This window comes from Gossypium hirsutum, chromosome D09 (assembly GCF_007990345.1).
Source record: "Gossypium hirsutum isolate 1008001.06 chromosome D09, Gossypium_hirsutum_v2.1, whole genome shotgun sequence".
NCBI classification, from domain to species: domain Eukaryota; kingdom Viridiplantae; phylum Streptophyta; class Magnoliopsida; order Malvales; family Malvaceae; genus Gossypium; species Gossypium hirsutum.
Genome location: NC_053445.1, coordinates 12,020,367 through 12,092,455, shown reverse-complemented (window position 1 = coordinate 12,092,455; position 72,089 = coordinate 12,020,367). Strand labels below are relative to the sequence as shown.

Genomic DNA, 72,089 nt, shown 5'->3' with positions numbered 1-72,089 from the left:
TGTTCATTATGGGCATTTTGCAAATCCAGCAGGCGTTGGCATTCTTACTACTCCTGAAAATTGGTGTTGTTGAACCAAGAATTGCTTTTGCATAAGACAAATTTTCTCTTACATCTCATTGACTTGCAATCGAGGGCCAGTCCCTGTTATTATTGGGAAGTTTAATTTGAGGGCATAATGACCATAGTGGGCTAAGATTGGAAAGTTACTAGACTAGAAAAAAATTGGCGCAGGATTTCATCTCTAAAGTCTGGAATAAGAGCGCTAGGTGAGTTTGAGTTTCTGTGGTAGTTGGTGGCATGCCTATAACAGTGGTAGGATCAGGAAAATGAATGGATATGAGGATATTGAGGGAGGCCATGAGTTGTGTAAAGGCTTCAAGAGGGGTAACAGTTGGGTTGTTCGTTGAAGAGTTGGGAGGAAGTTTTTGGTTCAAAGGAAGCTCAATATTGACAAGATCTTTACCATCCCCTTGAGAGGCTCCTTGAGAGGAAGTGGCAAGGTTACTGGAGTTGGCAGGGTTAGAGGAGTTGAGAGTTGTATATTTTTTAATTTAAGACATTTTCGATTCACGCTCACCACACTAATTGTTTATACAATGTCCAACAAGGGAAAATAGGGAGGTGGCTTTGTGGAAGTCGGTTCACTTAAAGAAGGGAAGAGTTGAATAAAAACAAGAGGGCAAGCTAATAAGAGTGAGAATAGAGATATTTGCTCAGAGTAACTTTTAAGGTTTCAAAAGTCCCTCTTGTCTACTAATATGATGTGACAAAATAAATATTCAATCCCTCCAAATGCGTAAAGGATATTCATGAGTGTGAAGCCCTATATCGGGGCCCATTCTATTATGTAGTCAAACAATATGAGATAATTATGGCTAAATAAACTCATTATTGCAATGAGAGTGTTCACACTTAAAAGCAAATAGTCTTAGAAATAGAAGGGTGCCACTCCGTAAGTATGGGCGGGTGGCCAACTAAAATGCAATCTTAAGTGGAGTCAAAAGGAAGTCAATGCTTTCTGTCCTGCAAACAAGTGTCTTTTCCAAGAAGCAGAAGGGTATAACAAGTTTGAAAAAATATATATAGTTTTCTGAAAATTGAGGGAAGAGAATGAAGTTATTTAGGATTTAACTCAAGCTCTCGTGCCTACAACATAATGCTTAGCAAAAAGGTTATTGGTATACAAGTTTGAACATATTTCAATTTATAAATATTTAATTGAAAATAATATGTGCATTTCTCCTAATAAATAAGATTAATTATTATTAATGTCGTGTATGTAACAATTTAATATAAACAAAAATTTTATAATTTAACCACAATAACAAAAGTTTGCATTAGAAGAAAAACATAAATTTGCATGCATTAACAATAGCAAATGCTCAATTTGTATTATATATTGTAATGATTATTTTTTATAAAAATAATTAATGTAAAGCAATAGAAATAAGATTAAAATATGTCATAAGTCTTTACACTATCTATAAATTTAGAATTTAGTATTTTTATTTTTATTTTTAAGAATTTAGTCCTTTTACGTATCAAATTTCAAATTTCAAGTTTCATTGTTAACATTGTTGATTTTTTGGGTTTGATATTTTGAAGAAGAAAGCCCACTTGGTTACCTAAAAAATTGACGTTGTAATGAATCTGAATTCAACAAACTAATTTTAACATTATTAATAGTTGGACCTGAGTTTTGAAAACTCAAAAGTAGAAGGATTAAATTCCTAAAAATTAAATTGCAAATACTAAATTCCAAATTTGCAAAGAGTACATGAACTTTTGACATATTTTAACCTAGAAATAATTAAGCTAATAAATGAACAAGGTTTATATTAAAATTGTTACTAAATACATCATATCAAATTATAAAATTTACGAACCCCATGAGATGACCTGATGGCAAGGGTGTTAACTGCCTCAGATGTGGTTACGTTAGTCGTGCTTGTTGTTCAGACTTTATCATGTTCTTGGTGAATTACAAAATCAAAATAAATATTTTAGAGGATCAAAGCATAATTTTATCGTAAAATTAAATATTAATACAATAAATTAATATAAAAATAATTATTTAATATACTGCTAAAAACTTTACGAATAAAACTGAAATTTTTCATGTATCTTTAAATTATATTTAATGAGATAATTAAAAAGTTTTTTATTATTAAAACTCAAAATAATTTGCGAAATTGAAGGTGAAGAAGTTGTTGGGTTATGGATGAGCATGGTGAACAAAATTAAACAAATAAAATGACAATGACCCATAATATGTTAAAATAAATGATATGCAAAGCATTTGTGATTAAAAAATGGGGAAAATTTTTCTTGGGATCTGTGAGTTGATTGATACAACAATATGTCATGGCTCATGATCCATTCTTTGTTCACATTTGCTTTCATAAATAAATTATTTTATGTTTCTTTGGTGGCTGTTGACTTGGAACAACACACCACTACCTCACATTGGATCAATTTTATACATAATATTAAGTGCATTTCTAATATCTTAATTGGTTGAGATTGGAGTTCATGAGATTGATGCATGGCAATGCTTTTTTTATTTACATTATTTTTTGAGGAATTAAATTTAATTGTGGCTATTTATTCAGTAAACGTGTCAATAGGTAAATTAATCTATGTATGTTAGATTAAAGAGTAAATTAGTCATTTTTAATAAAAATTCCATTCATTTTTATTGTTAAAAACTGACATTGCAAATAGAATAACCAGACAGTTACCCGTGGCATGCCAGGCGTACCTCAATTTGACGTACAAAGACTAATTTTTGGCTATTTTACCCATCTGACATAAAAAAATTATTATTTATAAAAATGACATTGGTTCAAAAATATTTACCCAAATGACTTGAAATGGATAGTAAAATTGGGTTATGCGAACTAGATGGCCGGCACCACTATTTTTCTATTAAAAAAATAATTTTTGGGGTTTTGGACACTAGATAGCCAACATCCATGTATTTTTTTTCAATTTTTTTTGGGTGCTAACACACTAATGACCAGCACCCCTTTATCTGATTAAAAAAATATTTTTACATGCTTTATTTTACAATTTATTTTTATATTTTAAAATTTTATTAGACGTTTCTAAATTTAAAAGTTTTAAGTCTATTTAAAATTAATTTTTCTAGGTACTATTTAAATGTTTCTAAATTTATAAATATATTACACTTTATTTTTTAAAATAAAAGAAACAACAATTTAGTAATGTTTATTTAAATTATTATAAAAGATGAACATTAAAGTAGGTTCTAATTTTTTTAAAAAAAATCTAATTTAATTGTGCATATTAAATTTAAATTAATTTTTAAATTTAATAATAATAATGTGAGTGATGCAATAATAATTAAAAAACATGATAAGTAGTTCAATATTATTTTAAAATATAAAATACGTAATTAAACTTGGGAACTAAAAGAGATGGGAAAACAAGAAGGGATTAATGTTGCAATATTCTCATCCCTTTTGTTGGGTGACTTTGGCCATTTGTTGGTCGGCACCACACACCCCAAAAAAATAATATTTTTTAATCAGATAAAGGGGTGCCGGCCATTAGTGTGCCAGCACCCCAAAATTTTTTTTGAAAAAAAAATACATGGGTGCAGGCCATCTAGTGTCCAAAACCCAAAAATCATTTTTTTAATAGAAAAATAGTGTTGCCGGCCATCTAGTTCCCATAACCCAATTTTCCTGTTCATTTCAGGTCATTTAGGTGAATGTTTTTGAACTAGGGTCATTTTTGTAAATATTAATTTTTGTGGGTTAGATGGGTAAAATAGCCCTAATTTTTAACAATAAAAATGGATGGAGTTTTTTTTTCAAAAAAGAAAAGAAAAGAAATGGATGGATGGAGTTTTTAATAGAATGATCAATTTGCTTTTTGATCTAATGTATTGGGACTAATTTGCCAATTTTTTGAGTGGAGGGGGCAAAATACAATCCGACTCCTAATACAAATGCCTCCATGGTACTTTTACCCCATCTATTTATATTAAAAAGTAAGATAAACTGCACCAATTGTCCCTTAACTTTGATTAAAATTTCATTTCAATCACCAAAACTTTAAAAAAATTTAAAATTATCACAAATGTTATCGGAATATTACAAAATTGTCATTCGAAGGTTAATTGTCGTTAATAAGGTTACCTTTATCTAATGTGACACATTACTTTGCTGCATAGGATATAATTAGAAAGCAAATTAAAAGAAAATGAATAAATAATAATTACACAACTAAATTAAAACTAAAGTAACCCAAATTTTAAAAAAAGAAAAAGAAAAAGATATGCCTTTTCAATCAGTAAATGAAAATTCTAAGAAATTAGAACACGTTTCACGAAAAAAAGAAGGGAAAGTTCCAAAAAAATCCACTAAAACTTTAGGGTTTCGTTTGCTAAAATTAATGAACCCTATGAGGATTGAGGGATTATTTTGAGAGCTTTGAGGGAAATCTGGGTGGCTTTCTAATGCAAAATGGTTAGAAGAACCTGGATTTGCGAAGGTGTTTATAACTATATGATTTTATTCGGTGTGAACAATTTGGTTTGAAGATTGGATTTCTTAAAATAAGTTAATTTGAAATTTTTAATCAAGGGATTTACGTGTCAAGTATGGCATTTATTAAGTGATTAAATTATAAAAGTTGTTAATTTATAGTACATTGACTGAATTTAGAAGTGAGAAAAATAGAGAGAATGGATCAAGATAGTAGCAAGTCCTTGAATGGTTATATGAACAAGGACTCAATTGTGAATTGACCATGATTTTAGTGGTGTTGTATGATCTTGCCACCCATTTCTACTAAATCATTTTAGATTAAATGTAGACCATTAGATTAAAGACTAAATAAGTTTAATTATGCTAATAATTATGTTAATCATATGTATATATACTTGTCAGTGGGAGAGAGAAAACAAAAACATCATCTTCCTTATCCTTCATTACCATTCATAAGAAGAGTAGAAAGAAAATTTTAGATTTTTCGTGCGTCTAACATTTACAAGGTAAAAAGTGTTTTCTAATTAAAGTTTTGATAAATTTTTAGCTTAAGTTGGTAGAAAAAAATGACCTATGTGTTGGATTTGGAAATAGTTGATATTTAGTTAAACTATAATTGTTTATAGCTTTAGAAAAATTATAGAATAACGGCTCGAATTCATAGATGGTTGGTGATAAGCTTGAACCATGGAAGAATCATGCTAGAAATGAAGTGAAAACGTTGACTCAAAGCTTGATTAAGTTTAAGTTATATGCTTATTGATGAATTTTTAGAGTCCTAGGTGAAAAGAATGAAAAGTTTTGGTTTTTATATTAGGAATTGAAAGCTTGAGGTCCTTAGAGTAAAAATACGAAGTTGGATTTAGATTCAATCATGTAGATTATAAGTTACGGGAATTTTGGTTATTAAGGTTCTAAAGGACCTAATTGTAAAATGTACATTCATGTTTGATTATGATTATGTGCTTGTTGATTGTGAAACTAATAATATTTTCGTAATAAAATTATCGTACATAGCAAAAGATGAAGTCGAAACCTCGAAGACAAAAGGAAAAAGAGAAGGCGATGGGTGATTAACGATTTCAGTTTGTGCTTTCATAATTTGCTTTCAGTTCATAGCTTATTAAGTGGTTAACTTAAATGAAATAATGATGATCTTTGATCTCATGAAATGTAAGGTAAACTTGTGACTTGATGACTTTTTGAGCTAATGTGTATATATATGCATTTATGTTTGTGATATGTTTGTGACATGGTGAAAATCATGAAAGTAAAATAAAAGAAACGAATGATATATGAATTCATGTATATTGACATTATGAATACCCTATTAAATGGTCTCGGATAGCATTATGGCTATATTAGATTTATCTTTAGTGTTGGGTGCATATCATTCGGTAGTTCTTTAGAGCCCTAGGGGTTAAGAATGTACCACTTTAGTATTAGGTGCATTTCTTCAGATAGTTCTCCAAAGCCATAAGGGTCTGTGGGAACGTATCGCTATCTTCAGAGCATTGAGTGTTTGTGAGTGTATATCGATATAGTAATTCGTATGTCCATCCTTGATTTCTCATTGGATTAATAAGGGCTAAAATATCAAATTAATGAGGTTAAAGTGCAAAGTGTTGTATAATTGAGATATGAAAATTATGTATACTTGAGTATGAAATTGATATATGAATGATGTTATGAATGAACCAAATTGTTTGATATTTGAGATTGGGATGCAAAGCTCTAAGGGTGCATCAATATGTTAATATACAAGACATAAACTGAATTATGATAATCATAAGAAAACACCAAAGAAATGATACCATGAGATAGTAATCTTCATCGTAGATATGATTATAGAATGAACTAATAACATGTTTACTTACTCAATATGTATATGCATTATTAAATTATGTTAGCACCACTCAACTTCTTTGCTTAGCTTGTGGATTTGTTTGTTTCCTTGTACAGGTGACGATTAGGTTCAGTGGAGTTTCGTTTGATCAACAACATCCAAGACTCTCTTCTTAGTTTAATCAATGTTTGCATTGTCCGTTTGGTATTAGTTTCATGATGACATGTACCTAGATTTAGAAGTAGTAGTTGGAGTCCTTTATGTTAATTTTGAATATTTGACATTGATGGAATTGTAACTTAAGTTAAGTGGGCATGAGCTGACGATGTTTAGATATGATTATATGTTTAGCATATCATGGTTGATATATAAAAATTATGCTTATGAATGATGAGTTTCATGCTTGCCAAGTAAGTTAAGTTGATGGTTAAGTAAGATAACTTTATAGTATGTGTTTATGATGTTTGAATGTGTAACTCTAAGTGTGAATGATGCTTTTTAGAGTGATTTTTGGGTCCTGGCATAGTTGTATTAGTACATGTACTTAGTTGTATAGTTATAAGTCAGTGAGAAAAAATGTACAATAGCAAGGACTTTTATCGATACAAGTTCTCACTTGTACCGATACAACTATCGCAAACAAGGGTCCCTCCCCTATTTTGAGTTGTTCCGACCCCAAAGACCCGTACTAAGTCTCGATCACCTCCGAGCACTTAGAAATTGTTTTAAAATGTTTTCAATATGATTTTAAATACTTAAAATTGAAATTGAGTATTTGGAATAGTTGATTTAATTTATATTTATGAATTTTTATTGAATTCAATATATGTAACTAGTCTGAGTTGCTCCAACAACGAATGTAGTGTCTCGCATTTGGACCTAAAGATTGGGCTGGGTGAGGGGTGTTACAGTGTTCCAACCATTAAAAATGATAAGATGATTTGAGTTTTTAGTAAGTGTTGGGTTTAGGGTTAAGAGGATTTTTAATTGATTTGGATTTTTTATGCTCATGCTTATAGTGTTCTTGGTTGAATGCCTCAAATTTTGATTTTTTTTTTAAATTTCCATGTGTTTAGGCTATATTGTCAATTTGATGAAACTTAGTTCAAATATGCAATGTTAATGTCTGTTTGGTTGATTGAATTTGTTTGATTGAATTTATTAAATGCAGAAACCCTAAACTTTAGCAACTTTAGGGTTTATTTGTTTGAGTTGAAATATGCATGTAAATTGAAATAGAATCCATGCAAAATTTCTTTGATATCGTATGATATTGCCTGAGTTTAGGGTACTTAAAAAGACATGTTGACCTAGGTGATAAACAATATGTGGACCACTATTTTCTGTCATGTGACATAATGAATTGTGGACCATGCTACCTTGATTTCTTATAGTAATTGTTGTTGCCATTAATGTTTATGGGCTATTTAGTGTTTATGAATAAACCTCATACCCTACTGACCTGTCGTCAAATGTTTTCTACGCACTTAAGGAGCTTGTTTTCTATACAATTTAGTATTTAATATTATGTTTCTGATATTTAGTAGTTAGAATTAAATAATGTAAAATAAGTGTTATTTAAACACATTTTGTGAGTGTTGTGACCTATTAGGCCAACACAAGCCTTAGGTGTTGGATTTGGTGCCCTGAGTGTAGTATTTTCATCAAGTACACTTGTAATTTTTTTGAAAAAATTCGTTAATAAAATTATTCATAAATTACATTAATACACTTTGAATTATTGTCCTAAATGATTTTTGCATGCTAAGCAAAATAGATGTAAATTTTGCTTATTGGTTGTTTATTATTTAAACTGGTACTAAGCAGTATTACGTTGTCGAATCGTAGTATGTAAAGACAAATTGTATTAGTAGATGAACCTAAACATGTCCTTCGTCTAATCAGAAATGAGCAAACCAATTGAAAGACAAATATGTCGTGTATCAAGTCCAATTGGGAAAATGCCTTGTCTCGAGCATTGGAGCGGATGACTCTCAAAAGGTAGAGACGTAGATGTGACTGACTGAACTGATAGTATATCAGACATGACCCAAGTAGAATAGATCTTGAATCTATTTATGGATTTATTCACTTGTGATGTTCATAGTGTGGCATACCTAAATTCTGAGTGGATGGCAGACTATGTATGCGTGACTTGTATACTTTGATGTAAGTAAAAGCCTGAGTTCAAATAGATAATGAACCAAAAGCTGGTGCGTTGGATGTACAACTTCTGTTGTATGTAGCGTCATTCACAAAAGTGGAATTCATAGCAAAAAAAATGAGTAAATGATATCTTGTCACTAGCATTACATGGTTGATGAAAAGTAAATGTGGCCATGGGTCGTCCGTCTTTGTGATAGATGACTTGATCATTATTTGATAGTGATTGAATTTTCATGAAGGAAGATGTAATGGTTACCATGAGATAAAATAGGATCATAATGGGAGAACGTATATAATCCCAAAGAGATCAAAGATATTCTATGAGGGTAAAACATGTATGACAAGGTCATTGGACGAGCACTGAGTAGTTGCTTTCGTAATGGTATGTTGTTGGGGAAAGCTCAGTCACAATACTATAGTGGAATGACTTCGTGACTAAATGAGTGTATAATTAATAGGCGAAAAGCTGAAACTTAAGTATAAATCATTTAAACCTCAACTACATATGTCTAACCGGTCCCTCCTCTAGTTGGTTGAAACTAGAAATGAATTGCATCTTTCAATAAAAATGAATGAGAAATGGGAAACATTCATGAATGGTTATGGTTTTCTTCGAAATGGAATCATTTGGAAATGAATACATGTTTCCAAAATGGAAATGGAAATAAAAATGAAAATGGAAACGATCCATTTGCAATCCTATATAGATTACTTAAAAAATGATTGGAAGAACGAGTTTATGTTTTTGGACTGTTTTGAAGCTCGAAAATAAAAATAAACCATTAGATCATAGTGAACATGCTGAGTTGTGAAATACTGACCATATTTTCTCAAAATTTTACTAGGGGCAAAATCGTCAAAATTTTACCAAGGGTAAAATCGTCAAAATTAAGCTGGGGGTAAAATAGGGATGAGAAAATTTATATATATAAATAATAAAGTTTATTTTGGGAAATAGAAAAATTGAATCAGGTTGGATTACATTACAGAGTGCTGGGTCAAAAAGGCCCAAGAAGTACTCGTAATTGGACCCGATATGAGAGAGGCCCAAAAACTCCTCATGGACATGAAGGGGGCAGCAACCCTAGTAGGAATACTAGGGTGGCTCGTCCACTTTAGTCCTATTCTGAGTAGGATGTTGTTTTTCTATTTGAAATAAACTACTACAACTCAACAAGGGTTCTACTTTCTCTTCTTATAAATAGATGATACGGGTAGAATTATGAGCACAACTTTGAGATATTGTTATTCTATCAAAAAATAGAGAGAATTTATTCTTAACTATTACATATATTTTTCCTGAATAAGAATTCTATCGGTTTCTATTAATAAGAGAATTTTTTTCACCCTAAAAGGACACAAAACTTTTTCTAGTTCTGCGTTTAAATTCAATTGGTTTGAGCCCACACTCGAAGCAGTTCATGGTACGAGAATGGTGGAGAAGATCGTTTGGTTGAAAGACGGAAACAACAAATGTCAGCTAAGCCGAAAACACATGTACAAATTTGGTTAAGGTTTATTGGCATGAATATCACAAACTGGGTCAGTTTTCAAAATTTTATTTTTCTACTGTACAAGAAAAATGTTTTCAAACCGGTATTTTTCCAACAATTGGTATCAAAGCCAGATTGTCATATGTTTATGGTGTAAACCGAGATCGAATTTCTCTATTAATATTGTTTGATTAATATTTGATAAGATGTGACATTTTTGTAATTATTCGAATGTTTAGGGGAATATATGTGAATGAATGTAATATTATATATACTTGTTACATAAGTATTATTTTTGTCAAGGTTGTGGTTCTTAGGAAATAGACCGTGGACTATCATCTCCACGTAGGATTATTTTTTATTTATAAAATTCTTGTGAGCAAAAAATAGACGTAGGACATAAATGTAATTTTTCCAAAAAGGAGTCATTGACGAGGAGAAGATGGAGCGATGGTGGTCGAAGACATAAGCAATGCATTGTAGCAAAAAACTATATAATTTTTTGGTTTTTCATTTATTTCTAGAACTAGAACCATGTAAACCTTGGATGACAATTTTATTTGACTACCCATCTCTTTATATATTTGTTTAATAATTTTTTATGATGTAATTGTGATATATATGTATGAAATGATCCATAGTTGATCTATTAAAGATAAGAAGTGTGGTAATGAGAAAATGCATATGTTGTATTGTTCCATTCACTTCTTTAGGTGATTTGATTACTGTGAGAAGTGTGGCAATGAGAAGGTGCATGTCTAGAATTGGATCTGACAAGAAAATGCTTTGTTTTTAAGTGGTCAAATACGACTTACCTCCCTTTCATGGGAACCTACTTGGTGCACAGTTCACATTCATTTCTTTGGTTTTTCCCTTAAAATAAAAACTATGGAGAATCAAAATTATAAAGAATCAAGTGCTAATTTATTTTTAAATGAAATATTATGAAATGTGATGTATGTCTAATTAGGTGATTACAAAGTTAAATGAGTTGATAGTTGATGCATGAATATTTTAGTATGTCACTTTAGTTAAATATGTATGGAATTGTGCTTTAGATGTTCTCCTTTAATGTATGATATCATGCCTATTGGTAGTTTTTTCGATCATTCACTGAGCTTGTTTAAACTCACACACTCTTTTCTAAACCTTTGCAGATAGTTAGCATTGTAGTGTAAGCGGTGCAGTTTCCAAGGAAGTAGTCCAAGTTAGTCTTAGTGTTTGAGTAGATGATATTTTTTTTTTTTTGAACTGTGGGAATAAGGCAATATGGTAGATATTTTGGTTGATTATTATTATGTCTTAAATAGTTGATATGATTTTAGACTCTTAGGAATTGATGGATGTTTGATATTATGTTATTGGCTTTGTCTTCATTTGAATTATTGATGATGCTTTGAACTGTAAATATGGTCATTTTGATGTTTAATAATGAATTGGTGGATGCATGTTGAAGTGATAAATGTTTGAATATGTTAAATGTTTCTCCCTCTATTTTTTTCCATTCTTCATTTCTTTTAACGTAGTTTTTCTATGTTTTTCATTTGTTCGGCTTTGGGCTCGAACGCCGATTACCTCTATCTCTACTAAAATGCCCCACTGAAGCTGTAGATCGGTTGTGATATTCTTTTGGTCTCTTTGACGATAACTAATATGACTTCCCATCTCTTTCTCAAGTCTCTAACTTGAAAATCAGCTTTTCTTTTCTATTTGCTAAGCTCCTGGGCTTTATGTGCCCGATCAACTAAAACAACAAATTCTTTTAGCTCAAGAATCTCGATTAGAAGCTTTACATATTCATTTAACCCTTTCTCGAATTGTTTACACATGGTGGCCTCGATTGCAATGCATTCTCGGGCATATTTACTTAGTCTGACAAATTCTCATTCATACTCTAACACAGACATATGACCCTGTTTGAGTTCAAGAAATTCTTTGCATTTCTAATCAAGAAATCTCTTACTAATGTATTTCTTTCGGAACTCGGTTTGGAAGAATTCCCTGCTTATACATTCTTTTGGCACCACTGAAATCAACATGTTCCACCACTGGTAAGCTGAGTCTTTCAACAAAGATACTGCACACTTAACACATTTGGCTGGTGAAAAAGATAGTTTGTCGAAAACCCCGATCATGTTTTCTAACCAGAATTTCACTCTCTCAGGATCATCCTCAACAGTGGCTCTGAATTTTTTAGCCCTATACTTACAAATCTTATCAATAGGCGGCTTATTAACTGCTAAAGGTTCCAAACCTCGAGGAATAATGGGGACCGGTCGGGGAACGGGTGGGGGTGGAGGTTGTTGAGCAGTTGGGTTTGTACATACAAACTCGGTAAACCATTCGCTCATCATCTGGAAGAAAGCTTCTTTAGTCTCTCCTCCCCAGCCCTTGGATACGAGCCTTGTACCGCTCGATGCTACTCCATGTATGGAGGCTTGAGCGTTACTCTCAACTTCATCGAGTCAGCTTGGTTGGATGTTATTGCTATAAGAAAACTTGTTCTGAACCAAGTCAGAAGCTATCCCACTATCACATGTTATATAATGGCATGTATATCTAGACTCACACACGCTACGTTCAGTCTGAGAACTGACTAAATCGTAGCTCTAATACCAATAAATGTAACACCCCAACCCGTATTCGTCAATGGAATAGGGTTACGGAGTATTACCAGAGATTTCAATTCAAAATAATAAAAAAATTTAAAAAATTTAATTCATAATATCAATCATAGCAAAACCAATCAAATACATACATATTGTCCCTTATTCGAGCCCTTAGGGCACTAAAAACACATTAGAAACAAATTGGGACTAAACCGAAAACATATAGAATTTTAAAAAAAAAAGATGAAAATTTTCAAACTACAGAGGTCACAAGGCTGAGAGACACGCCTGTGTCTCAGGCCATGTGGATATTCGAAGTAGGGACACACGACCGTGTCGCAACCCATGTCTGTACCCATGTAACTCCCTGACTTGGGTCACACGGTTGAGACACACGCCCATGTGGACGAAAATTAGATCATTTCCAAGCCATTTTTCTCACCCATTCAAGCACATACCTACAATTAAATTTTCATATATGAACAAGCCTTCAAATTGCACTAAAAACATGCATAATCAAGCTATCCCCATAAGGTACATATTCATACAACCAATATGCCTAAAAGGCACCTCAATCACAACAATTAAACATGTACAACCATATGCAAAAATTTGGCCAAAAGTTCAACTAATTTATAACTAAGTTTATGTCAAAACTTACCACTTTGTTTACTTATCAAATTTCGCACCAAAAGTACCAAATATGCCATTTAACATCTAGCACCAATAACCATATATGTCATCTATAACAAATATACCAAAACAACACATTCAAACATATCACAAGACTATTTATAACATACAATTTTTAACTATCATTCCATTTTCAATCATTTAAGCATCATAAGCCACTATATCAACCATTTTAAGGCCAAATATAAACATGCCAAAATTAGCACCATTTCACTATCTAAATTTCCATAAACACAAGCCAAAAACAAATGGCTAAAACATCGAACAAAAACACCTATACATGCCATTATAACCAAAACTTAGAAACACCAAAATCTATCGATTTAGCCGATGGATAGTGTGATATAACTCCGACAAGCTTCCAATCTAAACGAGCTTCCGATTCACTAAAAAAACATGAAAAATAACACAGAGTAAGCATAAATGCTTAGTAATTCATATAATGTAAAACTCAACTTACCATTTCATCACATATTAAGTAAGTTAAACATGACATAATTCAACCACACTTGGCCAAAGCCTAAGCATTTACATCAAACATGTTATCCATATAAGCATATAACATAAAAAAACTTAATCATGGATGATGACAAGATTTAATCATGTATCATATGCATATATCATACATCTCAACTTTCATTACTCCATGTATTACCAATTCAATGAAATTCATATGTGTTCATGTCTTAGTTCATATCGAACTCTCACCATCCTCTTCCAAATCATGCCCGTTGAATCATTTAGAATACCGTTGGATACCAGGGATAGCTCACACATAGTGTGCTAACTCATATAACTATAATCTGTCAATTCCTATACATGTATGCTCACACGACCTGTGAATCAGAATGCTCACACGAGCTATGAAAATGGGCCTGCTCACACGAGCTGTGGGTTAGAACATAGTTATACGATACTGCTCACACGAGTTGTAGAGTATTTGCAAAACATGTCGAACCTCATCCATCGGTAGGACGTTTAAGACCAACACCTAAATCATGTAAACTCGATTGACATGTCATTTGTATCCTACAAATTCCTAAGGTTCAAACGGGGCTCGGTAGTTGACATAACATCGTTGGATATGCAACTGATATATATATAGCAGTCCATAATACATGTATATTTCAAATAAAGGCACACAAATACAATGTAATTACACGAACTTACCTCGACAGTTAAACGTAGATATGGAGGTGACTATTCTGAAACTTTATCTTTGCCCTAATCTAAAGTTGTACGAGGTTTGTCTTGATCTAAACGAATAAATTTAGCTCAATTTAATACTTATGTTATTCAATTTAACCCAATATTCAATTTAACCCAAACTCATATTTTATCAAAATTACATTTTTGCCCTTATAATTTTAATTTCATTTCAAATTAGTCCTTAGCTCATAAATGAAAATTCATGTAATTCATCCTTAACCCACTATAGTAAAATTTCATATAGGTCCCTATCAAGTCTATATTTCATTTATTTCAAAATTTCACCATGTATATTTTTCTATTTTTCAATTTAATCCCTATTTGACAATTTCATCAAAAATCACTTAACAAAAGTTGTTTATCTATCAACAACTAACCATTTTCTTCTATCAAACATTGAAAACAACCTATATTCATTCATGGAAAAACCCTAATATTTTAACAGTTTTACAAATTAGTCCTCGAGCTAGCTAGATTAAGATATAACGATCCTGAAAACATAGAAATCATTAAAAACGAGACAAACTACTCACATGCAAGCAAAATAGGGTTGGCCGAATGTTTCAAGCTTCCGTCACTTCTTCTCCTTCAATTTTCGGTTGAAAAGATGAACATACGAGATTTTTCTTTTGTTTTCTATATTTTGTTATCTTTTAATTATCAATTTATAACTTTAGCCTTATTAATTAACCTTTATAATTTCATTTTAATGGCCATAAAAGTCCACTAGAAAATTATATGGTCTAATTGCAACATAAAACCCTCAACCATTTAATCTCATAGTCATTTGATGCTTTAACCAATAGAACTCAAGTTTTACACTTTATGCGATTTAGTCCTTTTTTATCAAATTAAGCATGCAAACGGTAAAATTTCTTAACAAAATTTTTATATGGTAATACTAACATATTGTAGACCTTAAAATAATAATAAAATAAATATTTTCATGTCAAATTTATGGTCTCGAAACTACTGTTTCAATTTCACTGAAAACGGGCTGTTATAATAGATTTTTAGGCAGCGACAAGAATATTATTAACATTTCTTCGACAATTTTGAGAAATATTCTCTAAAGATCCATATCAAAAACATGATCCCATTTTCTTCCAACATTCACTTCTGTGTTTTCTACCACAAAGTTCATAGTTCGGTATGTCCTTTTTTGATTTCTTAACATTGCCAATAGATACTGATGGTTGTTTAACCTGGTCTTTCTCAGAGTCTATATGGTGGAACTTTTTTCCCAAATCCTCAAGAATCCCTAGTTCGTTTAAGCAGAGGTTGTGAACCTGTAGCCCTTACTCTCTTCCCAAATACTCGAAGAGACCCATCTTCCTTATCTAATCCCAAGGCTTGTTCAACCATTTTCTCTCATTTAGCTAGACTAGCAAACTCTTTTATTTTGTGCGAGACTAACTAAACTTGAATCTCATCTCGCATTCCCTAGTGGAATCGCTTACAACTTTCTTCTTCATTCAGAACAAGTTCTAGAGCATACTTATTGAATCACAGAAATTTGCGTTCATAATTAATTACTGCCATCTCACCTTGCTTCAGTAATAGGAACTCTTGCTTTTTGTCCTTTAAGTACTGTTTACCTATATACTTTTTAGAATTCAGACTGAAAGAAATCCCCTTCAATCTGATGAGTGAGCACATGTTGAATAATAGTCTACCACTAAGTATATACTTCTCCTTGCAGAAAAGAAACAACACACATAACACATTTGCGAGGCATGCATTCTAATTGTTGAAGTACTCGATTTGTTGTCTCTAGCCACAACTCGAGCGCAAATGGACCGTCTCCTTTTATTCCCATAAACTCTATGGCACCGTACTTTCATAGTACTTTTATTGGGGCTCGTCTAGTTGTAGTTGCTGAAGTAGTTTGTGGAGTAGTTATTGCTATTCTCTGAAAGATTTTCACTATCTTGCGAGATATTCCCTAATTACCTCGATCTTCTTGTCAAGATCTCAAAATTCTATTTTGTCAAGCACTGGCTAAGTTTTCACTAGGTGCTTCGACCCCAAGCCTGTTTCCACTCTCAATAGAGTGATCACTATTATTCATGTCATCATTATTAACATTTCTCGGTTCCCCTGACATTTTAAACTATCAAATAAAAGAACTTATTCATCAGCATCCACATCTCAACTCAGACTCGACTCAAAAATGGCATGTACCTCTAAACTCAATTCTGAGTTCAATTTAGTCCGAGAATCGGCTAAACCTTTAGCTTTGATACCACTAAATGCAATACCCCTTACTCATATGATATCGTCCATTATCAATAGGATAATCGTTAATTTGCTTTAATAGTCCCTTAGTATTATTCTTATACAGGATTCTTAAGAATTTTAACTTTTGATGCTTTTGCAGTTTAGTTTTTGTACCTTAATTTTCCACTAATATGACAAAATTACCTAACCGAAATTCAATTCACTATAAATACAACTCTGTAAATATTTAATAATAATATTTACGAGTCTGATTTAAGAAAATAGGATTTCGAAACCACACTTTTTGACACCACTGACTTTCAGGTCGTTACACACTAGACCATATTATTCTCTCTCTTCTTCTTTCATTCTCCATTGTTCTCACTTTTTTCAACAACCCTAGGAGAACAATTCTAGAACAAGCCATCAATGGTGGATGATACCAAGCAAAAAAGAAAAAAAAGGGCAAGAATTTTGATACCCTTTGCCATAGTTTTTACAACCAAAATCCTCCTACTTTGGTTGCCATTAGACCAAAATATTCTTAAATTGGTTGGGTTTCCACAATAGCATATAAAATCATTATGGGTAGCTCTATTTCTTCTTCTTCTTCTTCTTCTTCTTCTTCTTCTTCTTCTTCTTCTTCTTCTTCTTCTTCTTCTTCTTCCCTTCATGGTTTTCATGGTTGCAACAAAAAAGAAATAGGTTGAGTTTGTTTACTAGTTATCTTAGGGTTTAAACATATAACAATTTAATTTATTTGTTTATTTTTTTCTACAAAAATTGAAACTAATTGTATCCTAAGTGGCAAAGTAACGCACCATATGAGACAACCATAACCTTACTAACGACAACTAACGTTTAGATGACAATTTTGTAATATTTTGGTAATGCTAATGACAAATTTAAAATTTTTTTAAAGTTTGATGACTAAAATGTAATTTTTATCAAAATTAAGGGACAATTAGTGTAATTTACTCTAAAAAATAATTTCTTCATCAGTTTAATAGTAATAAAATTTATATTAAATAAAAAAAATATAGTTAAAATTACTAAATTTATGTTAAATTTTCAAATATTAGTAATAATGATATAGTAAATATTCCATGACCTCCATTTCCTTTAAATAGAGACTTTATTATTGTTGATGTAGAAAATGCTTTAAAAAAAAACCTAAAAATTTAAAAATAAAAAATTCTGACAAGATGTACCACATAGGTGAAAAATACATCCCATTATACATGGTACATCTTGTCAAATTTTGGATTCATTTGTATAAATAAATAAAAAGGTGTCATTTTGAAAGTTAAAAAATTTCAAAGAATGATGTACGGAAAAAAATTAAGGCCTCATTTTTTAAAAGAAAAATATTTTTATTTTTAGAAAATAGTTTTCATGTTCTATTTTCTTTAAAAAATATATTTTCAAATATGAAACCATGTGTAGTAACTATTTTTCTCTAACAAAAATAAAATATAATAAATTTACATTTATATGGATTCGAACTAAGATACCAGATTTAATGTTAGAAAAACTATTTAAAATTTGTTTGTGTTTATATGGATTTGAACTAGAGTCAATTCATCTAAAGTTAAAAACCTTCATTTTCGTCATTTTTACTTTTACAAAACAATTTTAGTGAAAATAATAAATTCTCCTTTTAATTATTTTTTAATTTTCACATATTTTTATTTTTTAAAAATAATTTTTAAATTTTTCAAAAAAAACAAAAATGAAAATGACGTTTGGCCTAAAATTTACTTTTCAAATATCTATAAAGAAAGTGAAAATGACAGGTTTAGAAAATTATTTGAGAAAAGGTGACCCTAAACTTGATAGGGCATGCTTTTTGCCAATGTGGTGCCCCTTGTTAGGTTTAGGGTCGTTTTGATTCTTCCTTTTTTTTCTTTCAAACTTTTTTCAACATTCCCTTGACTTTTTCATTATTCCCTTAATGAAAATTTTGTTTTTCAAATTTCTGTCAACCTCGCCTGCTGAGTCTTTTCTAATATTTTATGTTGGAATAATATATCCGATAATATATTATTTTAGTGTCCAAATAATTCACCTCACATTTAGTTTTGGTATATATGTACATGACAATAAGTGATTATATCTACTATATTATTTGCATAATTTTAGTGTATTTGAAGTTGAGTATTTCTTTACTTTCTTTATGGCATAATCTTATCATATTCCTTTGGTATTATTTTCGTTGTTGTTACTTTTAGTGTACAATACGTATAGTAGCTTGTTCATGGTTATTTATTATAACGAATAAATTTATGATACTGAAATTGGAGTCATATTAGAATCCATTCATTTCGTAAGCGTGTTGTTTAGGAAGAACACTAAATTAGATGGTTTTGTAGTAGAGAAAACAAAACGTTTCGTAAATGATTCGAACATTTGTGGTACAAATGCACAATCCCAAACCTGGCACTTCCACATTGCCTCCCCGTAATCTCGTAACTTACAAGATTAGTGACAATGTCTACTTTCCCTTCCTCATAACATGTTTCCTCTTAAACAATTATACTATTTAGAACTAATCATGGCCAGTTTACTCGTCCAAGTAAAAGTAAAAAGGTTTGGGCAAAAATATTGGTTTGAATAATAAGTTTAGACAAAACTAAGGCTCGTTTTCTAAATGGATTAAATCTTGGGCTGAATTTTTTTTGCTCAAGTCTGGCCCAGCTTGAATAAGCTATTTTGCCACATACATTTCGCTATTATATTGCTACTATTTTCTTATTAGTGTTAGATATTATATAACTCTTATTGTATAGTTAATTTTGTTACTATTTTAGATACATTTGTTTGCTAAGTTGTAACTATTTTAGTGTAAGTAAAAAAAAATTAATGTATTTTTAATTTGTTGGAAAATATTTATTTTAAATATTTTTAGTGTATTTGACGTATTTTATTTTTTAAAAATTTGTTTTAAATATATAAAAAAACAATCTAAAAATTAATACGAGCGAGCTAAACTTGAGTTTAGCATTTGTAATTAAATTAAACTTGAACAAAATTTTAAACCCGTTTTTTGAATCAAACCTAAAAAACGAATTTAAAATTTTATATCAACCCAACCTGAACTTAGAGCAACAATTATTATTGATCTTCCACATGCCACTTTAAAAAGCCTGCTACAGACCAACGAATTCAATAGACAGAATCTAGGCCCTAACAATATAAAATGTGCAAACAAAGAGATTATTTGTCCATAATAATAATAGGAGCAGGCCTAAAGAGCTTCATATGGGATCTTTATCCCTATAAGCCCAGCATGCTTGCATAACACCCTTCTTGCTACTTTATGAAGTAACATGAGGTTTCCATAAACTTCTACCAGCTCAAGCCGTTGAGTAAGATGAAGCATGACTTAACAACCTGGAAATATGGAGAGAGCAAATTTCCCAATCCAAGTTAATGTTTATATCTCTGCACAAGTAGAGCAACTTCTGGCAAACGCTATAAAATCTATAAATACCCATATCATAACTTTTCTTCACAATTTTGCACCATTTTAATCTTTCTCTCTAAGCCTTATTAAGTATCAGAAAAAATGCTCCCAAGGATAAACTTCGATGCCCTCTTATTAAGTATCATTCCCAGCAACTCCACTTTTTCCAAACACCAAGTAGAAATGATATTCTGAGCCCTATTTTTTTACTAAAGGATTTATTAGGTGAGGAAAAGAGTGAAAGTTTTACAAGTTGCATTACATAAACTTGAGGGGCCTCATTGCTGGTTTTTAAAGAAGCTAACAACTTGATTATACACAATATCCTTGGCATTTACTCCCATTATGAAATCCGCATGAGCATAATCCTTGATGTACTGAATCGACAGCTTGTTGACATCATGGTACTTTAGATTATCAAGCAACTGCCCTACATCTTCAACGTCTGACAGTGCATCTTGGCCTCCATAGCTAATTAATATTGGAAGGTCCTTAGGTATGTTTGAGATGTTGTAAATTGGTGGCCTGGCTTCTCCGTAATGCATCAGGTTATAATCCGGTCTCCCGTAGTTGTATTTTGCGATAACCCCATCTCGAACGGCTGCAAAACACGATTAACATGTATGATACGTTCCATATACGGTTTCAGGTTGCTATAATGAGAGTTTTGTCCTTTCATAGACTTACTCTGAGCTAAATGCACCATGTTTTTGGTTGCTGTGGATTGAGGCTCATTTTGTAGGAATAGGTCAACCGTGGAAGCATTGAGACAGCAATTTTTACCTTACAATCACAAATAACAAAACTGAAATCAGCTTCTCATGAGAATTAATTTGTCAATTTTGACCTAATCTGATTTGATTACTTCCGAATTTTGACCGATTATAAAAGGTTAATAGTTTGATGATTCGAAGCAAAAATAAACCTATGATTTGAATAAGTAACTCGAAACGATCTAAATTTGGTAAAAATATCATGGAGGCTTCTATTCTAAAAGTTAAATTCTATTTTATCTCTTCTATTAAAAAAATGGACAAACTAATCCCTATACATTAATTTAAAGCGCAATTTGGTCGTTCGGTTAAAAAATTCATCCATTTTTACTATTAAAAATAGTTTATGTACATCAACATGAGGTACATGTGACATCACATCAATTTTTAATAGTTTAAATAGATAACATTTTTAACAGAAATGACTTATTTGTTATTTGATTTAATGCATAAAGATAAATTCTAAATATATGAGTCTCCATAGTAGAAGAGGCAAAATATACTCTGTCAAACCCGAATCGCAAAAACCAAAATGACCAAATAACAAACTAAATAACTATGAAATCTAAAAAGCTTGAATAGCAAAATTTGGATAACCCTAAACTAGGGATGACCCAAAATCAAAATTAATAAAAAAATTTTAAAGCAATAATTAACTTGATCTAAATTAATTCAATGTAATCCAAAACCAATATGATTCATCCAATTGAGTCCTATTACTAAGTAGAAATATTAAAGAACTTGAATATGGATGTAGTACCTGTAATTGCAGTCACCAGATCATAGCAGTCAACTCCTGGATAATTGCACAAAGCCTTGAGAAAGATTGATGCCTGTTGTCTGTTAACCTCAAATAAAAATCATTAGATGAATCTTTTCCAATGTGGAAGTTTTAAAAAACCATTAGATGAGGCATTAGGGAAATTTTAATGTGATAATTAAAATTTAGTTATTCTATAAAATGATAATTTAAATTTACCTCTCTATTTTAAAATTAGATGTAAAAGGACTAAATTGATCACTTTTAATAGTATAGGGATGAATTTGATTTTCAACCTATAGTAATGATCCTCACCCTTTTGGATTGAATTCAGCTACTCCAAACAATGTAGTGATCTGTTGGAAAAAAAAACCATTGAAACCCATTTTAAGCTATTAACATGATTAAGTTGAATTTAATTTTATTAATTGAAGGAGATGAAACTAAAGGGTTGGTGACAGACCTCACCAACAAAGGCTCTGGCAGCAACGACCCCAAGTGCAGTCTTCATATGGGTCAAGTATGCAATTGGACTTAAAAATGCTGCAGATTTCAGCTGATCTTCTTGATGTCCCTCTGAGAATGACGCCAAACCTATAAGAGTTCCCTATTTAAATGCAAATAACAATACATCAATAATGTTTTTTCCTTCATAATGTTGTTGGACCAATTAATCAAAATGAAGGGATGAATTGGAACACCCAAAGTGTAAATTCTTGATTGAAATGATGAGTTACCAGGGAATGGCCAATGTAATGAATCTTCTGGGCTGTGTGGTTGAACACAAAGTCAAAAACTGCAGGTAGATCATAACTCACCAACTCATCCCATGACCAGTCCCAGAATTCCTGCCATTTTATCGGGTTAAACTAGCTTAGATAAGTCATAACCGGGGTTTATAGCTGCTCCTTCCAATAATATCTTGGATCCTCTCATTGAAGGTATAATGTACCTTACTATACCCAATTATTTTTGTTCATATTTATATTTAAATATGCATGATATATTATAAAAATAAAAATAAGAACGTACCGGTTGGGAAGGGTGAAGGGAAACATGGTGTCTGCAAAATCTAGTACCTCTAGTGTTGGCTAGCCAAACATCAAAGCCATTATCAGCCAAAATCATCGGTAGATTTTGCTGAGGTGAATTCAGGAGCCACGTCATTCCATCCTAAAATCCAAACAAAAGCAAACGCAATTTCAAAAAAGAAAATTGAATTATTATCATTATAATAGCATCATAAATTAAGAAGGTATGAAAATTTGATGTTATCTGTAATGCATAACAGACCAAAAATTGCAGACCCTAAAGTGTTATGACAATTGGTCACGTAAAATGAGTTTCAGACAAGGATATAAAATGGGTCCATTAGAATTGAGCCTCAATCGGTGCATTATTTTGTGTACCCAACAGAGATTTTTCTTAGCCCACGACAAAACCCTAGATCATTATGCCTTGGAAACCTACATCCCACTCTTACATTCGGCAATCGGTTTATATTTTAGCTGATTTAATTATAGTTTTTTAAATTACCATGAATATTTCAACTTTATAGAAAAATTTATTTTAATTCATCATTTAATTTTTTATTTCTTTTAACATTTAAATTTGTATTGTCTGTCAAATTATTTCAAAATGGATAGAAAAATCAACTTTTAAAAATTTATTAAAAAATATAAAATTTATTAAAAAATAATTTTTTAATATTTTTAAAAAATAATTGTTGACACCATTTTTTGGATGAAAACGGGGTCGACTTGGATTTTGAAAAAAAGAATGAAAACGGGAGTCGCCACCAATCTTTTTTGATGAGGTGTGATCGGGTCACCTTTAAAAGCAGCTGTTTTTAATAAACAATTTAATTTTATTAAAACAATGAGTTTGGTCTACGAAATTTAGAAAAATGAGTTCGGGAGTCGGTTACGCACGAGGAAGGATTAGCACCCTCGATACGCCCAAAATTGGTACCTAGTTGATTACTTAATGTCTTGATGTCGAAAATAAAAACTCGAAAAGAATTTAAAAATACGATCCTTAAACGAAACTCTGATAACGTGAATTGAAATATAAGATTCTCTTGTTCTTAAGGAATATCACATCCAGCACGTTAGGACCCGATACTCTAAACCATCGAACCAAGAGCACCTTATAGTTTAATGAAACCATACTTTGAAGCTTTAAGAGGATATTTGGCTATTTAGTCAAACGAGAAATCGAAACCCAGCACGTTAGGGCACGTTTTCTCGAGTTTCCAAACGCGAAATATTGCCTTATTTAGAAACTTTTGCTTTGGAATAATAGCGAATCTGATATTTAAACAACGTTGATTATTTGTTTGGATTTAAAAAAACGATTTATTGGATAAATGCACCGAGGCTTGATTCGTGAGGCGATGATATGAAAAAAGATAACAATGAGCATGAAACAAATATACATGGATTTATCAAGTAAACAAATTAACATAAACATCACGACAATACATCATTTAAATAATAACATCGAAAAATAACCAATGAATTTAATCATATATAACAATCTTTAAAATAAGGAAGATATAAAGTAAATTAAAACAAATAAAAATGTAAACAAACTTTAGAATGATAATAAATGAATTTAAAATAAATAATGTAGAAAAGAATTTTAAAATCCGTAATACACGAGGCAAATTAAAAAGATGATATATATGAATAATTTCTGTCCTTCAAAAATATATATATATATATATGCAAAAGTGTAAAAAAACCATATGCAAACAAACCTAAAATAAATAATAATAGAATCATTTAAATAAATAAAAAGGATTTAAAATGGATGATAAATAACACGACTTAAGGTAGTTACGGTAAAAATAATTTCAAATGAATGATGTATAAAAGAAAAAAGAATATATATATATACATATATACATATATATATATATATAAATGGCTTAAAATAAGTATTACAAAAAATAAAAGAAAATTTAAAATGAATAACCTACAGAATAGCTTGAATTAAAAGTTATATATGAATATAAAATATGTAATAGTTTAATATAAATAATTTATATAAAAACATATAAAGTAAACAACGTGTAGAAAGTTAACAAACAACACATGAAAGCATTAAAATAGAAATGAGACAAGTTCCTTAAAAAAGGGCTAAGTTTAAGGTAAAACGAATTTGTAAAGCAATCTTAAATGCATAATACATAAGTCAGCTTAAAGAATTAATAAAAATCTAAAATAAATAACATGTGAAACTGTTTAAGATAAATGAATAAATAAAAGTATATGTATATGAAAAATCAATAAAATATAAAAAGATTAATGTTATAAGATTAAGTATCGAATTAGAAAAGATTAAAATCAAGGGTCCTATCTAAAAAAATAAAAAGGGACGCAGGGCCTATGATAAGGCACACGTGAAAGAACAGGGGTTAAACATGCAGTTATTCCCCAACTCTGAAGATGTATGTCGAATTTCGAAGCACCAGAGAACCGAGGGCTTAATCAAAAACAAAAGAAAATTAAACAGTTAAATCTATGAAAAGATAAAATAATAAAAGGGGCCCGAGGTAAACAAGCCCAAAATTGAAGGGACCATGGGAGCGAATAGCCCATAGGTTCAAAACACACAGGTTCCCCCTAGACTGCGCCGTTTTGGGGCGTGGGGGTGTGTGTGTGAGGGTGGAAAACGGCAGTGTTTTGCATGGCCATTAAAGCCCCAAATTTTTTTATTTTTAACTTCATTTTCTTTCAAAAAAAAGACAGAGAGTCTTCCTACTCTCTCTCTCCCTTCTCTATTTTTCCTCCCTTGCAGATAGGGTTTCGAGACCCATCCTCGCTGCCATCGTCTGACCGCCGCACCACCACCATACTCGGTGGCCGGCAATGCACAAAAATAGGCCATTCGGCCTTGTTCCAAAAGAGTTTGAAGGCCTAGCCTTCTTGAGTCGAAAAGAACCGAAAGAAAGGGCCCTCACCCCTCTTTTAGCCCCGACGATGGAGGAGAGACCTCCCGCGAAGCAACCACAGGCGGTTCCGGTAAGGTTCTTCTCTTCCTTTTCTTTTTATTTTATGGCTACTCTTATTTAATAGATTCGTGTTAAAATAAAAGGAAATATTAGAGAGATGAAAAACGAAATGGAAATAAAGAAAGTAGAATAAGAGATCAACCTTTTGTGTTTTTTCTTTTATTTCCAATGTTCGTTTGATACGATTTTTGTATATTCAAAGGTTCCCCCCTCCCCTCTTTCAGTCCTTCATTTCGGGTTTTATAACCCCTTTTTACATCCTTTTTCTATTATTCTATCCTGTTTTTTTGTCTTGATCTTGCAGGGCATGGAGGTGCTGGTAGTGGAGGAGGAGCATGCAGCGGTAGATGGTGTCAGACGCGTGGACACGCGAAGCCAACGATTGGCGAGTAGCGGCGGTGGGCGTGCGCAGGAGGTGGCAGCAACAACATGCGGCTGGGGTTTCTTTTTGTGTTTGAAAGTTGGTGTAGTTTTGGGTCATTCGGGCCTCTAGGGTTTTTATTAATATTGGGCATTTGGGCTTGTAGTTTTTGGGTTTAAATTGGCTGAAAATGGGCTGCTTTTGTTTTTATTATTTGGGTCTATTTTGCTGGTATGGGCCCGGGCAGATTTTGGGCTTTACAATAATATTGCTAAAGTGATATACCTGTGGATTGTCAAGTCAGTAAAGTTAATAGGCGTTAATTTTTTCACCCATTTTGAGGTGATTCTACAACGCAAAGTTCAAGGCTAAAAGACACGAAATGTTAAATGAACGGCTAAAATGATATATATATATATATATATATATTTTTTTAACATTGGAGAGCCAAATAAATCATTATACATTTTAAATTTGGGGGTTTATTATTATTGTTGTTGTTAATATCTTAATCCAAATCAATAATGTGGCTAATGTAAAGATTTATTTTTTAAAAAGAATTGAAATCATGAGATTAAGCTGATTTTTTTTTTGTAAATGATAAATTATGTTAAAAACAATTATTTTGATTACCATAATTTTAAATGCCATAAAGAATTTTGGGTTTTGGTTTTTATTTTTTAATTCTAGATTAGCAGACATAATTTTTTTGTAAGATTAGTAATTTAGGTTAAGACATAATATTAATGATAATAGCATAATCAAATTATAGGACCCAATCTATTAAATTAAGTATATTATAGGGACTAAAACCGTAAATTGATTATGCTTCTGTTGTTTGGGGTCGAATTAGGGTTTGATGATTAGAATGCAAAAACTAAAAGCTTTAACGAGTAAAAAAGATTGCCAAATTGAAACAAATGTCACTTTATTCCCACACATGGTGCACCCAAACTAAGGTAGACATTCTTTTATGGTGCTTAGATAAAGTCTTGGCAATTTCTTTTGTAAAAGTAAATCACGTAAAACATTCATCCAATATGGTAAAAAGAAAAGAAGAAAAAAAAAAGGGGCTCACCACAAGTACACCATGTTGTATCAACACCGGCTGCTTCTTATTTCCACTAATATTCCCACCTATACGTCCCTCTGGGATTCTTTGCATGCTCAAGTTATATCCATCTTGGGTTTTCACCTGAAAGTAAAAATTATTTAATGAAACAAAATCCATGTTACTATTAAATTACTACCAAAACAAAACGTAGGCTCTTACTTGGTGTTCCTCACATTTGTAACCATGGATAGTGACCGAGGCGGCGCATATCCCATTGACTAGTGGAGTGGCTGCACCTTGGTTTCGGCCAAACCAACCACCACGGCTCGAGCCATAGGCTGGATGAGGCTCCACCACCAAGACCATGAACACAACCAAACTCAACAACCCTGTAGGAGAAAAAGCCATAACTTGCATGCTATGTATATAAAGAGATTGAGAAAGATTATAAAGCAATGGCTATATATAGAAGAAAAAGAAAGAAAGACGAAAGCAGTGGGAATAGGATTTAGCTTTCGAGCTTTGGCTTTAAAACTATTGACAATAAAATCATTTGATGCCATAAGATAAGGGAGCCTTTTCCCATTATATACATTTTCCGTGAGATGGGCATGGGAATGTGGGACCTCAACATATATGCTAAAATTTTAATAAATTGATATTTAGTTTTCGGCTCTAATTTCATAAATTTGCTTTATTTTTATTTTAAGAATTTAATTTCTCTATTTGTTCGGATTTTAAAGTTCAAGTTCATTTGTTAATACTGTTATTTTTTAAATAAAAAATACCCACTTAATAGCAATGCAACTAAAAAAATGACATTGTATAGAACCTCAATTTAACAAAATAACCGTAACTTGATTTTTGAAATTTGAAAAGTGGAGAGACTAAATTCTAAATTTACGAAGAGCACAAATATTTATGGAATATTTTAACTAATCAATCTTACTTTTTATATTTTTTGAAATTTGAAATTTAAGTCGACCCAAACAATAACAACTAAATTTTGCCATAAATCTCTTTGTACGTGTAAGTTGTGGATTTATTATATATTTTTAGAATATTGTAATTGTAGTCCTTACTCAAACGATAATCGTTAAATTTAGTAACCAAAGTGATGTGACTTTTTTATGATTATTATGAGCAGATTACAGGCTTACATGACATTACATATGGTAACATACTAGATGCACAAAGTTTTGAAAATAATATAATTTATTTTTTAAACAATTTAATAACTACCTTTGGACAAAATTAAAAATTAAAAATCTGACAGACTAAATCTATAATTTATACATAATACAAGGGTTAGTAGTAGAAATTGATACTAATACATTGCTTCTTATCATAAACAATACAGGTTAGGATGATGATGGTGGAAACTTTGTCTTGTGCTAAAAGAATATCCTGAAACAGATTGCAGATTGAGACAAAATGGATTATAGCAAGCTATAAGGATTAGCTTTTGTGAATTCGTGGGGTCTCTCTCTCTAGGGAAGGACGTATTTATAAACTTTAAGAAAATTTACTTTTACGGTAATATTGAGGGACCCCGGTTTCAAGTTTGTGTAATTTCTTGGTTCTGTAATGTTTAAGAAATAAGGGTATGATTAATAAATTATATTGATAATCGTAATAATTTTTTATTTAATTTGAAATTTGAAAAAAAATTGAATAAAATCATAAAATAAACATAAGAAAAAAGTTTATTTATCACATACAGAATATATAGTTAGTACAAATTTAAATTAAAACTTGAAAGATGAGTAAAAAATAAGACCTCTTCAAAATAAACAAAAAAAATCATTTTTTTTCTCAAAACAAGACATATGAGTGATAAAAATTACCGATTGAAATTAGCACGATGAGTAAATAATACTCCTACCAAAAGTAGTATTAATGTTTAAAATATTAAACTGATTTTTACTTTTTTTTAAATATATTAGAGAAAATTAAAAAATTTAAATTAATATATTTAATTTTTATCCAAAATTGTTTACAATAATATAAAATATTATATTAATAAAATTTAAAAAAGTGTTTTTCAAAAATTATCTAATGATATAATTTTATTCAACACCTAGGTCCGTTTGTTTGGGGTAAAACATTTTCTGGAAAAACTTTTCCGCCTTTTCCGATGTTTGTTTGGCTGAAAATAGTTTTTCACTGTAAAACATTTTACAAAACACGGGAAAAGGAGTTTTTTTTTGAGAAAATGTCTTACCCTTTTTATTTCAGTAAGACACTTTCCAAAGTTTTTCCTCTTCACATCCCAGCATCAGAACATTCTAAATGCTCTCTTCTTCTCCTTCCCCTTCCCTTCATTGCATCCCCGACCCAGGATTCATTTCTATATAAAAAACAACCAACAGTAGTTTCGTTGACAAAAGGAAAAAAGCCCTAGCCATTTCTAGTCTTTTCAGAAATGAAACTCTCAACCATTTGCTGATTTTTTATCTTCAATTTTTTTGTCTATTTCCCTTCAACAATTTTCCACTTCAAGCGAAATCAGTCGGTTCAAGTTCGATGTAAGATTAAAGTAGGTAGTTTTAATTAATTCCTGCGCTTCAATAGATCTATTAAGTTGGCAATTCGGTTTGTTTGTATATTTTTTTAAATGAAATTTATTTTTTGTGGAATTGATTAGGTGGGATCTTGATCAGGTTCAATTTGTGATGGAGTTAATGATTTTGTGTTTGAATTGAGCCTTTTGATGTGTTTGATTTTATGGGTATTTTATTTTGAACCCCTTCTCTTTATGATTGTCTGTTTTATACTACAATGCTGGAATGGATGTCAGCAAAGATGGGTGATTTGTGGTCACCCTTAATTTTGTAAAATGGATGAAATGGCTAATTCTTTGTTTGGTAGGATTACTTATTTTTATCCTCTCCTTTGCGTTTCTTGATTCATGATGAATAATGTTGTATGCATTGTCTGATTGTATTTTGTTGATCTCCTATGTATGGGAAATAGACATGGAGGAGTTAATTCTTTATGTGCTCCTCCATGCACAAAAAATAAGGAAGGGGAAACACTTATGGAATGCTTTTAAATCTGTTAGGACAAAAGAAAATTCAAGTAGGTTAAAAGGTTAAGATCATGGTTTGATTTTATAAGACAGATACTGATTTCACTTTGAGTTTGAGGTCTCCGGCTTTATCAGATTCCAAGTATTCAGTCAGCAGAATCAAGAAATTGTGAAGCTGATAACTCCTTTTTCAACATGCCTTTACTGCTATTTGTAGCCCTTATTGGTGCAACAGTTGGATGTATCTTTTTACTTAGCCTCATCTTTGGTTCTGGTCCATAATGGCATGCCACTTTGTGTGCTTTTCAAATGAACATACAGCAATTCAAATACAGCCAGCTATTGATATTTTTCGTTGTTCAAACTGTATTTGATGTGCTTGAAGAAATTGTTATCCTAAAATACCTAGAACTGGATTTATCCCAACATATCCTGAAAAGGTATTCTAAATGGCCGATTTAAAATGTTAGAAAACTTGTCTCATGCAGAAGCCTAGAAATAAGATAGTTGTCTTCAGTTGGGAATACCAATTTGAAATGGGTGACTGAAACATCTAACTACACAATTTTCACTTTTAAACACATGAATCTATTCTGAGCAGTCTATATAACTAATGAAAATGAACTTTCAATGCCTTATTTTACATTATGTTGGATTTTTTTATTTTTGATCATCCACAATTTGCACCTTAGGATTGCTTGCACGGCAGAGGAAATGGGAGCTGCAGTGAGTGAATGAGCAGCTGCGCCAGATCAATACTGCTCTAAGAAGGCAGGCTAAGATAGAGTCATATGCTCTCAGCCTGAGTTATGCTCCCATCGGTGGTAGAATATCAGAAAAGGAAGTAATTGTTGATCCAAGAAAGGAAGAGTTGAGAGCGGGAAGAACTTTTTAAGAAATCAAGAACTTGAGAAGGCTTTTCTAGAGTTTAAGACAGCACTGGAGCTTGCTAAGAGTCTAAAAGATCCTATCGAGGAGAAGGCTGCCAGGGGTTTAGGTCTGTATCTTCTCTATTTATTTGCCTGTCTAGTCTCTATTCCTAATTTAGTATAGTAAAATGCTTATGGTTTGAGCCAAACCAAGTGGCCAAAGAGAGATAAGGATTATGATACCTTATGGAATTCCCTTGGATCTGTGTGCATAAATCTATTAGATACTCAGAGAAGTGACTTCATTATGAATCTTATATTTGGTATCAAAGGAAATCCCATGTCGCTTTTTTGTACCAAGTGGCAGTGCTAAAGCATAAAGCAATGAACCGTAAAGCCCTTAAAACTTGTACCAGCTAATTAATTTATGTGTTTCTTTCTGGGGAGTGATGCAAAAAGCTTCTTTTCATACAGCTGGGATCCCTTTCCATGAAGGGTAGCATAAACTTTAATAGTTAAGTTTGATTGATTTTAGATGTCTCGTTGCAAAGGCAAGGCAAATATCAAGAAGCCATTAAATACCACTCAATGGTTTTAGCAATATCTGATCGAGAAGGAGAAGACTCTAGAAATACAGAAGCCTATGGAGCAATTGCTGACTGCTACACCGAGCTAGGAGACCTTGAGAAAGCAGGGATTTTATATGATAAATATATTTCTAGGTTGGAAACAGACTAATGAAGCTGCATAATCCACCAGTTCTACCACCTTTTAATGTATTTCTAAATAATTATAAAGACTATAGACAACTTGCTGACATCCCCTTTTCTCCCATTTTAGCATTACTGTTGTTAGTTGCTAAACGCAGTCTTTTAGACACTGAAATTGATTTTGTTGGATAATGCATTGTAACTCATGTTTCTTCCAAAGAGAATACCCATTTCACTTTCCCTTTTTTGTTTCCTCCAATCTTCGGCATCCCTGTTTACTCGTATTCTGAGATTCTGAATTTTTTAATGATTATTTGATTAAATCATGCATAAAGGGCATTACAACTGGAATGCTTCCTTTACTTAATGCAACAGAAAATGCCCGTCAATTTGTCAATCCCCGGCCAGTTGGTGCCCCATCAGCTTTAAAATGTTCGAGTGCAATTATGACATACGAGTTTCCTCACTTTGTTTGTATATCTTACGAGGGTTTTATCTTGTTCCTTGGAGATTTTAGTTCAACTTGTGTCTGGTTCTTCGTTAAATGTGTACTGTATTGATTAAATTTTGGCTTTGGTTGTTTTTAATTTATGACGGTTAATATTCTAACTTAATAATTGAGTATTATTATATATTTAATTCGATTTATTTATTTATAAATAAATCATTGCAATATATGTAAAAACAATTTAAAATATAAATTTATTAATATATATAAATTTATTAATATATGTAAAAACAACTTTTCCGGAAAATATTTTCAGGAAATCTGCCAAACAACAGAAAATATTTTACACAGATTCATCCAAACACTAGAAAATATTTTTAGTAAATCATTTTCAAAAATTATTTTCCGGAAAATATTTTACTGGCAAACAAACGGACCCTTAATTTTTACTAACAAAACAAAGAGTTTTATACTATTAATTCAACACTTATAAATTTTGTACTAAAAATTTTATATTAATTTTTTATTAACATTTAATTTTTTAATTTATCAAGCAATACCTAAATTAAATAGTCACATTAAAATAATTAAATTCTTTTAACAAATAATGATAATCAAGTTGTAAATTAATGACAAAGTTGAAGTATTTGAAACTTTAAAATATCAAGGTTTTATTTATTTATTTATTTATTTATCAAAATGAAATATCAAGTTTGAGTTTTACTTTTGTAAACCATGAATGACTTTTCGCTCGATTTATTTGGTTTAAGTTTTATTATGTGTGGGTCTCGGTCAAATTTATTTTGACTTAGGTTTGGTTATCAGTTGGTCATGGTTTTTCTTCTTTTTTTTGTCAATTGTGTCAAAGCATATGACTCACGATGTCAGAACAATGATGATATTAAGTCTAAGGATCATACATACAGTTATCATTATGAGAAATGTCATGACTATTAGATAATAATCTAATAAGCATTCTCATTGTGGGCCAGTCCAGTATATTGTTCTTTATTATTGTAACACCCTAAACCCGACCCAATTTACTGGACCCAGATATAGGATGTCACCATACAAAAATACTTAACAAAAATTTTACAACGGAAAATAAACCATACTGAATATACTTCTTATTTTTTTTATATTCTTTCTAAGTCAAAAGATTTTAAATGAGGCGTCTACTAAATACAACAGATTCTCGAAAGTAGTTTAATATTTTACAACTTAAAACTCTGTTAAAACCCACTTAATCATGGCGTAGAGTATTATTCACTTATACCCAAAAATTCCCGTATGTATGCTTAATATCGTTATTCAAACTGCAACCCTGGCACATTCCTGGCTTATCCCCTCCTGGCTTACTGGTTCAATTTCCAAAATCCTGCATCATAAATAAATGTATGTAAGTTCAACAGAACTTAGAGAATCTCAACCATTGTTACCTTTAAACGATGTTGTTGAATTTCTCGACTTAAGAATTTCTAGACTTCTTTTCAGACTTTAGAGGATATTTTTTTTATTCCTAGCAGATCACTACATGTCCATCTCTATATTTAACCACTTTATACACATTCTGCCCCATGAACGATTCTCAAGCTTCACACCATAATGCAGATCCTATATCATAATCCCCTTTAAAGATAGAATTTGGTTACATTTCTTGGAATGATATACTTACAGATGCTACTCTTGGCGGATTCTTAACCTAGCTCTTGCGGTTGATAGAACTTTAGTCACACACGTATCTTTGCGAACACTTAAATCATCAAATATAATCTCAGATGACTTCGATACATAACGTGAGAACTTCCAAGTTTTGCGAACACTTACACCACTTATAATTACAGATATACAAAGTTCTCTTTCCTGGTGGGTTACTATGACAGGCTCACCCGTCAGTTACACTATCGAGAAATCTTTCAGAAAATGCCACTATGGCATACCAAGATTTCTCCACAAAAGTAGACTAACATCTCGCACTTAGCCATTACAGAATTCACCATACAGACTTTCTAGATAACTCATCATAAGGGCTTCCCAAATAACTTCGCCACTAAGTCGTTATGAATAATTCACCACAAAGGCTTTTTAGAGAGTTTGTCACAAAGGCTTTTCAGAGAATTCGCCACAAAAGCTTTTCAAAGAATTTGCCACAAAAGTTTTTCAGAGAATTTACCACAAAAGCACCACATAAAACCTTCATGTTCAGCGATAAACCTTCATGTTCGGTGATATGAATTTACCCAGACTCAGCGTTGCCCGAGGTTTGCCCATCATTGCCATGAGATGTAGAAACCCTAGTAAACAAATGCGGTTCATCCGCCATTTCCAGAATGCACCATGGCCAAGGTCTTTCCACATATCTGTCATACTGGCATTTTCTTATGTTTATTATCCCCGCGGATATCATGTTTATTGTCCCGGTAGACTACAGCCTCACTATGTTGGCCTTCATGTTTACTGTCCCGACAGACATCATCGAAGCTCCACTGCGGGGTCTATTATCATGTTACATATTTTCCCGACACTTCGCCTGAACCCTTGTATCACTAACCATACTTTGTCATGTATCACTTAATTAACATAATGGAAAATTTTCACTCATACCTTTAACGGAATCATACTTTCCATACAATTTGGTCCTTATTTGACCTTGAGTTGTCTAAAGAGCTTTTCTAAGCTCGTATAAGGCTCGTATATGATTGTAAATCATGTTGCAATGGTGTTTTGAACTACATAGTATGTATTAATTATTAAATTCAATTATATTTTATCATAGTTGCTTCGACAACGAATGTGATATCTTGTAACTCAAACTTGGCGATCGGGTTGGGTATGGGGTGTTACATATTGTATCTCCTTCAAGTCGAGTTCACTAAAAGGGTTTTTTGATGTTGATGGCTCGAAAAAGGACAATGTCAATGCAAGACCACACGCGAAACAACATGCACCTCTTAAGGGGAAAATATATTAAGGTTTTCCAATTATGCAAAGGTGATGTTCTTTTTCCCATTTCCTGCTACAAGCCTTCTAGTGATTGAAGCTAGTATCGCCGACTGTGCAAAGGTTGAAGATACTCATAGTCTGCACAACATTAGGAAATATTGTCTGATGAAAAGGAGTCAAAACTGATAGGACAAAATTGATATGAATGCTATTGCTAGTGATAGATTGGAACGGGTGTTACCATGTAATAAGGCATGGACTCATGGTCTTAGTGATGCAGTTTGGAGAATTCTTGTGGGCTTTAAGATAGAATCTAAAGACTTTTTCGTCAGCTATGCCCATTACCTTGAGCAAAAGTAGGAGCATCGTAATAAGAAAAAGAAGGTAGATGAGAGGAAGAAAAATGGACTCTAACGTCATTAAGCATGAGCTATCTCAGTTACCCATAAGATGCATTGCCATTTAACACATGCCTTCACATATTTCTCATTCAAGTTTAAATGCTACTATAGTCTAAAATTTTAAATTCTCAAAATTTCTCTAACTTCAACAAATATCTCAATCGTGTTTAATTGACTCGAAAGAGCTTACTTTATATAACCCCTCCCCCCGGGTTGGGTGGAACCTCACACCAGGTGGACTTCTAACATTGAGCTATCCCGAGTGGACCTCGTACCAAATAAACCTCCAACATGGACTACCCTTGTCAGGAGTGTATAGAATCTTACACCCATTGATTACTAGGTCGCCCTAGGATGTCACATCACTGATCTATAATATCATATTGTCTCATTTACAAAGGAACAATATGTGACTTTGCCATCAATGAGGTCTTGACACTTGATGTATCCTCTATCCCGTTTATATAAGCCTTCTCATTCCCCTAATAGGACTAAAAGAGAATAGACAAAGGACAAAAGCAATTCCTTAACCCTCAAACATGATCTCTCCTCTTCCACCCTTTCAACCACTCTCACCATCATTTATACCATTGAAACATGACGACTCTCTGCCATTCTAGGGTAAATTGCCACATCACCAACCCTTTTCTTCCCCTTGTTGATTCTCATTGTAAAAAATATATATATGTATAATTTTACTTTTTAATAAAAGCAAACACTATAGTAAAACAGGTTTTTAGCGGCGTTTATAGCGGTGCTTGAACCAAAAACGCCGCAAAAGTTGTACATTAGTGGTGCTAGTATGAAAACGCCGCAAAAGGTTAGAGCTATAATGGCGTTTATGTCATAAACGCCGTAAAAGGTCAATAATTAACGACGTTTCTAAAACAAACGTCGTTATAGATCGAGCATTAGCGGCGCTTTTCAGAAAATGACACAAAAAAATTGAGCAAAACACATAGTTTGATGTTGAGCTTTAGTAGCATTAGCAGCGCTTTTTAAAAAGTTTAGCGGCAATATTTGAGAAACACCGCTATAGATCGAGCATTAGTTGCGCTTTTTGGAAAATGCCACAAAAAAGTTGAGCAAAACGACGTCGTTTGTTGTTGAGCTTTAGTGACATTAGCGGCGTTTTTTAAAAAGCGCCGCAATAGATTGAGAATTAGCGGCGCTTTTCAAAAAAATACCGCAAAAAAGTTGAGCAAAACGACGTCTTTTGTTGTTGAGCTTTAGTGGCATTAACAGCACTTTTTAAAAAAAAGCCGTAATAGATTGAGAATTAGTGGCGCTTGTTGAAAAACGCCGCTATAGATAAAGCATTAGCAGCGCTTTTCGTAAAATGTCGCAAAAAAGTTGAGAAAACGACGTCGTTTGTTGTTGAGCTTTAGTGGCATTAACGGCGTTTTTGATAAAAATACCGTAAAAAATTATTTTATTTTAGGGTTTAGGGTTTAATATTTAAGGTTTAATGTTTATGGTTTAAGGGTTTAGGATATATAATATAATGTTTATTAATTTGGGATTAGAGTTTTGAGTTTAGGTTTTATGGTTTAAAGTTTAGGGTTTGGGTTTATTATTTTATAGTTAAGGTCTTAGTACTGTTCATGGTTTTAGAGGTCAGGCTATTAGGGTTTAAGGGTTAGGGTTTTTGATAAAATGACAAAAAATCAATTTATTTTAGGGTTTAGGTAAGCAATAAGATTCATTTGTAATTACTTTTGCCCCTTGTAATATATATTTAGGGTTTAGGGTGTAGGTTTAAGGTTTGGGGTTTATGATTTAGTGTTAAGAGTTTAGTGTTTATGGTTTAGGGTGTAGGTTTATGGTTTAGTGTTTAGTGTTTAGTGTTTAGTGTTTAAGGGTTAGGGTTTATGGTTTAGGGCTTAGTGTTTAAAGTTTAAAGTTTATGGTTTATGGTTTAGGGGCTTAGGGTTTATGGTTTAATGTTTAGGGTCTAATTTTAAACAGAATGCCACCGTTTTGCTCCCTGTATTCTCACCCATCATCCAAGTGGCCATCATGTATTCTTTTCGACAACTCATGCACTCTTTCATCCTCTTCTATTTATTATTTAACTAGTTTCTATATATTAATTAAAATACAATTTATTTTTAATTTAGTATTTAAAATCTTCAAAAAAAAATAATGGCTCGTAGAAAAAATTTGAAAGTAAAAACATATAAAAATATATGTTAAAAATGAAAAAAATAAAATACTATTATTTAAAATAAATTTAAAGTGTTTTGGGTATATGACTGATTAAGTTTTTTAATTTATATATTAAATAATTTATTATATAATTGTAAAAGAGATAATATGAATTTTAATATATTAAAATTATCATTATAGTTTTTTAAAGCTTTTTCTTTCATATGTTGAAATTTTTTGTTTTTGTTTTCTTACATAAAAAATTATATAAAAATTTTAAAATTTATCTAATTATTTTAAATATTACTCAAATTTTCAAAAATTATTTATTTAAATCCATATGAATTATATAATAATTAAATATAAAATTGTAAAAAAAGTCAATCATTAGCGGCATTTATGAGAAAAACGCCGCAAAAGGTAAGCAATAGCGGCGTTTGGACAAAAAATGCCGCAACTATGTATTAATTCTTTTCAAAATGGCGCCGTTTCACTACAAGAATTTAATTGTTTAGTGGCGTTTTTACTAAAAATGCCGCAAAAGTTATACAATTAGTGGCGTTTTTTATAAGTGCAACAAATATTGCAATACCAATTTGATTTAAACGGTGTCGTTTTCTCCCCCAAATCAGATTTGACTTAAACACCGAAATTCCATTTTTTTTCCCAAATCATATTTCCCCGAAAATTTTCCCAAATCTCCTAATTGATTGAAAACCTTAACTGATCAAGAAATCATTTTTCCTCCCCAATTTCTTTTCCCTAATTTCCCCTAACTGATCGAAAACTCTATCTCTTTAACAATGAAAACCCATATAAAACCATATAAGGCCATTCGTTTGTCAATTTTTTCGTGATACTGGGGAAAGTGATTTAACAATTTTTTAAAAAATTTGTGTTTAGGTTATCTGAGCCTGGCTTGTGCAAGTCAGGGAGCAAGGACAGCAGAAAGGCGAAGCAAGCCCTATTCTTTCTGAACTGCTACGTCTTGAGGAACAGGCCAAACAACAATATGTGGGTCGATGGAGCAAGGTAATCTCTTTCCCCTCCCAATTATATTTGGGCATCTAACTGACCTAGAAACAATGAGTAGCTATCAAATGAAAATGTTTATTGCGGTTGTAGGTGCCTGGTGCTACTGAGGCTTCTATCTGGGATTTACCTTCATCTGCTATTAGTGACCCTAATAACTTGGATGTGATGGGTCTTCTGGCTACAAATAAGGGTAAGCCAATGGAAGGTATTATGGAGCAAGTTCGTGATGGTAGTACTATTCGAGTCTATCTACTCCCAGATTTTCAGTTCGTGCAAGTGTTTGTTGTTGGTATCCAGGTGCACTATAGACTGCAGTTTTGCCTTTTTATTTCAATTGCATGCTAATTTTTTTTCGTGAATATTTACCTTCTTTTCCCTGTTCATGTAGTCCCCTTCAATGGGTAGAAGGGCTGTTGCAGAAACTGTTGTTGAAACGGATTTGACCTCTGATGATCAAAATGGAGATGCTTCAGCTGAGCCATGGGCTCAATTAACATCTGCACAGAAGCTTTCTGCGTCTGCAGCTGCTGCTGCTGAAGTGTCCCCTGATCCATTTGGGCCAGAAGCTAAACATTTTACAGAATTTCACTGCTTGAATAGAGATGTGAGTGAAAAAGACTTCAGGTCGACTTGTGTGAGTATATTTTGTATATATATCCTAAAGTCAAGATTGATGTTGTAGGTCTACGTTGTTCTTGAAGGTGTTGACAAATTTAGCAATTTGATTGGATCAGTTTATTATCCTGAAGGTGAAACTGTGAAAGACCTTACATTGGAGCTTGTGGAAAATGTAAGTTCCTGGATTTCTTTTTCTGTGCATGCCTAAAATATGTTTAATATGTTATATTAGCATTAAGTACTGCATTATAGGGTTTCTATTATTCATGTTTTTGACTTGAATTAATTTTCTTTTGTTCTATTTTTGCTTGTAAAAACTTTTATTTCCAAAACATTAGTTTCTTGATAATAATTTGGCAGTTCTCCATTCGAGGAGAAGTTTGTACACTTGAACTATCTTCAAAAGATCACCTTTATTTGTTAAAGAAAAGATTTCTTATGTTTGAGATTGTTGTCGGGGATGTGTCTTAAGTGTTTATGTGCAAGGAACTTGATTTTTTTCTCTTCTATCTCATTTTGTTGGTCATGATTTATTGGTAAAAGAATATTTTCTTGTTTTCAGATCTTTTATTGAGATTGGTTCTTTCTATACCTTTAATCCTCTCTTAAATATTTCTTTAGCTGTTTTCTCCAATGAGCTGTTTTAAATCTCTAGCTTACTTTGTTTTTCCTATCCACTATGCAAATTTAAAGTTAGAAGCTATCTGTACCTATATCTTTGTGTAGTTATGCTACTACTTCATGTGATGCCTTGGGTATATAATTAATTAAACTGCTTCTTTGGTTAGCAGATTTCTTTCATACCAGAAACTGTTTCTTCTACCACTAGTATATGGTTTTTGGCTTTTTTGTAACTATTTATAATAGTATAACTTTTCAACTTAGGTTGTGGAGGTTGTTAGCGGGGACTGCATTGTTGTGGCTGATGATTCTACCCCATATGGCAGTCCTCTTGCAGAACACCGAGTCAATCTTTTAAGCATTAAGTGTCCAAAAATTGGCAATCCTCGTAGAGATGAAAAGCCGGCTGCTTATGCCCGGGAAGCAAGAGAGTTTTTGAGAACACTCCTTATTGCAAAATAGGTTTGAGTAATTTTTCTTTAAAATATTATTTGTTAATGTTAGGAACCTTTATTCATCATATGTCAACATATTTTTCTCAGGTGACTGTAGAAATGGAATATTCAATGAAGGTTCCCATGGTAGATGGCACTGGTTAGTTTGGTAAACTTGATTCTGAATATGTTCTCTTTTTTTGTAATCCTTTATGTGAATGGTTTTGGCTGCGGAATTTTCAACTGGTTTCACATTGTGCCTCCTGTTATTGTTTAAAGAATGGTGGGGGTGAAGAGTGCCAAAATTTTCCAAAAGTCCGTCTGGCACAATTAATTTTGAACCCATAACAAGATTTAAATACTAAAGGCATTCTAAAATATTTTGAAGCTAACAGGAGAAATTGTGAAACAATGGTTCTCAATGTTCTAAAATTAAGAATCATGGTTGTCCCACATATTATGCATATTCGTGTGCCATTTGACATGTTTGTGCTTTCACCTTTCACTTCTCTTTTCATTTTTGGTACTGAATGCATCTTGTTTGACGTGTGGAGATTGTCAATGCACCTCGAAGAGGAGTTCAGTCTTCAAATGACAGGTTTGAAGTGTTTTATCTCGATTATGGAGTTGGTTCCCTATAGTCAATTACGGCCTATTGATGCTTCATTATCAGCAACACCTGGGCTTGCTCAGTTATACAGTCTTGCATTTTTGAAAGTTCCAAGCCTCAATGATGAATTTGGTACTGAGGCTGCCCAGTATTGGAGTGAGCAGACATTAGGAAGTTCACTGCAATTCAAGGCAGTGATAGAGGAAAGGGATACTTCTGAGGGAAAAATCAAGGGACAGGGAACTGGTACTTGTCTCGTTCTAACCTTCTTTACCGAGGACCCGGAGGATAGCATCAATGAAGCAATGCTGAAGGTTTGAACAATAAATTATCCCTTCTCTGTTCTACTCAACCTCTGATTGTGTTAAAAATCTTGATATGTCTAAATGTTTGAGTTTCATGAATTTAGAGGGTCATATCTTGGTCATCCTTGCTGTGACAAAATAGTGTCAACCATTTACTAATTTTTGTATTGAATTTCTTAAATCTTACGGGCGTGTTATTTGTTTGTTTTATTTGCAGGACGGTCTTGCTAGGTTGGAGAAGAGGATGAAATGGGAATCGAATGAGAGAAAATTGATGCTTAATAATTTGGAAGAGTGTCAGGAGGAAGCAAAAACTGGTTGGCGTGGAATGTAGCAGTATGGAGATGTGGAGTCGGATGATGAGGATTTACTTCTGCCAGTTGCGGCTAAGAAAACCGGAGGTCGGCGTTAGGTATTGTAATATTTTTATCAATCACTTTTTGGGGTTAAAAATTTAAAGAGTTTTAAGTTATGGAGAGAATATTTTTTAACTTTGTAACTTTTAACATTATTGTAAGAATATTTTGAATTATACTTCAGTTATCAATTTATATCATATATCTTTCATTGAATTTGAAGTATCATTTAGATTTGCTATTTTTGGTTGGATTTCATGCTACAGGAAGGGTTGTATATGGATGAAAATTGAATGTTACAAATCTGTCAAAGTTAGTGGCGTTTTTTCATAAACGTCGCTAAAGAATGGTACTTTTAGCGGTGTTTGTGAAAAAAAAGCCGCTAAAAGTCATCATCTATAGCGGCGTTTGTGATAAAAGCGCCACTAAAGGTTATTCTCTTTAATGGCATTTGTGATAAAAGCACCACTAAATGTCATGTCCTTTAGCAGTGTTTGTGATAAAAGCGCTGCTAAAGATCACGTTCTTTAGCGGCGTTTGTGGGTAAAACGTCGCTAAAGGTCATGTTCTTTAACGGCACTACGCCGCAAAATTTAGCGACATTGTCTATAGCGGCGTTTTTTGCGGCGGTCGTGAAAGCGCTGCTATAGGCCTAAAAAATGCCGCTAAAAGCCTGTTTTGCTGCAGTGAAAGTATCATTTATATATACTTTTATGATTCATAGAAACTAATAAAATATGAACATTTTTATTTAATGTTAAAGAGAATTTTAAAATTAAAATTCACATGTAGATTATCTTTATACACTATAATATATTGAATATTAACACATAAAAATGCAAATATTTAAATGTATTTGCCTCAAACAACTTAAAAAGATGATAAAATCAGGTTTAACTATCAATATAAATCTAACCACTATTTTATTCATGTAGCTTTTAAGCTATGAAATTGATTTGATATTATGTGTTAATTTAAAATTAGCTCTGTTGGAGATTGACCCGATTAAGTAAGGAACAAGTAAAAATAGCAGAAGAAATTGAGAAATTGAACACACAAATTTAACGTGGAAAAACTCCTCCAAAGAGGATAAAAAATCACGGGCAAAGATAATTTTACTATAATGGCAAAAGAAACGAAAAGTACAAAAAAAAGATAGAGATAGAAACTAAACCCCGAAAACTCAAAAAATAAAGAACCCTCAAAACGTAAACACAAAATTCCCTAAATGTGTTATGAGTTCTAATATCTAATGGGTGTATTTTCTAAGGTTGTAAAAGAGCCTATTTATAGGCTAAATTCATATGTCAAATCATAATAAAATAATCTAAACTAATCAGTGTTTGATTGAAACAAATAAACAGAGTTTAACTAGAAGATTATTTCTCAAATTTGATTGAAATAAGAGTCATACTTAACAAATCTCCACATTGACTCATATTTCTACAACGCTATCTTTTCCAAATCTCACCACGAGCCTATCTTGAACTATGTAGGGAATTAACTGAGTCGAATCTGTGCTTAGAAATTGAAAGACTTCTAGCCTTCGACTTATACACTACCAAATCAAAACTAACTCAGGTCTGACTTTCACGAACACAGTGCCCTAACTTTTCAAAACCTGCATCCAAAAGAGAACCTCTCTTCAACGAAATAGTCATACATTTTTCCCTCCTATGACCAAGTAGCCTCCGCTCCAAACGAGTTGACTTCGACTCTGTAACGGACGAGGGACGTCCGATTTTACCAGTCACTGTAGAACTTTCCAGAATATAAAGACTGCTAGTTCTTTTACCTTTTAACAAAACGAAAGCTCCACGAGATTCTTTAATGTCACTCGACTCGATGTTGATTCTGCATCCTTTCAAGTCTAAAATACTCAAGGAGATGAGATTCTTTCGTAAATTAGGTACATACCTGACATCTAAGAGTGTCCTAATCGTCCCATCGTGTATCCTAATTTTAACAATACCAATACCAATTACCTTACTAGATGAATCGTTTCCCATGCGCATAACTCCATCTTCAATCGAACTGTATGTGGAGAACCATTCTCTATTGGGACACATGTGGAAAGAACATCTCGAATCTAGGATCCACTCGGACATAAGCTTGGAGTTATAGCTCGTTGACACTAACAAGAAATCATCGCCGCTCTTATCAGCCAAATTAGCACCAGCTACATCTTCCTCGTTACTCTTAGCAGCTCTTTTATTTCGCAGTTTATAACAATCTGCTTTGACGTGACCTAACTTTTTACAATAGTGATACCTTTTGTCTTGTTTTTTTGATGCTATCAAAACGGAAGCTTGCCTATCTGCCTTACCATCCAAATGAAGCTCATTGTCGAGTTTGTCTCTACTTAACAAATGACCCTTCACATCTTCGAACAAGAGTTTGTCTCTGCCATAAATCAGGGCCTCCTTGAAAGACTTGTATAAAGGGGGTAAAAAGCACAATAATAGCACAACTTGATCTTTACCATCAATATGAACCTCAACGTTCTTTAAGTCATTTAAAAGAGTAATGAATTGACTGATGTGATCTCTAAGAAGCTCACATTCGTTCATGCGAAACGTAAATAGACGTTTCAACACTAAACTGTTAGCCAGAGACTTAGTTGCATAAAGAGTTTCTAACCTTTTCCACAAGGCAGATGAGGTTTTCTCCATCAATACCTCCTGCAATACCGTATTCGCGAGGCACAACTGGATTGCAGACAAAGCCTTTTCATCAAGCTTTTCCCATTCTGTTTTATTTAGATTCTTAGGCTTTTTCCCGGTAACAACATTTTTCAAACTGGATTGAACTAGAATTGCCATCATCCAAACTTGCCACAGATTGAAATTTGTCTAACCGTCGAACTTCTCAATTTCAAACCTTGTTGCTGCCATATATGAATGGGCTGATTTATGAAAATTGAACTAGCTCTGATACCACTTGTTAGAGATTGACCCGATTAAGCAAGGAACAAGTAAAAATAGCAGAAGAAATTGAGAAATTGAACACACAAATTTAACGTGGAAAAACTCCTCCAAAGAGGATAAAAAACCACGGGCAAAGATAATTTTACTATAATGGCAAAAGAAACGAAGAGTACAATAAAAGATGGAGATAAAAACTAAACCCCGAAAATCCAAAAAATAAAGAACCCTCAAAACGTAAACACAAAATTCTCTAAATGTGTTATGAGTTCTAATATCTAATTGGTGTATTTTCTAATGTTGTAAAAGAGCCTATTTATAGGCTAAATTCATATGTCAAATAATAATAAAATAATCTAAACTAATCAGTGTTTGATTGAAACAAATAAATAGAGTTTAACTAAAAGATTATTTTTCAAATTTGATTGAAATAGGAGTCATACTTAACAAGCTCAATTAAGAAAATATTTAAAAAATTATTTATTTAAAAATGTAGAAGGTTATTATGAGACAGTTTTTATTTTTTAATATTTTTATATAAATTTTTAAAAATAATTTAAATTTAAAGTAAATCTAAAAAGAAGTCACAAATGAACTTAAACATTTACCATTTCAAATAAAACCTTAATTGTTTCTCACATAAAATTTTGTATACATATAGTTTTTGGACATAAAATTTTTTAAGCATTTTATTTATTTATTTATTTTGTTAGATGAATATGAAACAATGTGAAAGGAGAACCAATACTATGGGAATAGATGAGCATTGTGACGACTTTCAAAGAGCATCATTCAGAGCTATGAGAGGCCCACTGTTATCATTCTAGCCGATAGTCGAGGAAAAGGAAGGCAATTTCGTCTATGGATATTTGTAGGATAACTCGTGGTTTTCTATTCAAATTGCCTACTTCAATTTTTTACTTTAATTTGTATGATATAATGGAATGGTGATTAGGGTGTTCACTATCTCAGATGTGGTCTGGGTTCAAATTACTCTAGTTGTGTTCGTTATTCAATTTTACATTATTCTTGTAATTCACGAAAAAATATTTTAATAGGCCAATACATAATTTTAAAAGATAAAAAAAAAACTAAAACTTGAATTCTCTAAATTTGTCATGTTCTAAAAAAATTCGTCTCTATCTCATGATTTGAATTCTACCTGAAACACGAAATTTTATATGGTCTCATGATTTGGAATATTTTAATGAAGTTAGTGATTTGAACTCAGATATAATATTAATAATAGTGAAATGATCAAAGGACATAAAATTGAAGTAAATGGACTAGATCTTGAAATTAAATATAATACAAGGACTGAACAACAAGTTGATGAATTTATAATTTATATATGCAGAGAGTAGGGGGCATGGGGAGTGTGGAACAGCTTTAACTTTGCGTAGGAAAAGTTTAGTCTTCCCATTTTCATATCTGGAGTTTCAACTAAACTGTTGCTATCTTTCTTTCTCCAAAATGCAAATCACTTTATATCAATCAGTGAAATAAAAAGTTATTTCATTAGCCATACTTATGAAAACATGGGAAAGCTTGTTCAAAGCTGCAAAAGCATACAGCATACAGCATACAGCATACAGCATACAGCATACAGCATCCATTTTAGAACCAGATCAGGGTGCAATTGGGAATATCAACATTCAAAACTTGTTTAAATTAAAACTCTTGATTTGTTTGATCTACTTTCATATTTAGAAGTGTTCGATTAAAATTAAATTTAAAAACAATAATAAATTAAATTTTATAGTGGAGAGGCCAGAATAATTCTGAAAAATAAATTTACTAAAATTTAAGGGCCTAAAAAGGAAAATATACCAAACCAAGGGCTAAGGCCCCTGCCAGCCTTTTTATGCCGCCCTTAAAGATGGTATATGATATTTACAAAGATTTTTATTATATTTTGAATTATTTGTTGTTTCAACTTCTAATTTTATGGTGATTTACTATCTCTTTATATTTAGTGTCATGGGGTTAGAACTTTCATCTCGTAATTCGTGTGCCCTTAAGTGATCCCTTCGCTTCAAATACGCTTAAATTAGTCTAACTCTCGCAAATTGAAGGTTCTTGCAAAATTCCTCTAAAACGCCGAATTATAACGAAAGCAACTCAAACACTGGTCCTAATTGTTGTTCAAACATGATATGTAGCAGATAGTCTATAATGACCTATTTTTGTCGCTGTCGAAAAATTCGGTTTCAAAGTCGAACTGTTTGAATTGAGTTAATCGAAAATTTTAATAAAGCGGTTATGAGATGTATTTATAATACAGAAACTAAATTGAGAATTTAGCATAACATTAAATAAGTCCTTAAACGACAAGTAAACCAAGGATCTAACTGCTTTTAAACCGTGATGAATTCATGGCTAATGGACTAATGTGATCTTGTCCATCAATTAGTACTAAGTGTACTGAGATGAAATTATAACCATTGATTAATCTATTAGTTTATGTCAATTATGATTAATCAATTTATTATATATATAAGTAATAGTGGGTGAGAGAAGAAATGGAAAAGCATTCTTATCTTCTCCTTCCACTGAAAAACAGAGAAGAAAGAACAGAATAAAAATGGTGGTTTCTTTCATTCATTATCATCCACCATTAAAGGAGATAGGTAGGCTTTTCAAGCAAAATTTGGTTAGATTATTAATCTAGGACACCACCCATTGAGTAAAATTTCCAATTGTTAAAGATACGTTAATTTGCCTTTATTAGAAACTTTAGAGAAACTTAAAGAATATTGAAGGCTTTAAAATATGCATGTTGAGTATTTAAGCTTGAATCATATTAGAAAAGAAATAGAGATTGTGTTGAATCAAGGTTTGATTAATGACGTCCACGAAATCAACTAAAAATCTGGTTAAGACAAATGCACCTATCAATTAATAGTATAGCTACGGTGAGTAGAAATATCATTCCCACAAAGACTAAAAGTATTAGTAATTATTGTCTTTCTATTACTTAATCGATAAATTCGAATGATTGATTGAAAATTAAAATTAACTAAATTAATTGCTAACAAACACGACAAAGAAAAATTTAGGAAAATAATCGAATAATAACCAAGAAGCGAAACAATACCTAGGAAAGAATTCACCCGGACTTCATCTATCACTATCAATCTAAATTACGCAATTTATTTACTTAGTATCTTGATCCATATAAATCCCTAAATTATGTTAATATCTCTTTCGAGAGTAAGAGCAACTCACTCTAGGTTTATTAATTGAAATTTCTTTCTAATTAAAACCCCTATTATCGCATTAACTAGATTTATGGATTCCCCTATTAGATTTTACTCTAATCCGATAGATTTATGTTGTCCTATTTCTAGGATTGCATGCAACTCCACTCGATTACGCTAGATCTACTCTTAAATAGGGTCTATTCCTCCTCTAATTTAAGCACATCAAACATGTATCAATAATCTAAAAATATCAAACCAAGAATTAAGCACATATAATAAAAACAAGATCTAAGGATTTATTGCGTAAAATAAAAATCAAACAACAGAGTTCATCATAGGGTTCATCTTCCTAGGTATTTAGAAAATTAGTTCATGCTTGAAAATAAAAACATCTCAAAGACAATATAACCACAAGAAACAACGAAACTCATTATAATCTCCTGAAAAATCAACTGGGAGCCTTCAATCTTGACGGAAATATGCTTCAGAATCAACTTCAATGGTGTTTTTCGAGTTGTTTTCTTGAATATTTTATGACAGCTCGCTCATATCTTCATATTTTTGTCATATATACTTCTTAGAATGCTCAAAAAACTAAAAATAATGTTTTCCTACAGTTTAGGTTCCAAATTTACGAAACTGACACTGCCTACCACATGGTCGTGTGGCAGCCCGTGTGGAAGGGGTCAACCCGTGTGGCTCTTATAACTTGCTCTGATTTTTCGTTTTTCACTCGTTTTTCTCTCCTTTTGCTCTCAAATTCTCTCCTAAGTATAAAACATGAATTTAAAGGATTAGGAGTAAAAAATTCACCATTAACATTGAATAATCACCCAAAACACATTAAGAATGGGTTAAAAACATGTTACTTTTAGCACCTATCAAATATCCCCACGCGTTTGCTTGTCTTCAAACAAAATTCTCAACCCACATTCAAGTTAACTTCTCTTAATTTATTATTTTCATCGATAATGCCTCAGGATAATTTATAGATAATCATGCATTGGAAATTCAAACTAAAATGACACTAAAAGCACAAGCAATCTAAGCAAAGAATTTTAAGCTTTAAAATCATTAGGCATCTCCCTTATCTCAATAATTACCTGAAATACTAAACGATCATTTGACAGATTCAAACATAATTACTTAAGCTCAAGCTAACCCTACAACTTTTACTTAGAAGTACAACTGCTATCAGCAATTTTACCAAAACAAGCATCTAAAAAAGTCATTTATAATTTTGTCTTTCACTAATCCTACAAGAGCAACTCAAATCTTAAAAGAGCAAAAAAAAAAAAAAGCACAACACCTACTAAACAAACCCAAAGTGCTGAAGCAAAGAGACATTCTATCAATATCAATGAATTGGCTTCAACCAAATAATTGGCAGAATCAAACTGACACCACCATCAAAGGAAAATTCTCACTCAAAAGCAGAGAGACATCTGAAAACTCCTTGCATTAATCTCAACGGAGCAATTCACTTGCTTCAAAAATTCTCTACTCCTACTTGTACGAGGGCCCTAAACAGACGAGCAAAGGCAAAATTAACATCCACCATAAGGATTATGAGCTTAAGAACTAATTTGCACGTTTCGAAATATAAAAGGATTAATTTACCTATTTTTTCAGCATAACCTTTGTTATAATATATGATGTAAAAAGCTTAACTAGGATTTAAATAGCATAGTTTACTTGTAAGTACCGAGAGCCTGCGGATATGGCCTCAGTTGCTTAACATATCATTACAAGGGTCATATACTATTTTTCCTTTGATTCTTTTGCCCTTTTATTACAAAACACTTGTTTATGAGCTAACTTCTTGTTGAAAAGAAAATTTTCACTTATGGTTGATTGAGTTGGTAAAATTCCTAATAGGAGTTTTACATCAAACATTTACTTGGATCCTCTTTACATGCCTTCTAATCCCCATATTTATGTATCACCATTATCCAACGACTTCACTACTTCCAACAAAACTTCCAACTTAATCTCGAGCCTCTAGAAGTCGAGAATCTGGCTTCGTCGACCTACGTGCTAGTGAATTGATGGATATTGAGGCCTATCATTTACAGCTATTGCAGGGCTCATCTTCTTCTTCCTCTCATTGAAGCTACTGCATGTAACAAAGCTTGGAAGGCAACATTGCAAAGACTTTAATGGCTTCTCCTTGAACATAGGGTTATCATGATCTCCATTAGCAGTCCTTTCACTACTGCAAAGTGAGGTAGCTCCAGAGACATGATAAGGGGTAACATTTGCAGATTTTGAAGTAAGGTTTCGGTCTTCTCTAACGCTCTCTCGGAACAGTTCGAGGAGCTTCTTCTTTTTTCCCATCGGGGATGTTTCCAGAACAGACATAGGTGATCCTTCCACGGTGACCTTGCTAACTCGAGGTGTTGTCCCGACGGAGAAGCTATGATGAACAGGGGTATTACCACGAGACGGAGTAAAATCTGCACATAGATTACAACTTTTGGATGGCAAAACTATGATAGACTCGAAAAAAGAACGTGTACTCAACTCGAAAGCGAAGTATCAGTCATATTACAGCAATCAGTACTCATTATACGAGTTAATTCGAACAGTTATACTATTCTTACCACCATTGACACTGAAGAAATCATCCTCACAATCAGAATCGAGATATGCTCGGGAATCGAAAAAGGTTTCTTCTTTACTACCTGCAGAACAAAAAATTGTTTCAGCTTAAGGTATTTAGATAGCAAAAAGGGAGCAAATTGATGAATATGCTGAAATACATTGAAATGCTTATCATGAAAGTAATATAGAAAAGAATATCAACATGATGTTCAACATTACTATTGTACAATTTTCAGAAACTGTAACATGTATATGATGTAGCAAGCAACAGAACATCCATGGAAAAACGCTATATCGCTTTGACATTCGATGGACATATACATCAGCAACAACAGTCCCATGATTTATCTCCAAGTGTTGTACTGTATTGACACATAAATTGTACATGTAGTAAGGACCACAACATAATCCACAAGTTGTCTTTCTTGGGGTTTTAATCTCCATTAATGTCAAATTATTGACAGTTAAAAGACAACTTCCTTAAAACTCTTTCGCAGCTACCTACTATTTAAGAGTGGTCCATCCATCAAGGGCTAATAAATTTACCACAAAAAAGGTTCCCCCTATATACTTACAAAAATAGATAGATACATCAAAAGATTGCTACTTGCTGGTTTGTCTATCTATTCCACATTGGACAGTAAGTCATTAAACAAGGATATATAACGCTAAAGTTAGGTTCTCAACTTCGAATTGAATACTGCCATATATGTGAAAAATTAGCTTTATTTTATGTCATACTAGAATTCGCGATTTGCGATGTCGTTTTCGGGTAACCTAACAAGTTTCCAATAGGCCTAGCCATTCCAAAACGGCCAATGACTTTTCTTGCAAGACAAGTGGAAAAAAAAACCTAAGTATAGCTACCTTTTTGTACAATATTCATCATGTTTAACAGTGTTATGTTCAGAAAAAGTTAGAAAACTGAGCTCTAATCCATGATAGATTAATTAACAAGCAAATTAAATATACTACCATGGAGGGCAGGGGGAGGTCAAAGGAAGGGTCTAAAATCATCTAAGAAGGAGAAGGGAAGTCCAAAATTTAAGCTAAAATAGAAGAGTTTGCACTAATATAATAGTGAAAATGTTTTGAAATGTCCCCAAACAAGCCAGAATTATGCTAAGAAACTATAACATGGACGACCAAGAAAAAGACAATGAAAATATCACCATGTTTATCTCATAATCATGAATCAGGAGGGCCTACACAAATATCATTAGGCATATCATTCATGGCAGACATTGAAAAATAACCTTATAAGAATAGATAACTACAAGCATCATCACTCATTAATCCAACAATATATTCATATTTTTTTTTCTTTAAATAAAGAACACAAGACTACTTGATATAAAGACCAACATGTTGATAGTAAGAAAAATGAAAACTCTGACAAACCAAATACCCATTTCAGATCTCACATCATAAAAATAAAACATCATCCTGAAACAGAGAAAAAACAAGTTAAATAGAATAGATTTTTTCACACTCCATTGAAGATTAAAAGAAAAAAAAAGTGAGACAAAAGCCAGGTAGATTGTCTTTACCCCGTAACCAAGCAAAGTAATTCCAACCTATTTATTTCACTAAACACACACACAGACAAAAAGGTAAAACGAAAAAGAAGGAAAATTACCAAAATCTTTGAAAGTATAGGGCGATTGAGATATGAAAGCAAAGTCACCATTGGCAACTGGTTTCTCCTTAACAGGTGATGGTGGAATGATGAGGTTATTATCAGTTTTAGACCCAAAAGAAAGTCCAACTTTCATGGCTGAGGCTGGCTCTTGAGAGCTCTTATGCACTGAAACACATGAACCCATATCTGTCTCTCTCTTTTTAGAGCCACAACATCACCCAGTCTCAAAACAATAAAAAAATAAAAAAGATGAAACTTTTCAAACTTCTTTTTCCTCTGCAACCCCAAAAGGCTTCAGAAGCAAAAGAAAATGGAAGAGAAGACGGAGAAGATAGCTTCTTCTTTTATTTTGGGGGGGGGGGGGAGGTTATGTTAAAGAGTGGGAAAATACATACCTTGGGGTAGAAAGAGAGAAAGAGAGAGGGGGTTTAGGCTTGAATTGAAAGGGAAGTTACGACAGCCATTGGCAATTAATTAGCAAGCAGTGCATGAAAAAAAGCTTTTTCCATATTTTTCTTACCTATTGTGTTAAGTGGACCCCTTTCAAAGCATTTCTTTTATCATTATAGTATTTTTGGGACCCACTTTTTAAGTTTTTGACAATTCTTGTGAATTGTGTAAAAGTGTCCTTTTTTTTCTTTCTTTTCTTTGCTTTCTTATGTAAGAAAATCTGATATTTTCAATATTAAAATATTTCATTTGAGTTTAAAAATAATTAATATTATTAAATGCAAATATTTAATGAACAAAAACAGAGGAAATAATAAAGGAGCTGCTGGGGTACACTATTTATTACCAATTTATTATTAAATAAATAAAATAGATTGTATATAAGGACTTTATACTTAATGGTTCTTAGGATTACTATAATTTGATACCTTAAAATTTTTTTTATTGTTTTAAATATATGGTCTTTAATGACAGATTGAGTCTTAATTCGATTGGTATCGATATTATTGTCAATGTAGGAGATCGTAGGTTCGAGTATGTTGAACCACATTATCCTCCTATTTAAGGGCATTCTATTAAAAAAACCAAATATGATAAAAAAAAAACTTATAATGAGATTAACATTCAAATGTTAAAAGTTTTGTGTTACATTTGAACCACAATCAAGTTTCATGTGTATAATTGCACCCAGGGGCAACAGCAGAAGGTTGGCAGGGGCCCCGACTCCCACCTAAAATTGAAAATTTAAAATTTGGCCCTTTAAAATATATGAAGTCTTAAATTAATACATGGTAAAGTTGCACTTTACCCCTCACAAAATGATGAAATTTTGATTTAATACTACACACACACACAAAAAAAAAAGCTAACTTCTCTCATGATTGCACTAAATCAAAATTCATGTATCAAATGATTCATTGAATCAAAATTCATACATAATTTTAAGATTTATCCTAAATTATAGTAAAAGGAACTAAATCGTAAAAAATATACATATTACTGGACCTTTTATAGAATTTGGACTTCAAAATATATTTGGAAGTGTTAGATGAGGTGAATTTTAAAAAGTAATTAACACTTTTTAGAAGTTTCATAAAAGTAATACATTGAATATAAAATATTTTTTAAAATAAAAATTAATTAATTCTTTGACAATACCTATATGTATTACTGCTACTATGTAGTCAAACCAAACCCTTATTATTTTATTTTTTATTGATTTTTGAGCTAATTAAACTCCAAAACTCTCTCAAATCATATGTTTAATCATTGTTTATTTTCTCAAACTTTGCTTTTTTTTGAATGGATAAATTAATTAATTTGTAGAAAAGGGAAATGTGCACCTAATTTTGTTGCTTCATTTAGGATAAAAAATTTATTTGATATTTTAACTTTATAAAAAAAATTTATTTTAGTTTTTTATTTAAATTTTTGTCTCTTTTAATATGTAAATTTGTATTGTTTATCAAATCACCTCAAAATAGATAGAAAAATTAAAGTTTATGAACTTTACTGATATGGCATACACATGAATTATTACATAGATATCATGTCAGTAATTAATTAATTTTTAAAAAAATTTAAAAAAAATATTAAAAACACTAAAAAGTATAAAAATACTTTTAATTTTTAAAAATTATTTAATTGCTGACATAGTATACGCGTGAACTACCACATGGATGTTATGTTTGCCAAATAACGTTTCTATTTATTTTAGGTGATTTTGACAAACAATGTAAGTTCAAAAGCTAAAAGAAAAAAACCATTAAAACAATATTTTTTTTGTAAAGTTGGAGTGTGAAATAATTTATTATGTAAAAATAAAAAACCATAAAATTTTATGGAAAAAAAAACAAAATAAATGTGAAATTGAGAATGTTAATTAAACCAAACATCATTTAAATATATTTCATGCTTTGCATTCATTCCATAACTTTGGATCTCACAGTTTTTTTTTTTCACAAAAATGATAAAAATGCATTTTTGTTTAATTGTTGATGACAAATAGAAGAATATGTAAAAAAAAGAAAAGAAAAAGTTTGGGATTATATAAAATATTTTATTTTATGCCTTTTGCCAGCTATCTTTGAAATTATTTGTTGGATTTTTTTTCAATAAATTATTTGTTGGATTTAGGTTTGAGTTTGGTAAAAGTCTTTCTATTGGTATTAAATGGATGATTAATGCCAAAAATTAGAAAACTTTTTTTTCAATAAATTTTATTTTTGGAAAAACGCTAATAATTATAATTAAAATAAAATATTATAATATGGTATCAAATTAAAAATTTAGATTAAATTTAAAAAACTCACATAACTAGATAAGACTTCATTGATATAGTTGATTGAGCCATAGTTCACTAGCATGAGCATTGTTGCCAATGCAGGAGGGTGTGAGTTCGAGTGTGTTTAAACGCATTTTCCTTCTATTTATGAGTTGAGGAGAGGTTTGAGTAGTTCTAAGCATTAAAAACTTTTGAATGAGTAAACTAATTAATATTAATTTTTTAAAATTAATTAATTATAAAAGTCAATAAATTATACAAGAGTAATAATCACTTAAAAGATGAAGACAACTAACTTTCGAAAAGATCTTAGGGGTGTTTCAATTTCAACGTTCCAATCATCCCGTAATTTCACATTATAGTCATCCTGTAGTATATGGTGTAATATTAATGTGATATATTCCTTAGGTAATTTGAAATTACGGGCGTAATCTTAAATTTTGGATCAATTTGTCTTTTATTTATTATTATTCTAATCAATTTAGCCTCTCTTTTTTTTTCTTAAATCAAGTTTAAAACTTGTTAGGGATCGATCCGATTAAGCAACGAACAAGTAAAAATAGTGGAAGAAATTGAGAAATTGAACATACAAATTTAACATGAAAAAACCCCTCCAAAGAGAATAAAAAACTACGGGCAAAAATAATTTTACTATAATGACAAAAGAATGAAGAGTACAATAGATGGAAATAAAACTAAACCTCGAAACCCGAAAACAAATAACCCTCAAAACATAAAAACAAAATTCTCGAAAAGTGTCATGAGCTCTAATCTTTGGGTGTATTTTCTAAGGTTGTAGAAGAGCATATTTATAAGCTAAATTCGTAGGTCAAATAAATTATACTAAATACTAAATCTTCTAGAAAGAAAATATATTTTGTTAACTTGACTTGCAAGTAACCTCTTATTTGACTGAATAAATACATAATATATTTACTTATTAATATATAAATTGTAATAAAAAGGTAAGAATTGTAATAATTTATCATAATTTTATGAAAATTGAGACTAAACTTATATATATATTTTAAATCTATTAGAATGACGATGGAGTAAAATGTGCTTATAAATAATTTTCATTTCGTCAATCAAACACCTAAGCTTTACATTCAAACCAAATAAATCAAACAAAATAATCTCACACTCTACTTGTAATATTATATTCTTATAATCTTATTAACATGATTTAAGATTTAACGAATTAGGCTGATAGAGTCACGAAGAAAGGCTTAACATGTGAATGGCTCAGCTTTTAGTGTGGCCTACCATTAAAAAAAAAATCTTATTATGCATCTCAAAGGAAAATGACAAAAAGTTGAAAATTATGGATGAGGAGAAAAAAAGAACATTTGCCATTTTAAAAAGGTTTGAATGATTGAACTTGAAAAGAAGAATGGGAAGGTAGGGGTTGATATATTGTTTGGTATTTAAGTTTGATTTTAATGTTTATTTTAATATTTGAGGGTTTTTTTAGTTAAGTATCTGGTACCGGAGAATTGTTTTGTCCCAATTAAGTACCTATATTTTTTACTAGACCATACGTGTCAAATATTCATTGGACCTTATAATATCATTTCACTTGGGTACCAAATTGAATATTAAAGCCAAACTTAAATACTAAATTGAGACATAGAAAATGATATATTAACCCAAAAGAAAATAAATCTAAATATATCTAAACCTTGAGAAAGTACAACTCTTTCTAATATAAATACAAATATTAACTAAATACAAATAGAAAAAGTCTTGTCAAACTTTTTTTGTTTTCTTATTAGAATTCTCAATTTTGATGATATGTGAAATTCATACCCAAATTCAACCTATTCCAATTTTATCATAAAAAATTAGTAGCTTGAAACTAAAATTTTTTTTTTTTGAAATGAATTAAACATAAAATGATGTTAATCAATATGATCCTACTTGAAAAATTAGAGCCTCAAATATGAATAACCCAAATTCAAAAGCACTTGAAATAAATAAATAATCCAAACAAACCGAATTAATTTGATTAAAGATTGACTTAACCCCAATTTTTTTTGAATAATCTCATTATAAGTTTTGATAATATCTGTTTTTTTTACATAATATCTAAAACTGCCCATACCCCTCCCCATCCATAAATAGAAGGAAAATGCGTTTCAGCGCACTCGAACCCACATTTTCCTGCATTAGTAACAATACCCATACGAATCGAGCTAACGGCGGAAATATTAAATTATATTTTAATGTATTTTGTATTGTGTTATATTTTAATAAATATTGTTGTGGGCATGCAATGTCTTTTCAAAGCAAAGGAAGAGAAGTGAAGTGACGGTGAGGGTGAGGGGTTGCTTGCAAATGGCCGTAGCTTTCAACGAAAACGATGGGAAATTGGCACCACTTTAGATGGACTAATCAGACATGGCAACGCGGAAACGGTTGGGTTTAACTACATTATTACGAGGGATTTTGGTACACAAATACAAACTGAAAGCTAGATTGCTATTTAAATAACTGCCACTGCCACCTTCCCTTAAATATATGAATTACGAATATATTATAAAAAAATTTATAAAATAAAATAGTGACAAATAATAGGATTATGTCAAATTTTATTTATATAATATGAGTCACATGTCATACAATATATACATAATCATCATACTTAAATAAAAAAAAGTTGTTAGGAATGATAATCACCCACTTGAAAGGATTATAAATATGAGCCCTCCAAAATTTTTAAAAATTTTAATTATATCCTTAATTTTTTAAAAGAAATTTTAATTAGGCCCCGCAAATTTTTTGAAAATTATAAAATTGTTTTTGTAAATTTTCATAAAATCTCCAATGATATTATAAAGTTTTAATTTATACCCATAAGTGAAAAATACAAACCATGTCCAATATTCTTGGCTAAATAAATAGCAAGAATAAACTCACTCAATACCATGAGATTAGGTAAAGTAAAAAACTATATGTAACTAATTACATAAGATGATTAACTCTATAATCTTATCTTGGGATTTGTGCCTCTACCTACTTTTGCAATCTACCAAGTATGACTTTTGAATTATCAATTATCTCATATGCAAACAATTAGGTCAAAATTATATATATGAATTATTAATATTTGGTATATTGTTGTGGAAATGATTAATTTTTTAATTAGAAGTAAAAAAATTGTTTTTAAAAATGTTTATGAATTCAACTGAGATTCGATTTAAAAAAAATATTTTATCGACTCGATCTAATTTATCTAAAAAGCTCATATTACTATTTTGAAAATGCTTATATGAAAAATAAATATTTAAGCTATGCCACTTTTTCCATTTAGCTACATACAGTTTTTTTTTTAGCAAAGTAGGTACTTAAAGTTTTATTATGTTACCACTTTAGGTGCCAAATGTTGACTCCTATTAAAAAAAAACTTCTGAACCAATCAAATTATAGTACGTGACATTTTTAATTAAATAAAAATATTTAAAATTAAGATTCAACGTCACACCTCTTATTCGTCTTGACATATGGTGCGAATGGAAGGTGCTACGTACCGAGATAGTACTAGTATCCTATAATGCCCATTTGAAAGAAAAGAACTAAGTAATTTGCAAAATATAGGAATGTTACTTAATTTGTTTGTTTCGTGCGCAAGTTTTAGTATCCTCAAAACCTCGAGATAGTGAAGTCAAAATCCAGACGACAGCAATCAACTCATCCTAAGTTTGTATAGCCTTTTTCTCTATGTCAAAGGAATGTACATTTGTTGTAGTCTTAGAAATGGTCTAAAATGGCTTGTATATGTAAGTTTGGTTATAATCATGCTTGTATATGATGTTAATGATCTAGTAGCTGTAACATCCCTAACCCATATTCGTCTCCAGAATAGGGTTTCAGAGCATTACCAATGTTTACTGATCAAACAGACATAAATTTCAAACATTTCCTATCATATGATATTCAGATCTGAAACCAATTAAGTTCATACACACTATCCCTTATTTGAGCCCTCGAGGCCCAAAATACTTGTTAGAAACAAATCGGGACTAATTCGAAAACTAAGAAAAAATTTCAAAAAATATTAAAAAAATTTCAAAGCTGCAGGGTTCACATAGCCGTGTGTCTAGCCGTGTGGACTCAGAATGTACCTTAAATGACAAGTTTACCATTCCCTGCAAGCTTGGACATTAAGCAATTCAAAAATCATTCATTCAACCTATTCAAAACACGATCAAACACATCCAAAATTTCAAAACAATCATCCTAGGTGTCTAACCAATGTACCTTCATTGGTACTGCAATTATATTATCAAATTATATTATCAAAACATCATTCAAATTCAAATTATAAACATACCAAATTCAATCCATTTTGCCTAGTTCATGAGCACTTAAATATAAAATTAAATTCACATGCACCTATCTAGATTTGGTTCAACTTACCATACTAGGATATAGCTTCAAACACAAACACATATTCATATGTATATAACAAACCAATATTAAACTTATAACCTCATTTACAATCAAACCACAAAATAACTATTATTTAGACATAAAAGATAAACATCACCACATTTGAGTTCGGGATCGTTGTTAGATGTTGAATCGATGATCAAATACCTAACCTGCGCACGAAAAACAAAACCGTACGCTAAGTAAAACTCAATGGTATTTCTATAATCCAAATATTTAAAGATAAGAAATTACAAATATACAATTGAAATATAAACACATATTAATATTTAAATATTACAACAACCATATCATATTTCATTTGTTTTACAAATATCTCAATTCTCATACTCGCTATATAAATAGCTTTTCACAATTTATTTCACATGTCATTATACAATTGCATTATCCATTCTATATTCATTTCATGAGTCTCTAACTCATATATGCCATATATTTGCAACATATTTCACATTCTATTTTCAATTCATTATTTCACTTCCATTTCTCATACCATGCCTGTAATACCAATTATTGCCTGGGCCCGCGTGTAGAAATAATGAACCAAAACAGAAAGTAAAAAAAAAAACCAAATAAAGAGTCCATCTTTACAAACCCAATATCATTAACCGGCCCAAAACCTAGGTTTTACCCTAGCCCGATTTCAGCATAGCCCAAAGCAAATATACAGAAGCAACAGGTAGCGCCGCAGCCTTCTCGCCTCCAGCAAGTGCCCAAGCGCCGCACGCCTCGGGGCCGATTCTCTACGCGTGCCATTTGCTCCACGAACGCCTGCAAAAACGGGCTCAAGGAGTCCAAAGGAGAAAAAATAGCAAGCAATAATTTTTCTTGTTTATTTTCTTTTTTCTTTTTCAGGTTATAAAAAGCCACTGCGAATCTGTAAAGAGGAAAAAAAAAGGAGGGAGAAGAGAGTGGATAGAAATATAACATTTGTTTTTGCAAAGGTGATCTTTTCTTTTTTACTTGGCAGTGCGTATTGTTTATATTTACATATATATTTTTATTTTCTTTTAGTTTATTTTATTTAAAATATAAAAAAAAGGGGAGAAGAGGAACCTTACTGTTCTTCGTCGAGGACGCCGGATTGTTGCCAACTCCATCGCGATCGAAGCATTGGCACGGGCGAACGGCGGCATTGGGATGCTAGGGACGAAACCCTAGCAGAGCAAAAGAGGGCATTTTTTTAATTTTTTTTTCTTTCATTCGGTTGCAAATGATTTTAGAGGAAAAATCTGTTTTAAATAACAGAGCAAAACGGCGCCGTTTTACCCAAGCATGATTTTAATATACATATATATAAGTGTTTTAATATACATATACGTATTTTCATGATTTTCCAACACATATATACTTATGCATTTTTATTTTGTAAATTTATACACATATTCATACTTTTTGTTTATTTTCACGATTTTCAAATACATACGTGCATTTTTTTATTAGTTTTTGATTGATATATTCCATTCCGTCTTTTTATATGTATCCTTGTATATTATACTTGTACATATATACTTTGTAAATACATATACACATGTAATTCATTATTGAAGTATTTGTTTTGATATTATACATCCACTTTTTAACATGCCCTTTAGAAAATATATTTTGGTTTTGACAATACATCAAAGTTATTTTCTTGATTCAAAGGTTTTTTTTTAAATAAAAGTAATATTCAAAGTTTGAGATTTTCAAGGGAAATTGAACCCTAACGTATTGGGTTCTGATTTTCTTTGATGATCTTAAATAACCGAGGATATTCTTTATTCAAAATGCATGAGTATAAAAATCATTTTTGGGAACTTAACTTGTTGTGTCCTAACGTATTGGGTGTGGCATGTTATTTTCTCAAAATGAAGATTTTCACATAAAATAAAGTGATATTCAAAGTTCGGGAATTATGAAGAATTGTACCCTAACGTATTGGGACTCGATTTCTTTACATAAAACTTTATTATTCATTTACCCCTATTAACACGACTTGAACTCAGACAGATACACGGATCCAACCAAAACACACCAGTTTGGCACCCAGTGCCTCATCAGATAATTCGAAGTAATAATTTGACAACCAGTGTCTCATCTGCTAAACCGAAGTAAATTGGCACCTAGTGCCTCATCGAATTAATCCAAAGTAGTAAATTGACACCTAGTGTCTCATCGACTCGAAGTCAAAGAAATCCATGAACTCTTCCAATCTTATGGCATGCCATCTATATCCGACTCAATCCGATACAATTAATAGGGTTTAATTTTACAATTCAAAAAAATCAATATCCAATATCAATTTTTCACATAATCACGTATACATATAAATTCAATTCAATATCAAAATGCCAAATACTCACCTCAATCACTTACCATAAACATTTAATCAAAATACATCAATTAATTACTAAGTTCGAATTATAGAAATACAAATTAGAAATTCTGAGCTATCCCTCGTCGACTTTATTTTTCCCCTTTTTAGTCGAGGGTTTCGATATGACGTTAGCTACGGAATTTAAACAATTAAAATTCATCAATACAACACAACTCAATTTCATATTGAATATTTCAATTTTTACTCAAATATTGCCTAAATTTCAATTTAGTCCCTAAACCGAGACTAATTTTATTCTTCACATTTAATCTTATATTTTCATGCAAATTCCACTTTAAACTAAATTTAACTCCCTATTTTCACTCAAATCCCTAAATTTTGAATTTTCACAATTTAGTCCCTATTACTCAAAATTTACAATTTATTCTACAATTTAATCCTTTTTCATTTCTAACTTAAAAATCTATCAATTTAATCCCTAATACTAAAATTATTCAACATAGACAACATTTAAAAACTCAATAATTTCTAAAATTTCGACATGGGTTGGGTAGTATTTAACACAGGGATTCCAAAAACATAAAAAATTACAAGAAAAAAGGGACTAAATTGACTAACTAATTAAACTTGAAACTTTGAAAGCCCTAAGGCCCTTCGTCTTTCTCCTTTCTCCATTTTCTTGTTCTTTCTTTCTTCTTTCTATTTCGTTTCTATCTTTCTTTCTTCATTTCTTTTTATTACTTATTTTATTATAATATAATATATATACTTAATAATTAAGATTTAATATTCTAATATATATTTTAACTTTAAATTTTTGTAAATATATACCTTATGCCACCTCTTTTAAGGCAATGGCATATTGCTTCTTTAGTCCCTTTAATTTTTCTTTAATCTATAATTTAACTTTCAAACTTTATGCAATTTAGTCCTTTTACCTAATTACTCTTAATTCATGCAAATTCACTAAACCAAAACCTAATTAACTATACAACTAACTTCGTAAATATGTGTGATTTACGAAAACGGAGTCTATGAAATGTAATTTCCGGCACCCGTGACTATCGGGTGGTTACACTAGCAATGTTTTTGACAAGTTTGGGTATATGAAATGACTGATTTGGAGCCTTAAGTATAACACCCCTAACTTGTGTCCATCGCCGGACTAGGGTTACGAGGCATTACCGTACAAGACACAGTTCAATACGATCATTTATCACCTTTCATGCGTCAAAGAATAACGATTCATTTATAACATTATCAAACTCGAATATCCACAATTCACTTATACTAAATTCGATTACATGAATCATAAAGCCAATCCAATTCAGTTGTACTTTGCTAATCATGAATCACAATTAAGCATACTTCAAAATTCAACCATTACAATTCGGTTACCAATTCTAAATTTTGAATCAAGCTAACATACATCAAAAACTCAATTAAACATGTTCCATAATTATCAAATTTGAACTAAAATTGTATACATCAAAGTCATGTTCACATATTTACTAATTAAATTATAATCAAGCATATATCCTTACTTTTCATATACAAAAAATATATCAGTACATAATTTCATTAGCTAAATATCAAACATTTCATTTCATTACTTCTGTATATGTACATAATGAAACCAATCGAATCAATATATACAACTTAATGTCCATTCGCATATACTACATTAGCAACATTACAATATAACCAAACATACTTTTGATGTCATTATAATATACGCATTTTACCCTAAATACAAAAACCATTTCTATGTATATCTACCGAATCAATATTAACCTAATTTATTAAATATTTCATAACCATACCAATCATGTTATACATATTAATCTATATTTAAACTTCTATACGGCATAATAGGTATGCGTATATAATACACATAAACAAGCATCTCCGTTTAACACATTCAATTATGATTATTACCAATTTTAAACACTAGTGCCAAAACAATTCATACAAAAGTACCTATTTTTCATATACCAAATTATTTAACCTCATATATGGCACATTTTAAAACTCAAATATTAAACCTAACCTTTTGATCTTTCATTACCGAACCTCAAACAAAGCATATAAACCAAAACAATCATATAACATATTCAATATTTACTTCCACCAACCGTACTTAGCTAGCCAACCATTCAAGCATAATAAATGTACATACTTTGCCATTATAACCGAATCAAAACAAACAATACATAATCGAATATTTAATCATCATTTTACCTCATTACTAAGCCGAATTATAGAATCATCCACAAAGACATAACATACCATGTATCAAGCTTATCCAAGATGAACTAATCATAAGCTATTCATAACATTACTCAATTAAGACATATAACCAAAACACTATACTTACCAGCCATTAAACATACTAACCAAAATCAGTTTATACCATGACCGAATATACACAACATTAGCATCATGATCAAGCCATTTTCGCATGGCTATATATATACAATTATCAAAACCAAACATAATAAAACTAGTCTATACATGCCATATGTTCAAAGTTCTAAGCTTTCAAAATACCGAGATTGAGATCGATAGTGTGACAGGCTTCTTTAACAATTCCCGAGCTCGTAACTAGCTTCCAACATCTAATAAACAATGAATAAACAAATACACAGTAAGCTTAAATAACTTAGTAAGTTGTAAGCAAATAACTTTCAAAGTACACAAACAAATTATACAAGTAGGCCGAATTTTACAAATCTTGTACACATACATATATACTCATATATAAGTAATTCATTCATCTTTTCATGCTATACATAATACTTACCTTTATTTTCAACTTCGTATAATTCAAACACACCTGAAATTGTTCAATTCAAACAGACATTCAGTTTTGGCATATAATTTCCTGATATACCATTCAGATTCAAAGAAAAGATGCTCGGATTGCTCAAAAGCCCGTACAATGTCAACGTTCCAGACGTGGTCTTACATGTAATCAAATAACGATGCCATTGTCCCAGACAGGGTCTTACACGTAATCATATATGATGCCAATGTCCCAGACATGGTCTTACACGTAAATCTCAAATCGATGCCAACATCCCAGACGTGGTCTTACACGATATCACATTTCAGCATTCCTGTGATTCGTATGGTTATCGGATGTCGTAAATCAATCGAATTAAACTCATAATTAATTTTCCTATGTAAAATACAATTCAGCATTGTAGTATACATACATACATTTTGATTCAGCTATGTATAAATTAAATACATTAAATTTAACATCAATTTTTCACTTACGAACTTACCTAGGACAAAGACGAACGATACGGAACGACTACTCGACCACTTTTGATTTCCCCCGTTCCAAATCCGATTTTTTCTTTTCTTGATCTAATTCAATACAAATTTGGCTTGTTTATTCACATATTCATTCAAATTCATCCAAAAACACATCAATGGGAAAATTGCATTTTAGCTCCTAACATTTCACATTTTCTCAATTTAGTCCATATTTCAAAACAATTCAAAATATTCAAAATTTCAATATACCCTAGTTAGGCCGAATCTACCTCAGGTCTCTAGCAACCAAATTTTATCATTTATTTCACATTTTGACCCCTCAATTTACAAAACTTACAATTTAATCCTTAATACACATTTTTACTAAAAATCACTTAATTAAACATAATAATCTATCAACAAAGATTTATTTTTCATCATCAAACCACAAAAATCTCAAGCTATCAACAATGGAAAATCACAAAATCCACAACCAATTCAAGAATTCAAGCATGGGTTAGCTAGTATTCGAAGCAACGATCTCAAAAACGTAAAAATTATCAAAAACCGAGTAAAGAACATACCCAATTTAAAGCTTCAAAGTGCCAAACCAAAAACAACAAAAAAGCCTTCTTTCTTCTTCAAGTTTCAGCAAAAACAAAGATGAATGCATGGCCATATTGTGTTTTATTTAATTTAATTACATTTATTATACATTTACCATATTAACCTTAATGATATAACTTTAATAATTAACTATCCATGTCCATAAAAGTCCACTCATAATTCTAATGGTATAATATAAACATAAGGACTCCACATTATAAAAGTCATAGCAATATAGCACTTAAACAAATAGCATGCAACTTTTGCATTTTATGCTATTAAGCCCCTTTTATCAAATTAAGCACACAAATGGATAAATTTAATCATGAAAATTTCACACATGTCAATTCAGATACTATAAGCATGGAAAATAATATTAAAATATTTTTTGACTCGAATTTGTGGTCGCGAAACCACTGTCCGACTAGGGTCAAAACCGGGCTGTTACATTGAGGCCAATGGATGTTAAGCATGTAAAGTTGTTGTCATTTGAAACAAGGATTCAAGGGTCTACCTGCAATATCACGACATCACACACTAAATGTCAAGACATCAGGCCATCTCGTCGTGACGTCCCCTGCTCTAGGTTGTGAAGCCAGTTCTATTTTATTTTGAAAACTTTGCAATTTGGTCTTTAGGTTGGGAATTTGGCTATTATTTTCAATGTCGCAACATCAAGCCTTGGAAGTTGTGACACCCACCTGAAATACTTAGAAAACTTTTCATTTTAGTCCTAGTTTGACCTCGAGATAGTATTGGACTTTCATAATCTCGTATATGACCTGAGAGTGATTATATATAATGTTTTACACTTGTAATACTTATAATGTAATGATTAATGATGAAACTTATTTGTAAATGATTGTAGTTGCTCCGGTAACAAATGTGACACCTAATAGCTCTGACCCAATGATCGGGTCAAGTATGGGGTGTTACAATTTCACTGTATCATGTCCTGGAATAATACCATTTACTAGATCGAAAAATTTGGGGTGTTACATTCAATAAAAAATATCATATCTTCATCTTAATCTACATCTACATTATCTCTGGTACGAGCAGTCTGGCCCAATTTCAAACCCATAATTGAGATAGGCTCAATTTCCCTCAAAGCCCACTCACAATATCCAAATCTAAGCAAACTCTACTTCCATCTTCATCTTCTCTACAAAGAAGGTTTTACAAAATTTTAAAATAAACTCTACTTAAAATCTCTCCCATTAAAACAAACCCTCATTTTCTTTTTCTTTATTTGAAAGTAACTAACCCCCATTTTCACTATTAAAATAAACCCTTATCTTTTTTTCCATTAAAAATAAACCCCCATTTTTTATTTTAAAAACTCAAAATAAGAAAGAAAAGAAAGAAATGGTAGAAAGGAAAACCTCCATTTTCTCTATTTCGAGGCAATGATAAGTTGCTTTACGGGGTTTTTATTTCATATATGGCTAAGAAGTTGAAGATAGAGAATATGAAGAAGGAGAAGGAGAGGGAGAAGGAAAAAGAGAATTTTTTAAAATTTAATTTAAAATTTAATTAATGTTAATTTAAATATTTTATTAAAATTAAAATACCATGAGTCATAATTTAATTAGTTCAAAACATTTTTAATGGAAGTTAAGAGTTGGTGCTTAAAGTCGTAATAGATAAAACTTTACGTACCTACTTTGACAAAAATAAAAAAGCTTTAGGTACCTAAATGAGAAAAGTTGCATGGTTTGGGTACCTATTTTCATATAAACCTTTTTAAAAAAGGCTAAAGGGTCTTTAAAGCCCCTAAACTTTGCCTAAAAAAAATTATTAAGTCCCTATAATTTTTTGCACTCAATTGAGTCCTTGAATGTTAAAATTTCAATAAATTAAACTCTTTTAATGTTAAAGTTAACAGTCAACTGTTAAAGTTAATGATAATCATTTTGGGGATTGTTTACGGCACGAAATTTGATATTTGATATTTAATATCATTAAAAAATCATTAAAAAAAAGAATCATAAAAATATATGTAAAAAATACTTAAAAACTATAAAATATATAAAATACAAACATTATAAAATTATTATAAATGACAAAAAATTATATAAATTATTAAAAAATGAAAAAAAATAAAAAAAACTAATAAAAAAACATAAAATTATATAAGTTATGAAAAATAAAAAAATTTAAAATTATGAAAATATTTAAAACTTTATTAAAAATATTAAAAATTACATAAAAAGTATATGAATTACAAAAAAAAATTTAAATTTTTTGAAAAGAATTTAAAAATATAGAAAATTATTACAAATACAAAAAAAAGTTATAAAAATTACAAAATATTATACTATGCATAAAAATTATAAAACAAATTAAAAATATATGAAAAGTCATAAAAAAATTATTTACACACTAACCATCATTTGATCCCTACAACTATCTATTGTGCTCGTCCACTATGGATCTCCCCAAAGCTTGCACCCCTTTTGTCTATCCGATAATAGGGAAGTTTTTAAGATGCAAACTAAGGTGGAAAAATGGGTTGAGAAGGAAAGTGACAACTAAGTTTGTATATAAAATTTAGACATTTTTTTATATATTTATATTTTTTTTACTTTTCTATAAATTTTGTGAATAATTTGGAATTTTTTAAATTTTATATAATTTTCTACATCTAAATTTCTGCACCTTTTTTATTTTTTAGAATATTTTTAATAATTTTCTATATTTTTAATTTTCCATGATTTTTACAAAAAAATTTAAATTTTTTTCATAATTTATATACTTTTTGTTATTTTAATTTTTTAATAATTTATATTTTTTCCATTTATAATAATTTTTAATTTTTTCACTTTTATATATTTTATAATATTTTAAATAATTTTTTTGATTTTCTATAATTTGTATTATTTTTAAAGATTTTAAATATAAGATACCATATTTCACCACGTGGAAAAAAAAAGAACCCCAAAATGACTGCTATTACTTTTTATCGGTCAAATGGTTTAATTGATTGAAATTTTAACATTCAAAAGTTCAACCGAGTGAAAAAAATATAAAGGTTTAATTGAGTTTTTTGAAAAAGTTCAAGAGCTTTAAAGATCCTTTAGCATTAAAAATAATAAATATTAAAACTATATTATTTTATATTAATATTTATATATTTTTATAATTAAAATTAAATTAAATTTTTAATTTTTAATTTAAATTTGAGTCAAGTTAGCTCAAGTACAAAAAAATCTTTGTCCAAGCCTGACCCAAGTCAGGCTGGGCCAGTAGAGCCACTTGGCCCATGGGCAAGTCTAATAGTCACATGTTTAATTAATTAAACTTTTATTTCATGTGTTATTATTAATTAGTTTCAAACCATAAGTTTCATTATTTATTATTTTTAAATACATATTTGTGTTTTAAATTTGTGGTTTCCACGTGTATATGTGTGTGATAGGATTTCTAATATCAATTAAGAACATACGGAGATTTCTTAACCCGCTTATAAAAATGAATTTTAAAAAAATCTGCTATTAATGTACCATATAATTAGGTTAAAGTACCGGAGGGATCATTGTATTATAAGACAAAATCAAATAAATCCCTCTATTATTAAATAAATCAATTTAAAATTTTAAAAAATATATAAATTTAATTTCTATACTATTAAAGAATTCTAAATTATAAGAAAATTAATTTTTATTATATAAAAATATCATCTGCTTTGCTTATCAATTTGGATTCCTATTTATTTTTAATTTAAAAATAAAATTGGGATAATTTAATAAATTGAAAATCAGAAATTTTACTTAAATGTGCAATTATTTCATCCTTAAATAGGCGACGCATTGCATGGCAGAAGATAAAAGAAGACGTGGGATAGCAAGGAGTGGAAATTGGCAAGAAAAATCCAAAAGGAGCAGACGTGGGATGGTGAAGCAGCCAAAGGCTATGTCTATAATCAAAGCCAAATTAAGGAAAAAGGAAAAGCAGACAAAAGTTGTGCTGTCAATCAAAACATATATCTTATGATATATTATTAACACCCAAATTATTTGCATACATAATGATATAAAGTATAAAATTATATGGTTTGAACGTAAATTGGTATGCTTACCATGTGGAAGTCCCTGTCTGGCGGTTTGAGCCATTCATATATCATTTCTTGGTTTGAATTTATAGACAATATAATAGTAATAATCAATCAAACGAATCATGCAACATCCACAAATTTTCACTATAATTTCAATAATCCAATCTCAAATCACTACACATTATCTATTTCTCTTTCTTCTTCCTACCAAATCGGGTTTTCCTTTTTCTTTCCGGTTTATTGGATTAAATGTGATATTACTTTCCAATAATGTCGACTCTGAGATTCGAACTTGATTCAAATGCTACTTTCACTCTTTTCAACTATTTATGGATGAATTACTCTTTCTTAATAAAAATGATTTTTTACTTAAATTTAATTATTATATATTCATCCAAAATGTTTTTTTTTAAGTTTTTAATTGCATAATGAATTTAGTTTTAAATCTAAAAACAAATTAAGAGCAATGGGAGGATGAAATGTACAGTCTCTTAGGCTGAAGGCCCCAAATCCACTTTCTTCCTATTCCAACACCGAGAAGAGGCCAAAAAGCCCATCTCACATGAGACTCCCCAATATAAAAACTTTTCCAAAAATAAAAGAAAAGGCATTTAACAGGCTCAACATGCAACTTTGGTATCATATTCCGACGCCTAAGCCCATGTACAAGTGCATTTTACATAGTAGGTGTTAAATTTTGGTAGCATTTCTTCAATATTTATACATTGTACTAATTTAGTCTTGAATCTAAAAAATTAAACCCTCAAATTTACACATTGTATAATTTGATCCATTTGCAATTTTGCTTTTCTTTGTGACCCTTTCCAACATTGACCTTGTGTCACGGTGCTAGACTTCTCGTCTTACAATTCATGCGGCCTTAGGTGATTTCTTCGCTTCAAATCTACCTAAGTTAGAAGGTGGCTCTCTCTTTTCTAAAGATGAGATTTTAGAAAAGTTAGCTTATGTTACATAACTTTGGCACATTAACTCTAATTTCTAATCAGCCCATCATCAATTAGAAATTAGTTACTCGAGTATCTACACATATTTGATCCATATTTTATTTAATAATTAAAGCCTAATAAACCTTAACCAAATTAGATCACTTTTAATTTGGACTAACCTATTATGATAGTAAATAATAATAACATGTAATTAATTATATTATATATGTTATGTTCATATTTTCCAACAAACTCTCTCACCCTTTGAGAATATAAGAATAAATCACAGTACACCTAACACTAACAATCTTAAATATATCTAACCTTATAACATGTCAATTATACCCGTAACTCTATCCGACACGATTTAATAACACATTATCATTATAGCTAATCATCAATATTCAATTCAGTAACCACTTACAAGTTCAATATCATGAAACATATTATCAATCATCATCAATCTTTAATGAAAAATGCATGCACACACATCATCATAGCTAAAACTAAGATATCATCACTTATAATTTAAGCTGATATAGACATATCATAGTATGGATCATTTATAACACAATTTCATTTATATACAACATCATATTCATCATCTCAAAGCTTTCAATGCAATTAATTTGATATTTATTTCATACTTTGATTATGTCAACTAGCTATTCAACGAAACAAGAATTGAAAGCAAATTATAGTAGTAAAATCACGATATTTATTTGATGTTTGCCTTCTCTTTTCGTTTCATTTTCGATGTTTAAGTATGGTCTTTAACTACGCTCGAAAATACAATTATAAAAACTTCGGTTTCATAATCAAATATGAGAATTATTAACAATCAAATATGAATGCTCTTTATTCAATTTGGTCCCTTAAAATTTTAATATCCAAAAATTCCAGTATTTTACAAATCTACCTGATCGAATCTAAATTTAACTTCGTATTAACATTCTAGGAGCCTCAAGCAAAAGTTCCCTCATTTTCTTTCGAAGTTTTGATCTTCTCTCTCTCAACCTTAGATTCAACATGTTTTCACACTAAAATTTCGTGAATTCAATTTTCTAAAAAGTGGGCTTCTTTCTCAAAATTCCAACAAAAATCGAAGGAAGACCTTACCAATTCTTTGTTGTAAGTTCTTTCTTTCCTTTGTGGGTGTGGAGAAGATGAAAATGAAGCAATTTTTCTTTTGTTTTATGCTTTCTCTCTCCCACCATCACCTATTCACCCAATTAACCTTCATTATCTAATAAAAATAAAATAAATCAATGGCCAAGAGTTGTTTACGGTAAGGTTTGTGGCAATTGATGGGAAAGATCACTTTTAAGGGCTTGCTCAAAGCTTTAATCAAGCTTCTTCTTTTCACTCATCTTATAATTTGGTCCTTGTTCTGTATACTTAGTCTCTCAATCAATTTAGTTACTAATTAATTCGTAAACTTTTCATTTTAAATTCTTCACATGGCTTGGCTTAATAAATTCAGCTTTGACATAAACTTTTTGACAGCAACGAAAATTGAGTTGTCACATTAGTAGGGGTCCCAACCCCACTAAATTTTGTAAATTTTCTTTTAAGCCCCTTTAAGTTTTTTTTAAAAAAAATAAATTATTTTGATATTAC

General features: G+C 31.0%; 2 protein-coding genes and 2 pseudogenes across 3 annotated transcripts; 2 read left to right on the top strand and 2 right to left on the bottom strand.

Moving 5' to 3' along the window:
* Positions 1–20,336: 20,336 nt before the first annotated feature.
* Positions 20,337–27,737, bottom strand: LOC107892170 (triacylglycerol lipase 2). Of its 2 annotated transcripts, none has more exons than XM_041101805.1 (9): positions 27,421–27,737; positions 27,212–27,328; positions 22,787–22,927; positions 22,492–22,602; positions 22,218–22,361; positions 22,070–22,110; positions 21,755–21,834; positions 20,909–21,004; positions 20,337–20,822 (listed from the first exon to the last, which is right to left on the bottom strand). In XM_041101805.1, the coding sequence occupies exons 1-9, from the start codon at positions 27,460–27,462 to the stop codon at positions 20,500–20,502; spliced, it is 1,095 nt and encodes a 364-aa protein (XP_040957739.1). In that variant the 5' UTR covers positions 27,463–27,737; the 3' UTR covers positions 20,337–20,499. The 2 variants fall into 2 exon arrangements, with proteins under 2 accessions (XP_040957739.1, XP_016672667.2); XM_016817178.2 differs by having other exon boundaries at positions 27,407–27,735.
* A 2,428-nt stretch (positions 27,738–30,165) lies between these two features.
* On the top strand, positions 30,166–32,037 carry LOC107892172 (protein FLUORESCENT IN BLUE LIGHT, chloroplastic-like; annotated as a pseudogene).
* A 3,202-nt stretch (positions 32,038–35,239) lies between these two features.
* On the top strand, positions 35,240–41,932 carry LOC107892732 (ribonuclease TUDOR 2-like; annotated as a pseudogene).
* A 7,564-nt stretch (positions 41,933–49,496) lies between these two features.
* On the bottom strand, positions 49,497–52,611 carry LOC107892173 (uncharacterized protein At3g27210). The gene is made up of 3 exons (XM_016817180.2): positions 52,087–52,611; positions 50,447–50,527; positions 49,497–50,299 (listed from the first exon to the last, which is right to left on the bottom strand). Exons 1-3 carry the CDS (start codon positions 52,271–52,273, stop codon positions 49,881–49,883), a joined length of 687 nt encoding a protein of 228 aa, XP_016672669.2. The 5' UTR covers positions 52,274–52,611; the 3' UTR covers positions 49,497–49,880.
* Between the last annotated feature and the right edge of the window lie 19,478 nt (positions 52,612–72,089).

Coding starts and splice junctions, on each gene's coding strand:
- LOC107892170 (XM_016817178.2), bottom strand. CDS start 27,604: ATGCAAGTTATGGCTTTTTCTCCTACAGGGTTGTTGAGTTTGGTTGTG. Junction 22,603..22,786: donor CCCTTCACCCTTCCCAACCG/GTACGTTCTTAT, acceptor ATAAAATGGCAG/GAATTCTGGGACTGGTCATG. Junction 22,362..22,491: donor ATTACATTGGCCATTCCCTG/GTAACTCATCAT, acceptor GCATTTAAATAG/GGAACTCTTATAGGTTTGGC.
- LOC107892173 (XM_016817180.2), bottom strand. CDS start 52,273: ATGGGTTCATGTGTTTCAGTGCATAAGAGCTCTCAAGAGCCAGCCTCA. Junction 50,528..52,086: donor CTATACTTTCAAAGATTTTG/GTAATTTTCCTT, acceptor TTTGTTCTGCAG/GTAGTAAAGAAGAAACCTTT. Junction 50,300..50,446: donor TTTCTTCAGTGTCAATGGTG/GTAAGAATAGTA, acceptor ATCTATGTGCAG/ATTTTACTCCGTCTCGTGGT.